At 43.4% G+C, this 51,817-nt stretch overlaps 1 protein-coding gene across 2 annotated transcripts; it reads right to left on the bottom strand.

Moving 5' to 3' along the window:
• Nucleotides 1–4,098: 4,098 nt before the first annotated feature.
• LOC136620814 (two pore calcium channel protein 1-like) lies at nucleotides 4,099–50,706 on the bottom strand. 2 transcript variants are annotated; one of them, XM_066595812.1, is made up of 19 exons: nucleotides 50,299–50,693; nucleotides 43,507–43,589; nucleotides 39,443–39,557; nucleotides 37,062–37,190; nucleotides 32,982–33,098; nucleotides 32,512–32,630; nucleotides 30,403–30,504; nucleotides 29,995–30,121; nucleotides 28,494–28,695; nucleotides 24,341–24,485; nucleotides 24,075–24,260; nucleotides 22,216–22,280; nucleotides 21,811–21,898; nucleotides 20,751–20,820; nucleotides 20,307–20,526; nucleotides 12,264–12,354; nucleotides 7,719–7,832; nucleotides 5,374–5,486; nucleotides 4,099–4,693 (listed from the first exon to the last, which is right to left on the bottom strand). In XM_066595812.1, the coding sequence occupies exons 1-19, from the start codon at nucleotides 50,395–50,397 to the stop codon at nucleotides 4,548–4,550; spliced, it is 2,331 nt and encodes a 776-aa protein (XP_066451909.1). In that variant the 5' UTR covers nucleotides 50,398–50,693; the 3' UTR covers nucleotides 4,099–4,547. The 2 variants fall into 2 exon arrangements, 1 of the variants encoding a protein (XP_066451909.1); XR_010791177.1 differs by lacking the exons at nucleotides 4,099–4,693; nucleotides 5,374–5,486 and having other exon boundaries at nucleotides 7,726–7,832; nucleotides 12,264–12,344; nucleotides 50,299–50,706.
• Nucleotides 50,707–51,817: the final 1,111 nt, after the last annotated feature.

Consider the following 51,817-nt stretch of genomic DNA (forward strand, 5'->3'; position numbering starts at 1 on the left):
TTATTAAGGGGTGTAGCCCATCAATTTTTGTAACCGTTACTAGTCTACACTATACCTGCTGTCATTGACCAGTGTTGCCCATACAAGCAGCACTGACCAATCAGATCAGCATGTAATAATAATCTTTATTTGTATAGCACCAACATATTCCGCAGGGCTTACATAGACAGGGGGAATACAGAAAGGCAAAGTACAAACATTACAGAACCACGGTTACATAGTAATCAGTTGATGGAAACAATAGGGGTGAGGGTCCTGCTCCAACGAGCTTACATACAAGTAAGGGGTGATACAGAAGGTAAATGTAGTGTCTGAGGGCACGTTCACACGAGCGTAGGCGTATTTACGTTCGCACGTGCGCAGCGTTTAATCGCCGGAAAGAATGTTTTTCGGCGATCATGACCAGAGCTAGAAAGCGTATTATCGTTTGTTCCTACTTTGCAAACTATCTTTTCGGCCATCGAATATGCGTTGGCGCGTATTTCGGTCGCATATGTTCCGTTTTTTTTTCGGGTTGCCGTTTTTACACGCCGTAAAATCGCCCGTGCGAACGAATACATTGGAAACCAATGCCTCAGATGGTCACGTTTATACGATTGGGCGCACAAACGCGCCGTTTATGCGCTCGTGTGAACGCACCCTGAGACTACTGATACTTACTATGAGCAATGTGCGTTAGGGAAACGGTTTAGCCATCTTTATCTCTCCAGGCTTGGAGGGTCGCTTTAACAGAAAGCCTACATGAGAAGGTCCTGACCCCCATCTACCTTTGTCCCTGACAATACGAACATTCACATGATTGAAAGTATCACATATGGCCCCCAGGGGTAACATCTCTCATTAGGGAGAGCACCAAGAAGGTGAGCGAGGAGACTTATAAGGCCATCCATACTCCTCTGGTAATATGCAAATAAGGAACATGGAACAATACCTCTGCAGTGCCACCTATTGGATGGCAGCATTCCTTCAAATCAATGCCTGACAGGTCTGCAAAGCAATGATTGGGAATTAAAAACCAAGCCAGAATCCATACACAGACAGCTGTTTCGGGGTATTGTTCCATCTTCCTTATTTGCATATGGCCCCCAAACTCATACATCTATATGTAAAACTGCCCAGTCAAGCCCCTTTAACTAAGTCTTATTAGGTGTCTACTTTTACATATTTCCTAAGTAGCAAGGATATCAAAGCTATATTCTAGTAAGCGTTGTTCTGTTACTGCCATATGTTACAAGAGACACTTTAGTACAAATGAGACGTTTATTAACATAAGTAATACCTTCTATATTTCACACTCATTATATTTAGTATTATAAAATGAACAATTTGGTTGTGCACAATGTAGTATGTGTACAAGTCACAGCTAAGTATACTCATTGGTCCTCCTTACTACGAGCAAAAGATATAAAGGAGATCTTTGATTAATAAAAACAATTTACTAAATTGGCATCAGTAAACAATTTTCGGCAGAGTATTCGCTCTAACCATCAATACAAAGGTCAGTCTGGTTGAATTCAAAGTGCATAGACTACAAATAGCATGAAACACCAATGTGTTGGTCATTAATGTGGGTCCTGAGGAAATGTGACTACTTGGTCAGTGCTTCATTAAAGGAATATTCCCAAATGTGTATTTGTGGGTTTTACTGTAATTTGTGCGCACAAAAAAAAACCAAAAAAAAAACCGCAACAATGCTCCCATTCATTGAAATGCGCAAGTCAATTTGTTCAAGGTGTGCCACTGTCATGTGCAAATCTGCAGGGATATAGAGCATGCTGCTTATTTAGACACGATTATCGCACAAAAGCAGTCTTTTGAGAGATAATCATTGCGTGTAAATGTGCCCATCTTTCAATCATAGCGTGTAAATGTGCCCATCTTTCACTTTTCTGCCGAACCATGAATTTCAGTTCGGCATATAGTGTATCCTTCAGCATAAGAGCTGATAAGAAGGACCACATGCTTTGTTCTGGCTGAGGAGTGCTGATTACATTGTCTCAGCTGTCAACCCCATGGCAGAACAAAGGGAATTTATTCAGAGAACAGCAGGTGGTCTGTTCTCTGATTACAGCTCCAGGTGGCTCACAGGTCACTAATTGGTACTAATAGGCATTAGTACCAGGTAGTAGTTTATGCAAAATTATCGTTTAAAAGCCAACTTTTGAGCAATCATCTTTGAGTGTAAATGCACCTTTACTTTTTTGCATGAACGAAATGTACACCCAAAATAGGATTATGTGAACGAGCCCATTGAAATCAATGGCTTCTATTCACTACGCAATGAGCGTAAAACAGTCATGTGACACGGGCCTTAAATGGGGTTTTCAGTTTCACGTAACTCCAGTTAAATCAGTATATAAATAACAGCTTTAGGGCGCATTCAGACGACCGTATATCGGCTGGGTTTGTACGCCCAGCCGATATACGGCGTCTCTCTCTGCAGGGGGAGAAGGCTGGAAGAGCCGGAAGCAGTGCTCTCAGCTCCCGCCCCCTCTCTGCTATTTGCAATGAGATAAGGCGGGACAGGGGTGGGGCTAAGTTTCAGGAATTAGCTCCACCCCATCCCGCCTCTCCTCATTGAAAATAGTGCAGAGGGGGTGGAGAGGAGGCAGAGAGGGGGCGGGAGCTCAGAGCACTGCTCCCGGCTCTTCCAGCCTCCTCCCCCTGCAGAGAGAGACGCCGTATATCGGCTGGGTGTGAAAACCTAGCCGATATACAGTCGTCTGAATGCGCCCTTAAGTTTATGTTTTGTATTTCACTTCTTCGCTGTTTTCAAGATATTATTAGTTTTCTGTCAGTGAATAAGACCATCCAAAGGCTGCGAAGTCAATGCACAGCCAGTCTGCCCTCAGCTGAGAACGGGATACAATTGTAACCATTCTAGAACTAAATGCATCACCTGCACAAATCTCTGGATGGATTGCTACAATGTATCAGTCTGGAGTGGAGGCTGTTCGTTTCATGTATGTGAGAAATGTACATGAAAGACATGCATTTTAAGGATACGCCCGTTTTGTAAAACTGTATGGGCTGTATACATTCTGATACATTTTCTATATACGTTCTTCACTATAAACTTTTTTCTTATTAGAGATCTGTAGTTCCCTTTTTTCCCCTCAATCAGAAGAAAACGGAAACATACAGCCATACGTTTTTATACCTTTTCCATTGACTGTAAATGTTAAAGAAAATATGTTTCCATATTTTTGTGGGATGGAAAAGCATATTACACTACTCTTAAGGGTGCTTTCACATGGGCGACAAAATTGCGCAATTTTCTCACAATGCGACAGGGCTACAAAATCGCATGTATGTGAAGCCCATGCTTTCCAATAGGTTCCTTCACATTAACAGTGTTTTGTGGGCCACTACATTGTGAGAAGAAAAAAAATTGCAGCATGCTGAATATTGCCATGATTACGATGGTTGTGATTGGTGCTTGAGCGCCACGGCTCAGCCAATCAGAGCCAGCGCTTCCTGGAGGCGGGATGTATAAATCCCACAACCAGGAAGCTGCAGCTGATGACTGCAAACAATTGTGCTACAACATCGGGAGGAGAACTGCAGCGGAGTGGGCAGTGCCTGCTCGATAATATATCGTTTCAGGTTTTTTTTTCAATACAGCCAGGACTTATTTTCAAGCTAGGGCTTATATTTCAAGCCCCCAATCCACCTCAAATCCCAGCAAAAGCACTACAAAGTAGCGCAACAAAATTGCAGCAATATTGCTGTGATTTTCATGCAGCGATATTGCTGTCCCCCATGTGAAGGAGGCCTAAATCCCATGAAAAAACCCCGAAAACACACAAAAACAGATGCCTTGCTAAGAGTATTTAACAGATGACTATGTTTACCCCATTATAGACTATGGATCAGTGAAATGCTACGTTCTCATTCGTTTTTTTGGACTAAAAACGTGTGAGTTTCAAGGGTCACCATATGCCAGTGTGGACGGCTTTGCCTGGACTGGGTACAATTGTATCCACTTGTTAGGAGGACATCAGGACTACTGCAGCTATGTATTATTTGCAACTTCAGACAATAAATACAGACGCTACCACATACCTTAAAATTGATGAGGAATTTAAACAAAGTAGATTAGAAAGTTGTACTTCATTTACACAGTGAATCAACCTGATTTAACTAAAACCAAACAACCCCTTTAAAGACTGGCTGCATGCCAACAGTGGAGGAAGCCATTTCCCGTGATAAACCGATATTCATGTGAATGTGCTGTACCTAGCAGTATTGGTGGGTTTGCATCTCCTGCAGCAGCAGGAGCCACAACAATATCCAGTTGAGCCATAAGGAAGTGCTTTGTGCGAGGTGACACAGGAAGTGGTGATGTGCTCTCATACTGGCATGATAAGCATTTTTCCTTTCCATTATTTGGTCTTTTTCTATACATACTAAAATAGCTTTTATGTATAAAAATAATTTTTTTTAGAAAAAAACAATTATTGCATCCGTGAGCAGCGACATTTCTGTGATTCTCTGCACAGACTATTTTATTCCAATTTTTTCCAGTTTGACTTATCTTCTTCATATTAGGCTGCTGAGTTGAATGTTGGATTTTCAATATAAAGGTCACTGGGTGACAAATTCATAATGTCCTCCATTGGCGGCCCTTCATCCTCTGGGGGTATTTCTGCCTCAAACATACGCTGTAACAAGGCATCCACTGTCCTATAGCCTGGAAGGATAGAGGAGAAAACCAAGCACATTGAAAAATACATAATGCAACGTTATATCTGCAAGAAGATCCCATATTTTTAAATGTATATGAATGTCCATAATATGCATGACTTTCCTGCTCAGGTATAGTAGACAGGGTCTTACATGTCTTTAGAAGAACGGCATGTTGGCTTATTCTTCTCCAAAGACCAATATGTAGAGTGGGAGATGAGTGTCATGGCAAACCCTTCTCTCATGGATCACTAATATCTTGACTCTGCTTCAACAGCTGCTCAGCTCCATCTACTGTATGATGCTTCCCATCACTTTGCCTGCGCAGTCTGGCACTATGGGGACCCCGGGGTGAGGCTATACACATTTTTCTTGATTAAAAACCCATTTAAAATAATGATTCAAAAAGATTCATATTTCACCAATTCAGAAGAGTATCATTGCCCTTTGATGCAAAGTGCACACCCAATATTCTTCTGTTACTATAGCATGTAACAGATATGATATGTTATACAGTACTTCTGGCCAGATCCTTTAATGACTTACATTTTTAAGAAACTATTAGTAGTTACACCTTTACAATAATGTGTACCAAATATAAGAAACGCAACTTTAAAATCTTAATCATTTCTATTTTTCAAGACCCCCCCCCCCCCCCCCCCCACACACACACACAAAAACACATACGTTTTGAGGCAATTTGAAACATCAATCCTTTCTGGTTCTCCTCACCGAACCCTCCAAGGTCATTTTCACAATTGTCCATGTTGTCCACTAATTTTCCAGTAGGAATATCTCCCCTGCATTTAATGAATAACAAAGAATTATAAAATATGGCCCATTGTATAAGGTAAACTCCAACTTACATCCAGAGAGAATGCATTATTCCATAAAATACACACTTTGTTAAAAAAAAAAAAAAGAGCCCCTAGAAGGAGTTGCTGTTTTGCTGCAAAACTCTCAGGCAGATATACAAAATGATGGGAGTTGTAATGTGATTAGATGAATGGTCTTGTCACCTGAGGCCCTAAAGGTGGATTCCCCGCCCCCTGGTCTGCAAAAAGGCTCTCAGAGGCTCCTTGTGTGCAGTGAACCTTTTTTCCACTTAGGTTGAATGTAGACGCCTGGGTTGGATTCAGACTGCGAGATTCGACAGACCACCAGTAGAGAGAATCATCTGATAAGAAAGAGCAGCTCCAACTGTTTCGATGTCCACCATCCAGGGACAGGTGGCGCCATCATTACAGGCCCCTATACCTGTCAGAACCATTTCTAGGCGCTTGGCTGAAGGACATTTCATCCCACAGCACCCATTAAATATATTTCCTTTGATATCTACCCACTTTCTCCTCTGTTTGCAATGAATGTCGTGAACGATGAAGCTGGACTGCTACGGAGTGTAACTAGGGTGGTCTTTCACAATGAATCCATTTTTTGGAGACCTAGAGGTGAGCACCACAATCCTGCATTTGCTGGGGAGTGGCACACTGCCCCCTGCTGGTGTGATACTCTGAGGTGCCATCTCATATGATAATTGGTCACCCCTAGAAGGGTGGTACGAGGGACAGTGACAGCTCAGCGATATGTTCAGGACATCCAGTAGCCACATGTGTTGTCTCTTATGGCAGTGCTTCCAAAAAGCATTTTCCAGCAGGACAATGCTTGGCTGCATACAGCGAGGGGGTCACAGGAATCCCTCCACAACACTGCTACACTTCTGTGGCCTGCCCAGTTGCCAGATTTATCACCAATAGAACATATATGGTACGATCTGGGATGCCAACTTTGACAGCTTATGAGTTTGCATGATCTAGAGCCTCAGTCACAGCAAACGTGGAGCGATATGCTGCAGAATACCATATGCCTCCATGCCTGCCCATATCACATCCTGTATCTAAGCTAGAGGCGGTACAACACGGTACTAGAGCCTCCATGCCCCCCTGTATCACATCCTGTATCCAAGCTAGAGGCAGCCCAACAGGGTACTAGAGCCTCCATGCCCCCCTGTATCACATCTTGTATTTAAGCTAGAGGCAGCCCAACAAGGTACTAGAGCCTCCCTTCAAGGGGTCCATTTTTCTTATTAAACAGCCCTTTTCTGATATTGTAATCATGTACTAATATCAATGTTACAATGACGCAAAGAAAGTTTAATTTGATACGGACAACTCCTAGGTGCTTTTACACACACACACACACACACACGCACACGCACACGCACACGCCTTTGTAACACTGATTAGGAATTGAAAACCCAGCCAGAATCCATACACAAACAGCTATTTCAGGGTTTTTGCCCCTCATCAGTGTGCAGTAGGATTCTGGCTTGGCTAGTGAGAGGCCTGTGCTGTTAGTCAGGATGGGTATCATCACTCCTTAAGCAGAGCACCTAGAAGGTGAGTGAGGAGACTTATAAGGAAACCCCGAAACAGCTGCCTATATAGGGATTCTGGATTGGTTTTCAATTCCCAATAAGTGTTACAAAGACCTGTATAAAAAGGCAGACATTGATTTGCAGAAATGCTGCCATACAATAGGTGGCGCTACAGAGGTATTGTTCCATCTTCCTTATTTGCATATATTTCCCAGGAGTATGCATGGCCTTATAAGTCTCCTCAATCACCTTATAGGTAACTATACCCCTCCTGGCCTATATATTTTATACATACACATTAATCTCAGAAGGAAAAACATAATAAGTGTAGCTCAGCAGATATAATTAGTGCCCTTTAAACCACCATGTGTGCAAAATAGCTTACAAGTATTGAGTTACTTAAAAGGGTAGCTGGCACTAGCTTAATGCTGCCCAAACCACCTACGGCATGAAGTCCAGAGCAGTCACCCACATTACAGGTAAAATCATCCGGGAGCCATTTCTCCCTATTCCCAGATTTTCCAGGGGTGGATAGTAAAAAGTAATTACTTAGCTTACCTGTAATGGAAACCAACTTATACATTGTGCTATTCAGCACCATACACAGTAAAAAGTGTGTACAAAGTAATTTAATGTGAAGTATGCACATATCACTCACTCCTGTACTGCCATTCCGAGCTCCTGGATCTTCTTTTCAATGGCAGTTTCAACTTCACTTTTCTCCAGGGAGTATTCCACAAAAAAAGCTTCCAAAATAAATGCTACAAATATGCTGAAAATCAAAACATACAAGGTAAAGCAAAAGTATAACATTTACCATCAGAAGGGTTTGTAGTCATTGGTTAGAAGAAATTGCAGTCTCCGAGCCATTGTAAAGATGATATTTTATAAATGGCAAGAATCAGCAATTCCCTAATACATAGCTATTACTAGAACTGTTAGGGTATTTCTGCAGTGGTTTGTAGAGGTGGAATCTCAGCATAAACATTTTCTTTAGATTCTGCCATGTGAACACATCTTAAAAGGAATTGTTGGGGTACAGACTGTTTTCTGCAGTATGTAATGTACTATGGGCACTACCAGACTGCTCCAGATATAATAGAACCCGGATGGGAGGAGGCCTATCATGGGTGCCGTCATGGGCGTAACGAAAAAAATGAAATTTTCAAATGCATCTTCAACTTTACTTTAGTTCCTGTGAAACACCTAAAGAGTTCACAGACTTCGTAAATGCACTTTTAAAAAACTTTTGAGGGGTGCAGTTTTTAACATGTGGTGATTTATGGGGGTTTCTAATATATAGGTCTGAGAAAAAACTTCAAAACTACAACGGTCCGTTAAAAATAGGATTTGGGGTATTTTATTCAGAATTAGAAAAAATGGCCCTGTACTTACACACTTTCTGATGTCCAAAATAAATAAAAGGACACTTTGAAATGGTACCAACATGCAGTGCACATATGGTAAATGTTATTCATTAACCATTTTGCATAGTAGTTATCTGTCTAAAGGCTTATTCCGACATGCGTATATCGCCCGGGTTTTCACACCTGGCTGATATACGCTGTCTCTCTCTGCAGGGGGAGGAGGGGGTGGGGAGCAGTGCACTGAACTCATGCCCCCTCTCCGCCCCTCACCACTATTTGTAATGGGAGGGGGTGGGACAGGGCGGAACTTAGCTCTGCCCTGTCTTGCCCCTCCCATTGCAAACCGTGGCGAGGGGCAGAGAGCGGGCAGGAGCTCAGTGCACTGCTCCCAGCCTGCCTCCTTCCTCTGCAGAGAGGGACAGCGTATATCAGCCAGGCGTGAAAACCTGGCCAATATACGCACGTCGAAGCTGGGTTCACACAGGATGGATTTGGCGTGGAAATTCCGTCCGGGGATTAGCCAGCCATGTGGATGGCAAACCCGACACTGCGGCGTGGATTCCCTGGCCGCAGCATGTCCATTTTATTTTCCCGTTGCGGCCTCGCTCTCCTCTATGGGAGCACTGGCCGCAACGGAAAAACGTGCAGCTGAGCCGCGGGTTTTGAAGCAACGGTTTCCAGGCGGAAATCTTGCGGTTTTTCGCTGCGGCAAAACCGCGAGATTTCCGTCACTAATATGCCCCGTGTGACCCCAGCCTAACAAGCAGAAAAAAAAATCTAAAGTTTGAAAATTGCTACATTTACAGAAGAACTTAAAAAAAAAAATTTGCTAATTTTTCAAAGAAAAATAAAACGTATAAACTAAAATTTATCACTAGCAAAAAAGTACAATGTGCCACGGAAAAAAGCAAGTCTCAGAATCATTTGCATAAGTATTAACATAGTATGTTAGGCCGATAAAGTACATACGTTCATCCAGTTCAGCCTATTACACACCCCCCCCACACCCCAAATGTTAATCCAGAGAAAGGCAAGGTTTTGTCATTTAAGGAACCGCCCCTCCCCCCCCCCCCCCCCCCCCCTGGACTCCAAGTCTGGCAATTGGAATAATCCCTGGATCACCAACCCTTCTGAAGTAATCAGTGACTATAACATGTAATATTGTAACACTAAAGAAAGGTGTCCAGGCCGCTCAAACATTTTTAATCTAGTTAGCCATCACCACATCCTCAGAGAGTTCCATAGTCTCACTGCTCTTACAGTAAAGAACCTCCTTTTATGTTGCTGTTGAAACCTTTCCTCTGGACGTAGAGGGCGCCCCCTTGTCATTGACAGACTGAAGATTTAAAATCCGCATTGCAAATCAATTTCCATGTGGATATTTTTCTACAAAGCGTGTATGACATTTATTAAAGTCTCATCCACTTTACTGCTACTTTAATATGTTGCAGATTTTCTGCTCACAAATCCAGATGGAAAATGTGCAGCGTATCCGCTATGTGTGATGCAGCCTAACTGTACCCTGCAGATAAGTTATAAATGTCTGGTTGCTGGGAACCCCTTCAAATCACTAGAACAGGAGTCCTCAGCCCCCCGTTACTGACTCACAGCTCGAGTGACGAGGAGTTTAAAGAAAGTGGTGGTGGTACATGTGCCCTGCCGAGCTGATGGAAACAACTGAATACAACCTTCAGACATCAATTACTGGGGTTTGGAGATAAATGTCTTTTGTGGGACAACCCCTTTAAAAATAAGAATTTAACTTTATCCCAGAAGAGCTCAAAAGGATTCACATCTGGTGATTGCCCAGTCAGCCAGGCTATCAGACAGTGCTCCAGCCCGCCAGGTTATCATCAATTAGTTTTGCCTTAGTTTAGGAATATTCTTCAGTTTGGTGTGAATTTTAGAATACAAGAGGGCAATCAAATTCTAACCACATAAGATAACCCGAAACTTGTGAATCAGAGTTGTAACCTTCCAGTTCATTGTTCCTTTGGTCCTTTTCACACAATGGATTTTGCTGCCAAATTTGCGGCAAAATCCATATCATTAAAAAAAAATTTATGCCATAGTGTTTGCAACACGGATTTATTTTTTGGCTCACAAATTTAAAAATCGAATGTGGTAAAAAGAAAAAGCCACATGCTTGACGCGGATTCCCTGAGGAATTCACACCGGGGTTTCTGCACATGAATTAGCCCCATTGATTGAAGCTAAAATTAATACGAGTGTCTGCAGGAGTTAACGTACAACTCTGCATTGGATTAAACTGTGTGAATACACCCCAAGGCTGGGCTCATACCATGATTTTTGCATTTTGCTGAAAAGTTCATTTTAATCAATTTTTGTATTCATTTAGGTACCTTTAAAACAGTACAGCAGCAGGTCTATCCCATTAACATGCAATGTTAAGGGCCATTCTGGTAAAAACATTTTTCTATCACTGCTTCCCTCATCAACTGATTTCGTGCCACACACTGTGTATTCCAGCCACTTCCCTGAAGTGCAGCCTCTGGCTGACACCCTGTTGAGGCTGAGATTTTTTTTACATTCACTTTCAATTTATCCCATGTTGCATTAGCTAAGGTTTTACTATTTTTGAAGAGGGAACGGTTTAATCATCATTAGTTTTTATATTCACCTAAATAAGCTACAAGCCATAAGTATAGTGTCAGGAAGATGAGCTATGATCTCTTCTATTATAACTGCATGACAGGAGCTGTGTGATCATCATTAGTTACTGATAGGAGTGTCTATATTCCCCCCTAAAGATCCACAGACTAAGAAGTTGCTTAGAAAATGAATTCATAACTCAAAGTAGATCTGAGTTGGTCGGAAATTGGCTCACATGACTATCTGAGGAAAAAGGGGCCACGAGCTTCAGACAGAAATAACTTACCAAGATAATACTAGCACTTATCTATTCTGCGGAATTAGCTACAGAATGATTAAATAAGAGTGCATTCACACAAGCGCGTGCGTACATTGGTGTGCACAAAACCGCGCACCCATGTACTTGCACAAACACACGTGTATGCAGGACCGTGCAGCATTACTTTCAATGGGCCCACAGCTGCTGCCAGCAGACGCATTGAAAGCAATAGGATGCCGGCACCCCTGCAGTGATTTTCAGGGAAGGGCTTGAAATATAAGGCCTTTCCTGACAATCAGCCATGATTTCTGTTAATTTTTTAACATTTTTTAACACATTCTATGGATAATCTTCAGGGAAGGGCTTATAATTAAAGCCCCTCCCCGAAAATCCCTGCATCCTATTGCTTTCAATGGGACTGCAGAAGCGCCAGTCCCATTGAAAACAATGGAAGAACATCGCAATCCTCTGCCACAGCTGTGACAGGGGATTCCTTACTCCCCGCTGGGGAATATTGACATGCACCACGGACCTATGGTACACGCATGTCCTATGTTTTGCAGGTACGCGCGTTTGCATTCCTGTAAAACACGGACATGTGAACACAGCATAGGGAACCAATGGTTCTAATAGGCGCACGTTTTTGTGCGCACAATTGTACGCACATAAACACACACGTCTGAATCCATCCTAAAACAATAATCGAAGTGGACCTTAAAAAAAATAAAAAAAATAATTTTTTCAATAAAACAAATGAGAGGCTGCATCACTTGTAGTGTCCCATTCTACAGGGTAAATCTGAAAAGCTTAAAAATAAAATACAAACAAGCAAAGCAAAAAAAAAAAAAAAAAACTAACAAAAACGAACACCATTCAACAGGGTGCAAAAACCTTACACTACCTGTAACTCTTCCACCTTATCATCAACAAAGTAGCTCAGAAACTATACATTTTAGTTACTTACTTGATAATCATGATGACAACCACGACATGGAAAGCTATGAAATACAGTTTTGCTGCCTGATGGGTCACAAGAGCAAACCCAGTAGCAAGAAGTAGGATGTTAAGAAAAAAGTGAACATTACATATGATGTTCTACAACCTTCTTCCTTTAGAACTGCAGCAAAACCACATATGAAAACATGCAGCAATTAGTGGGTTAAGAAATTGGCATATACTGCATTCAGTGTATCAAAAATGTCCCATTTAACATTCCTCTCATATGTTGTACATGTTTAAGAGTTTAAAGGGGTTCTGACACAAATAATAATAATAACCTAAGCAGAAAGTGCTAGTATGCCTCCCGGCAGGCATATTTGTAGTTTACGCTTAGGTTAAGCAGCGCTGCTGATTAGAGCCACCTGATTGGCTCTTCGGCACCACGTGACTACACAGCGTGCACACGCATTGCCTTCAGCAGCCGTGCACTACACACTACAGTTAAGCAGACGTGCGCTACACACTACACTTAAGCAGCACGGGGTTAGGGTTTAGGGTTAGGTGTAGGGTTAGTTTTAGTGTTTACGGTTAGTGTTTACGGTTAGTGTTTAGGGTTGGGGTTGGGGTTGGGGTTAGGTAATCCTAACCCTAAACCTAACTGTAAACCTAAACCTAACCCGCTCCGGGATCGCGCGCATGCGCAGTGGAGAGGTGCCCTCTGACAGGAGTCAGGACGGGCTGCGTCTCCACTGCGCATGCGCAGCACTCCGGAGTTCAGCCAGGACGGACGGGCCGCCCACAGCAAGCACTGCTTGTGACGTGCTTGCTGTGGCGGTCCGTCCGTTGACCTCGGAAGTGCCTGACGGACGGACCAGAGTAGGAAGCGGTCTTTTTGACCGCTCCTGCTCTGCTTTAAAGGCACAGAAGAAGATGCCGGCTGGAGGGGACATGCCTGGCGATCGGGCCAGGCCAGGTGAGTACAATTTTTTTTTTTTCATGTCAGAACCCCTTTAACATGTCAGTATTTCAAAAGGGCAGTGAGACCAATCAAAATGATGCATCACTTCTTACAACTACTGTTACTGTAGTTCTTTATCCATTATGTATTGGATGCCAAAGCAAACTTGAGGCCCCTCAACAAAAAATTCAGGCAATGGATTCACTGTCGTTTACATCTTAAATACAATAGTTAGCTTCTTTTGTACTAATCCTAACGTATACTATTTTAAACCCTTGTCATCCATAATAGTATTCATATTTCTAGCGTCTCAAGTTCAATAAGGCCGTGTTCACACTGAGTTTCCATTATATGCCTGGTACGCTAATTTGTAACCCAAAATACAGCAATTAGAGGGAATTAGCGGTCATGGGCTCATGGAGAACTAATTACAGGTAAGTAAGCTTATGTTTCCCTTACAGCACCAGTGACAGATTAAACTAGATCAATAACTAGGGAGGGTTGATAGCCTGAAATAATATTCTACTGACGGCTAATAACTAATTGGATTGGAAAATCCACCAATAAAGTACCAATGAAACCCCAAAACTGACTTGTAGCCTTGAAGTAATGGCATTCTCTTCCAATGTTGAAAACGGCCACCTAAGAGACATTAAAATTACAAAATATATAACAGCTTTTTAGACCTCAGGACCCAAGGCGCCCCCTATTGTACTGGTTTCTCCATTAGAGCCAACTAGACTATGGAACACGCTTTGATATTGTTTTTGGGAAGTATGATTTCCAGAAAGGAAAGCACCAATATATAGTACTTACGATGAATACAAGATAAACTTCTAGCTTGAGTTCCCGAGTTTAAAATTAGGAGGATCTGCCTAGATAGCTTATCAAAGTAAATGTATGCTATAACTACTCCACATAAGGATGCAACTTCAGAAAGAAGTTGTAACCTCCATCTATTGGTCATGTTATGCAATCGTCAAAATAGTCTTACCTCAGATTTCCAAAGGCATTATTTACCATAGATACCTTACATTCCATTGAAAATCACCTGTCAAAATCAGAGGTCGCCAGCCAGCAGCCCAACACAGAGGATATAAGTAAACATAGGTCATAAGCAGAGACTATAAGTCAAAGGCAGATCATAGAGCCATCAGCAAGGTTCAGCAGCCTCAAGCCTGCAGACCATCATGCATAGGTGAGGCCCAGAGGCCACAAGCTCTAGGCCAAGCAAAGTCACTATAATTGCCTAGGTCCAGCATGAACGTCGTAGTTAAAACACAAAACAGGTATAGGCAAAGCCCAAGGTTTATAAGACCATAGGTAAACCACAAAAGTTAAAAGGTCAAAACCACAAAGGCTACAGGTAAAGCCCCAAAGCCATAAAGGTTCCAGATAAAGTCATAAAAGATATTAGGCCATAAGGCAAAGGCCACAGGGCCAAAACCACAAAAGCTATAGGCAAGGCCACAAAGCCATAAGAGTTACAGGTAAAGTAATAAAGGCCACACTGGCTATTAGCAGAGTCATATAGGTAAAGCCATAAAGGCTATTATGCTATAAACCAGGGGTCCCCAACCACCGGGCCGCGGACCAGGGCCGGGCCGTTGGGTGTTTAGCGCCGGTCCGCGGCACCGCCGGGAACGTTTGCTCTAAACACAAGTGCCTTGTGCTATGTGGCCCGAGGCGCGCCGAAGCTCCCCGCTGGTAATCGCGCTGATCCCGGCGCACACACTGACGTCTGTGCAGCCAGGATTCTCCTCCCCGAGTCCCCTGCTTATTAGTTCCGCAGGAGAGGACTCTGGGAGGAAGCGTTCCGGGCTGCACACTGACGTCAGGGCAAGCAGACAGAGAGCGACAGCAGGGAGGAGGTAAGTATATGGGTTGGGGGGGCTGCCTATTACTGGGAGGGGGGGGGGCTGCACATTATGGGAGGGGCTGCCTATTACTGCGGGGGGGGGGCTACTTATTACAGGGGAAGGGGCTGCCTATTACTGGGGGGGCTGGTTATTACTGGGAGGGTGGGGGCTACTTATTACAGGAGAAGGGGCTGCCTATTACTGGGGGGGCCTGGAGGGGCTACGTATTACAGAGGGGCTGCCTATAACTGGGGGGGGGGGGCTGGTTATTACTGGAGGTGGGGGGGGGCTACTTATTACTGGGGTGGGGGGGGGCTGCCCATTACTGGGGTGGGGGGGGGCTGCCCATTACTGGGGTGGGGGGGGGCTGCCCATTACTGGGGTGGGGGGGGGCTGCCCATTACTGGGGTGGGGGGGGGCTGCCCATTACTGGGGTGGGGGGGGGCTGCCCATTACTGGGGTGGGGGGGGGCTGCCCATTACTGGGGTGGGGGGGGGCTGCCCATTACTGGGGTGGGGGGGGGCTGCCCATTACTGGGGTGGGGGGGGGCTGCCCATTACTGGGGTGGGGGGGGCTGCCCATTACTGGGGGGAGGGGCTGCCCATTACTGGGGGGAGGGGCTGCCTATTACTGGGGGAGGGGCTGCCTATTACTGGGGGGAGGGGCTGCCTATTACTGGGGGGAGGGGCTGCCTATTACTGGGGGAGGGGCTGCCTATTACTGGGGGAGGGGCTGCCTATTACTGGGGGAGGGGCTGCCTATTACTGGGGGAGGGGCTGCCTATTACTGGGGGAGGGGCTGCCTATTACTGGGGGGGGGGGCTGCCTATTACTGGGGGGGGGGGGCTGCCTATTACTGGGGGGGGGCTGCCTATTACTGGGGGGGGGGCTGCCTATTACTGGGGGAGGGGCTGCCTATTACTGGGGGAGGGGCTGCCTATTACTGGGGGAGGGGCTGCCTATTACTGGGGGAGGGGCTGCCTATTACTGGGGGAGGGGCTGCCTATTACTGGGGGAGGGGCTGCCTATTACTGGGGGAGGGGCTGCCTATTACTGGGGGAGGGGCTGCCTATTACTGGGGGAGGGGCTGCCTATTACTGGGGGAGGGGCTGCCTATTACTGGGGGAGGGGCTGCCTATTACTGGGGGAGGGGCTGCCTATTACTGGGGGAGGGGCTGCCTATTACTGGGGGAGGGGCTGCCTATTACTGGGGGAGGGGCTGCCTATTACTGGGGGAGGGGCTGCCTATTACTGGGGGAGGGGCTGCCTATTACTGGGGGAGGGGCTGCCTATTACTGGGGGAGGGGCTGCCTATTACTGGGGGAGGGGCTGCCTATTACTGGGGGAGGGGCTGCCTATTACTGGGGGAGGGGCTGCCTATTACTGGGGGAGGGGCTGCCTATTACTGGGGGAGGGGCTGCCTATTACTGGGGGAGGGGCTGCCTATTACTGGGGGAGGGGCTGCCTATTACTGGGGGAGGGGCTGCCTATTACTGGGGGAGGGGCTGCCTATTACTGGGGGAGGGGCTGCCTATTACTGGGGGAGGGGCTGCCTATTACTGGGGGGGGGGGCTGCCTATTACTGGGGGAGGGGCTGCCTATTACTGGGGGAGGGGCTGCCTATTACTGGGGGGGGGGCTGCCTATTACTGGGGGAGGGGCTGCCTATTACTGGGGGGGGGGCTGCCTATTACTGGGGGGGGGGCTGCCTATTACTGGGGGGGGGGCTGCCTATTACTGGGGGGGGGCTGCCTATTACTGGGGGTGGGGCTGCCTATTACTGGGGGTGGGGCTGCCTATTACTGGGGGGGGGCTGCCTATTACTGGGGGGGGGCTGCCTATTACTGGGGGGGGGCTGCCTATTACTGGGGGGGGGCTGCCTATTACTGGGGGGGGGGCTGCCTATTACTGGGGGGGGGGCTGCCTATTACTGGGGGGGGGGCTGCCTATTACTGGGGGGGCTGCCTATTACTGGGGGGGGGCTGCCTATTACTGGGGGGGGGCTGCCTATTACTGGGGGGGGGCTGCCTATTACTGGGGGGGGGCTGCCTATTACTGGGGGGGGGCAGCCTATTACTGGGGGGGGGCAGCCTATTACTGGGGGGGGGCTGCCTATTACTGGGGGGGGGGCTGCCTATTACTGGGGGGGGGGCTGCCTATTACTGGGGGGGGGGCTGCCTATTACTGGGGGGGGGGGCTGCCTATTACTGGGGGGGGGCTGCCTATTACTGGGGGGGGGTGCTGCCTATTACGGGGGGGGGCCTGCTAATTACTGGGGGCGGGGGCTGCTAATTACTGAGAGCGGGGGCTGCTAATTACTGAGAGGTGGGGGCTGCTAATTACTGAGAGGTGGGGGCTGCTAATTACTGAGAGGTGGGGGCTGCTAATTACTGAGGGGTGGGGGCTGCTCATTACTGAGGGGTGGGGGCTGCTCATTACTGAGGGGTGGGGGCTGCTCATTACTGAGGGGTGGGGGCTGCTCATTACTGAGGGGTGGGGGCTGCTCATTACTGAGGGGTGGGGGCTGCTCATTACTGAGGGGTGGGGGCTGCTCATTACTGAGGGGTGGGGGCTGCTCATTACTGAGGGGTGGGGGCTGCTCATTACTGAGGGGTGGGGGCTGCTCATTACTGAGGGGTGGGGGCTGCTCATTACTGAGGGGTGGGGGCTGCTCATTACTGAGGGGTGGGGGCTGCTCATTACTGAGGGGTGGGGGCTGCTCATTACTGAGGGGTGGGGGCTGCTCATTACTGAGGGGTGGGGGCTGCTCATTACTGAGGGGTGGGGGCTGCTCATTACTGAGGGGTGGGGGCTGCTCATTACTGAGGGGTGGGGGCTATTACTTGGGGGGGGATAAATTATATGCTGCCCTATGTGTGTGCTGGGGGGGAGGTAGATTATATACTGCCCTATGTGTGTACTGCCAGGACATTCTAAATGTCATAATTAAATAAGAATGCACTAAACTCCAACTCCCTTCATAACCCCGCCCCATATAACCAAAGCCCCACCCATGTCCCGCCCAACCCTGCCGGGCCTTGTAAAAATGGTTTTGCTTGAAGCCGGTCCCTGGTGCCAAAAAGGTTGGGGACCACTGCTATAGGCAGAGCCATGAAAGGGTATAGGCAGGGCTATAAAAGCTATAAAGATCATTCTATAGGAAAAGCCATAAAGCCCTATAAGCAAAGTCATAAAAGGCAACAAGCAAGGCTATAGGCAGAGCCATAAGGGCTATGAGGCCATAGGCAAAGCACAGTGTCCATAGGTCCAGAGTAAAGTCTAACCATACAAATGCCTGGTCTGATTATTGAGTGCACATATAACCATCCTCATAAATTGTTCATTCTTGTAGGGTTAAGGCAAAGGCAGGAATCAATCCCTTAGGCTTGATCCACATGACAGTATATACGTAGCTATTTACCTGCGTATATACGCCGGCCATCTGATAGAATGCATTGAATCCAATGCATTTATTCACATGGCCCAACGTATATACACAGGTAAATAGCCACGTATATACTGTCATATGGATCCAGCCTTAGGCAGGGTAATTCTACTCTGGACTGGCTGGAGATCCACTCAGAAAATGCTAATTTCTTCCCCCAGCTCCCCTGCTTCAAACAGGGATAATACTAGGCACATCGCCCAGGGTAGTACAAATATTAGGCACATCGCCCAGGGTAGTACACACCTGAACTCCATCTGATGATGAAAGCACTCCAAACCTCTAGTTCAGGTGCAACAACATAGGGCAGTACCCTACCACCACTGAAGGTTTCTCCGATAACTGCAAGAAAAGGATCCCATGAGGTAGAGAAAGGGACTTCCCTCCATAACCTCCAAAGACAGGAGAGCATAGCATCTGCTGCAGGAAATGAGAGGATGATTCCAGGCTTACCCAGGGCTCCTAATAGAGACTTTTACCGGAGACAGGTAACCTCTCATGCCATAGAGTTTGGGAGCAAGACCGTGAGAGATCTGGAAGAATCCTTGAAATAGCAGAGACAGCCAAAGCAACAGCTACCTCCTCTAACCTGTCTTATGGACAGGAAACAGGAACTGAGGAGGTTTAAGGATGCTCCAACCTTTAGGCCTCCTTCCCACGAGCGTGACGGGCTCCGCAGCGTAATATTCCGCTGCGAAGCCCGTCACGGCGCCCCCCAGATCCCCTATACTTACCTGCGGGAGATAGCGTGAAATCGCTTCCCCGCCCACCGCCGCGCGTCACCGCCCGTCACCGCCCTCGCGTCACCAGCCGTGTCACGTGCACGGCCGGCCGTGTCACGTGACGCGGCCGGACCGCGTCATTTGGCGTCATATGACGCTCGGCGGTGGGCGGGAAAGCGTTTTTTCACGCTATCTCCCGCTGGTTACAGCGGGAGATAGCGTGAATGGACGGCTTCCATTGACTGCAATGGAAGCCGTCAGTGCGTACAGCCCGTCCTCACCCGCAGAAAATAGAGCATGCTGCGGGTGAGGACGGGAGAAATCGCGGTGCGTAATTCCGCGGTGGAATTACGCATCGTGAGCATTGTGCTATTAGGTTCAATAGAACCTAATAGCTGCGGGCAACGCAGCGGATTTTCGCCGCGAATTACGCGGCGGAAATCCGTTCGTGGGAAGGAGGCCTTAAAGAGATCTGAGAGGTTTATTAAATAATAGAGTTGGAAGGGACCTCCAGGGTCATCTGGTCCTACCCCATCCCATCCCGTTCAGGTTCCCTTCTGGATGGAAGGCGATCTTTCACTGGTGCCGTCATGGGTGTAAGGTAAAATGTATGGTAACAAAGCCTTAGGTTTTCATGCATATAACATATTTGAAAAATTGTAAAATAAAAAAATTTGTATTTTTTTTAAATAAAACTTTGTCAGTGTGCACGTAGGCGTTTGAGAACTAAAAAGGTATATAGCTTAAAGGTATGAATCTGTACAGCTTTACATTGTTTTTTCTTTGTTTTTTTAAAAACATTAAAAGTATTCATCGAGCAAACTTTTTTGTTACTGGGGCCACTGGTAGCATCTTACAAACTATACCTGTCACTCTACTGCTACACTTGGGGCGTATGTCGAAAGTGTTGACTTTCTTCTGAATGCTACTGGAATGAGTCTTTTAACCTAGCTATATATTTTCTGGAGGGGACGGAAATCGGAGCACCTAGAGGAAAAGACATTATAATTATTATATACGGCTGATGTTCATACACCGATTTGCAAATTATACTGATAAAAAAAGGGTGCATCAAAGAAAGGATATCATGCCACTGGTTAACCACAGTCAGCTCCACTAGAACAACAAAGGCAGAACCCAAGTTGTTGAAGTTATTCTTGCAGTATTTGTTTTTGGCAAAGGACGAGCCCCTCAAGGCTTCTGCTCCGCACTCCTGTGCATAAGGCTCAGAGGAATCCTCCGGAAAGAATTTGATTTTGTTCTTGAAAATTTCCATCCCAATAATGGCAAAAACATAATATATAGTCTAAAAGAGAAACAAGGTTTTTTTTAGTGCCATAATGCAGCATAGAGCCTCAACTGTAACAAGATAGCAAAACAATATTGCATGTATTTGCGTGCTACAATTTCCCCCTTCTCCAATTTTAATTCTACCAAGGTGTAAACATCAAAAATAGACACAACTGTAATTGTTACACTATATTTATTGTCTAACTATACAAATCAGAGAAAAAAAAAAAAGATACATACTAAAATAAGGCCACAAAAAGTCAACATCGTTGGAAGGATGTTTATCAATGTGTTCATGATGACACGAAATCTGCAAGAAACAGAGGAGAAAACTGTAAAAAGGGAAGGTTCAACCTTAAAACACCATCTAACATATCAGGCCATCAGTGGGGTCTATGTCTTGTGAACCCCACAATCACTAGAGTAAGATAGAACCCATGCCCGATCATTTTCAGGCTCGGAGGTCTGCAGATCTAATTAAGTGAACCTGGATTTCAAATACATTATAGTGAACAGGATATTCTGACTACAGACATATTTTATACCTCTAAGTGAGATGAAAGGCACATTGCTCCCCCAAATGCAATAGCCCCTTAGTTTTACTGACTGGTGGAGGTCACAGGGCACAGATTCTCACCAGCAACATCTTTTGAATAACTCTGCAGCATTTGAGAAGATCCTTAAAGGGGTTCTGGCATTATAAAGAAATAATTCTATACTTACCTATTCCTCCCCTGTCAGTCTACTTACCTGATCTTCAGCTCACCTATTTTCTCCTGTCTCCTGCAGTCCGGGGGGAAGGGTCACCTCACCTTGATCTGCCCGATTCTTCTCCTTCCTGTGACGTTATGTACATTGCCGGCAGTCTTCTGCCTGTCAGCTAATGTACGTTACATCACAGTTCACAGGCCAGCAGGGGGAAAGCCGATCTACAGAGACTGCTCATGTAAGCGGTCTCTGAAATAGATTGCAATTCCTTCCTAGCCAGTGAACACTACAGCACAGGGATGTGACCTTCACTGACCTGGCCGGAAGGAATGTAAGGAATGCCAGCTTCATAACAAGACAGCCAGCATGTGCGGTGTGACCCAGGACACTGGAGAAGCTTAGCGAGAAGAAGATGTGGTAAGGATTTTGACAGGGAAGAAATAGGGGAGTATAGAATTTTTTTTTTTTATGACAAAACCCCTTTAAAAGGGGAATCTTCTGTTAAAAAGTTTGTCATGTCATCAACCAACGTACGTTTGGTCTGAATTGGTCTAATGGTATGTGATGACACATAGTTAAGAATTAGTAATACCTCTGAATGCTGTCAATGATTCTTATGAGCCGGAGAACACGAAGGATGAAGACAATGTCTAGAATTTCTTGGCTTTTGTACAGACTTGCTGCGAAGGAACAATATTAATCAATTAGCTTTCAGGTCAACTATGTGACAGTATCCCAACCAATACAGCCAACCACAAAGGAAATGCTACAGGTAAGACTGAAGAATTTGCCATGGTATGCTGTTGCTCTATATGTGGTTCCCTCTTACCGCATACCATGAATACAGTTCAACTATTCAAACAAAATAGTGTTATTTAATCAATTAATTATCTCAAGTATCATAGAAAATATAACAAACACAAGATAAGCTAATGTCCATTAATTAAAAAGTTGGTATATTACATATAGATGATGTAAAACAGAACTGTACACGGACCTGATTTCAGCGCAGTGTTCACGGATGTAGCAATAAGAGCAGCAATGATGATGAAGGTGTCAAACCTTAAATAAAAGATACACCGTAAGGACTGGGTGACAGCAAACAGTTACCCATTAAAACAGTGGCAGCGCAGACTCGAGCACGATGCGTGGCACAATTTGGTGATACTCTTTGGAACTGTAGTGTCGAGGTATTCTAGCCTAAAAGGCATTTTTATTAAACATGGCTGGACCATTGTACAGAACACCCTTATTTCCTTACAGATTGTAAGTTCTTGTAAGCAGGACCCTTTAGTTTTATTTGTTAATTACTTTGTTACTCTGTAATGGCAAATTGCAATTCCGACAATACATGTACACATACAAAGAGCTGCAGAATATGATGGTGCTATACTGTTATTATTAATGCTACAGGGGAAGAATAGATCTGTAATACGGGATTCAGTAAAATATTGCACAATTTTTGCCTCTATATGAAATTGGAAGGGATACAGAAGTACAGAATGACCCCATAGAGTTGTAAATGAGACAGTTTGCACGACGCCCTAGTCTGAGAAGTTCGGTTTGACAGTCTATAATAACATTGGGAATTAAACATGGGGATGAACACAGAATGAACCACTAACGTATAATTTTTTTCTCCACCAAAACATTTTTTGAAATATGAAAAATCACTGCCAATACCAATTTCCACTTCCTGTAACTTTAACAAGATTTAAATAGAGAGTTCCAAATGTACATTTGTACACAAAATATCCTCTTTAACAAGCCTGATGAGGTTTAGGAGTACTTTAAAAGGGTTCTGTTATTAGAAAAAAAACATTATACTTACCCATTTCTTCCCAGGCAATCTTCTTACCGATCTTCTCCTGGCTCCTCCAGCCAGCTGGATCCTCTTCTTCCTGCTATGTAGCGTCCATTCACTACAGTTCACTTCCTGCAAGGCACTGAACACTACATCACCGGTGATATTGCATTCACTGCCTAGCAGGGAATGCTGAACACTACATCACTGGTGATATTGCATTCACTGCCTAGCAGGGAATGCTGAATCATGTGCAGCCTGCTTTAGCACAACAGCACGAACTATTGCCACGACTGAGCATGCACAGTGTCTCGCAGCGAGTGTTCATATAGTATAAGGACACTCGCTGTGAGACACTGCGCGTGCGTAGACGCGGCAATGATCTGCAGGCTGCCAAGGATTCAGCCTTCTCTTCTACGCAGTGAACACTATGTCACTAGTGACATAGTGTTCACTGCCCTGTAGGTAGTAGACTGTAGCGAATGGATGCTACATAACAGGGAGAAGAGGATCCGGCCAGCTGGAGGTGACTCAGACTGGAGGAGCCAGGAGAAGATCGGTGAGAATATGTGGTAAGGAGGCTGTCTAGGGGGAAATAGGCAAGTATATATATATTTTTTTCTAATCTCACAACATGTTTAATTATTGTAGTCCGCAATGTACAGTATATTAACACATTACAAAATACAGATATGGATTTGCACAAAACAGTAAATTTCCAAACTGGTTTGGAGCCAGTCTCAAGCAGAAGGAGGTGGCGTTACATAGGTCAGTGATTTGGGATTCAAATCTTGGGAGGCATTTGTAACCCAGTCTAAAGTAAGCTCCTGGAATAGCAAAATGTATTACATTTTTATTTCTGTGCTTTATTTGGTAAGATTAGCGTAATAGCTGCATGACATCACGTTACTTTTTCACTATTACTATCCTATACTACAATGGATGTATTGTGATGATGCAGCACACGTCCACAAAAACTTCAAGATTTTATAATGTTTATTACTAAATTTAACAGGATCAAAGTCTAGAAATTTATAGCAAAGCAAACTTACCAATTCCAAAACTGGCTCTTTGCGAAGAATGATCTGGGATCGTACGTGTAAAGTTTGAGAAGTATCTCTATGACATAGAGGGAGAGGAACACCCACTCTGCATTGGATATTAATGGATTTTTGTCATCCAGGGCAATGAAAATGGCATTTACTACAATGACGACATCAAAAGCATATACAAAGCCTCTGAAAGAGAGAAATCAGCTTATCAAGTCTGCAAAACAAGTCGGAGTGCAGAAATTGTGAAAGCTATTAATTCTACTTACTTATGAAGGACAACCTTGCGGATAAAGCGACTTGCTGCACATCTGTACAGGTGAGGCATCCAGCATTCAAATGGATGCATACGAGCCTTCATAGTGATCACTTGAATGTTCAGCAAGTCAGCCAAGCGTATAAAAGCTTCCTTTCCTGAAAGATATTGACATGAAACATTATCAAGTCATTACGGGTTATGAGATTTCATTCAAATTAAAGACGAATTTGAATAGATTTTTCTTTTCCAGCTTCTTTTTCAGTTGACCATCATTTTGGTATTGCTGTATCATACGATGGAGTAAAGGGCCCCCAGCATTTGATAGCCCTTGTTTGCTACAAAGTCCCACAATAATGAGGTGATTACAAGGGGTCCTGCTGTTGGGATCCCTTTAATCAGTGGTAATATGTTCAATTCCCCAATAGTGTCACCACAGGGAAAATGAAGCATAATAAAGTCTACAATCAAGCCAAAGAGCTGTTCGTAAGCAGCATGGCAATGGTGGGTCCTCCAGAATGAGAAAGTATTTGTAGCTTCTCATCACTTTCACTAATTGATGCACCCAATTCTCTATTGATTCAGAATTCCCTACTAAAAAGATATTTGGAAGTTGGATTTTTGTGAACCCCTTTTTCACATGAGCGATATTCTCGCACGAGTTTTATGCGATGTGCACAAAACTTGCACAAATGGGCATGCGAGTGTGATACAATGTTTCCCATTGAAGTCAACGGGAAAACACTTGCGATCCTTTCATGTGCTTGAAACATGATATTAGATAGATAGATAGATAATTATCATAGCCAAATAATTAAAACTTAAGCCATTTGTAACTTTATTTCAACTGATTAGAACAAAAATATCTAAAAGGACTCCGAATGTCTGTCTCTTAGGCTAGGGCTACACATTTTTTCCCCTTTTGTGTGAATTTAGCTACTATGATTTCAGAAATTGTTATTCTTCGTCTAATGAAAAGTTACTGTATACTTTGACAACTATGTTCTGGACATACAGGTTCAGAGCTTATCAGAAGACAAAACTGGTAGGTTGAGCCAATGTTTATATAATAAGTATAAGCAGCTTTAAGGGCCATTTGCACGGGACGATTATCTCAAAATTCGTTCAAATGAACAAAATTGAGTGATAATCATCTAGTGTAAATGCAAAAACATTATTTAGTATTTGCTCACTATTTGTTAACCTTGACTTCTGGTTAGCATAAAAAAAACAAAAACAACAACAACAAAAAAAAACAAATCAAATCGCTGGCTTCTCATTCTGTATACAAGCTCCCCACTCAGCACTTCATATAGAAGGTGAAGCGCTAAGTGAGAAGCCAGCGGGAATTCTGCGATCCAGCGGTGATGTCAGGACTCATGCAGTCGTTTAGACGACTCTTGGCCTGTCTAAATGGGATATTAGTCTCTAACTCCACAATGCATTGTATCACAAACGGCAGATAGAAATATTCAGGTAATTTTAGATTATCTTGTCATAAGCAAAAAAAGACTGTTTACTGAATGGTATTTCTATAAAGCCAGAACCAAAAACACAAGTGGTATCTTCTACAAATAGTGCCGAAGCCCGTTTGCACCTTAACAACCAACTCATTTTTTTTTTAGTGTTTTTCATCGTTGCATTCCTAGAGCCATAACTTTAATTTTTCCGTCGACATAGCCAATGAGGGCTTGGTTTTTTGCAGGACAAGTTGCTTTTTTTTAATGGCAACATTCTTGAGTAGATATAATGTACTGTATAACTTTTATAAAAAAAAAATTTTTTGAGGGATGGAGGGGAAAAAAAAAAAAAGGAAATTTTGCCATTTGTTTTTTGGATTCCATTTTTATGGCATTAAATGTGCAAAATAAACAAGATATTATTCTCTGGGTCACCACGATTCCTGCGATGCCGAGTTTATACAGTTTTTTGTATGTTTTGGGATTTTTGTACACAAACCCTATTTTTATTTTTTTTATTTTTATTTATTTATTTTTTTTAAAGGTCTGCTTTTGTGTTGCCACATTCCAAGAACCATTGTATTATTATTTTTCCAGCTCTAGAGAGGCTTGTTGTTTGCTGGATGAACTCTAGTCTTCATTGAATTTCTTGGGAACGTATTACATTTTAATTGCTTTTTATTCTATTTTTTTCTTGAAGAAAGATTAACAAAATGTGCAATTCTGGCATTTTTTAATTAATTTATTTTTAATATTTCTAATGGCGTTCACTGTGGAGTATAAATAATATGTTCAATGAATTCTGCAGGCTCGTATGATTCTTTTTCAGCTTCTTTGCAACTTTTTTAAACTTAAAAAAAAATGATATGTATTTTTTGTTTATCGCTGCATTCAAAAGACGCCTAACATTTTTTTTTGGTCAACTGTGCTGTGAAAGGGGTTTTGGTTTTTTTTGCAGGATGAGTTGTACTTTTTAATAGCACCATTTGTTCATCCATGCAATGGTTTGATCAATTTCTATTCCATTTTTTGTAAGGCAAGATAGGTAATTACGAACGCAGTGCAGAAACCACTTTTTTTTAAAAGAGGGAATGGTGGGGTTTTAACATTTTTATAATTTTTCTTTTTTTTTTTATTGTTTTTTTATTAATACTTTAACTTTAGTCCCACTAGGGGACTTGATTATCACCATACGTTATCATTCTTCTAATACATTACTATACTTTAGTATAGCAGTGCATTACAAAGCCTATGAAGCTCAACCTCATACTGAGCCTCATAGGCCACTGTAGTTGGCAGACCCGGAGGCTATATTCCAGCTTCTTGAGTGCCATAGCAACCCTTCGGGACATATCACAGGGTCTGATAGATGATAGGGGGAGCTCCCTCCCTCTGTCAGCCTTTTATATGCCACGGTCGCACTAACTGCAGCATGGAAAAGGGTTAAACAGTGAGGACCCATGGCTTGTTGCATCCCTGCTGTTAGAGCAAGCTATTATCCAGCAGCCAAGCACCCACTCTCCCTGGCATAAGAGACCCTCGCCACATTTCTGAAGCAGCTGCCATCAAAAGACGGCGCTGCAGAATAAAGCCCTTTAACGGTCACTGTCAAAAGATGTATGGGCAGTTGTTAAGGGGTTAAAGGAAACCTGCAGTAACTATAAAGCACTATAAATTAAGTTATGGTGCTTATAAATTAGGTGACAGGAAGTCCGGTGAGCTGTGTCATACTCACCCGGTCCCCTGTTCCTGCAGTATTCCCTAGCAAAGTCAGTGTGCACATCTCCAATCAAAATACTAATGCCCACCTGTCCATCCGTGAGTGAGTTACATGCTCTGCTCCTGATCACATGACTGTGACGTCATCACAGGTGCTGTAAGCACACGGCTGCTGTCTAGGTGTTTGTTAGTATTCCATAGCAACTGAGGCGGCAGGGGGTTTATAGGGGATGAAGTTCGCCCGTAATCTGCACAGGGATGAAGGACCTGTGGTGACGTCACAGTCATATGATCAGGGGCAGAGCAAGTAACTCACTCTGGACGAAGGACCTACGATGCCATCAATGTCGTGATCAGGGGCGGAGCATTTAACTCACTCACTTGGGATGAAGGACCCGTGATAATGTCACCGTCATGTGATCAGGGGTGGAGAATGACAGTGACGTCATCACAGGTCCTTCATCCTGAGAGCTGTGCTGCTTATGATCCCTGTTATATGGGATGAAGAATGTATGGAGCAGAGGTGTAGGTGATGTACATGTAGTAGAGCTGTGTGTGCCGTGCATGTAGTAGAGCTGTGTTGCGCCACCAGAAACACTGGTACTATAATTTCCTAATATGTACTAGTAAATCTCTATGAGGGATGTTTGTGCAGAAAGAGTCAAGCTGCTGGGGTGAGAAAGACTGCAGAGGGACACTGCAGGTACGGGTAACCAGGTGATAATGATACAGCTCCCCATACTCCACATCATCTAAACTTGGTTTATGGTGCTTATAGTTGCGGACATGCTCCCTATAACTCTGCACATGCAGCACCTCATGGTAGCTTTACAGAGTCTCCTTAAGGAACCACATAGCTACAGAGCACATGGCTCTACAGTCTGCCTGAGGCCTTAGGAAAAGAAAGTAGCAGCAGTGACTGTGAAGACACTAGTTTTGAAAATACAGATCTGCAGGGTCGCAGCTTTTTGTAACAATCTTCCTTACCTACATGTCTTTGATAATCTTCTTTAGACACTCTTAGGAGAAGTTGTCTGTGGGAGTTACTGATATCTGGAGCCACCAACTTTACTAATTTTAGCCATGTAGTTTCGGAAATGACAAAATCTGATCCTTCCTGTACCTTCAGGGCATTAAAGGCATCTACCATCTTGCGTCGCTTCATGTAAGCCAATTTACGGATCTCATTCTGGAGAACACATAAGAGTTAGTATTTAATTAAATCAATTAAATATCATTTGCTAATAAGTTCAGATCAATTTACTTTTTAGTTAATGATGATCCATTCTGTTTTTCAATGCAGTTCTCTAAAGCTAAATAAATGTATCAATATCCAATATTCCATCACCAATCCTAGCAATAAATGGAGCTGTAACCCTCCGCATTCCTTCTTTCTATGCACCTTATATTCTCCCTATCTAGCCATCTACTAATTGCCCTTATCAAACTTTTACAGTGGTGAATCCAGCCTGTTGCATGTTCCAATAGAACTATAATGGTTAGTTTATGACCTAGGCTCTCAACCTACAATATATGTAGCCCATGGGGTACACGCTATGTCTCTAGGTGGTGCTTGCACGGTCCTCATGCAGTGCTTTTAGTAGGAGCAGCACCATTTGTGATTATACACTTGAAGGTACTTTTATGTAATGTTTTCAGTAGGTAAAGCTTGGCTGAGAAACATTGAGAGATACTGTTCTAAGACACGTAAAACCCAACAACATTCCTTCACATGCCTGCCCTTTAATATACTGGATGAGTCAAAAAGTACAGTCAACAGATATTTGGATACAGCCTTTAGACTCACAATCTATAAAACCAACAACTTTACAATATCATTAAAAGGGGTGTTCTGGTAAAATGAAATTATTCTCTACCTTCAAAATAAGGAATTATTATTTGATTGGTGGGGATCTGACTGCTGGGATTCCCACCAATCCTGAGAATAGGGGTCCCATGTACCCTCAAATTAACAGAGCAATAGCCATGCATGCTTGCTACCGCCTATTCATTTCAAGGGGACTGCCAGATTTAGCAAAGTTCAAGCACTTGCTATCCATGGCACTCCCACTGAAACAAATGGAGCAGTAAAGACCCCTCCATTCATTTGGGGGTACATGGGAATTGGTGGCGGTCCCAACAGACTCTTCACCAATCAGATAGTTATAACCTATCCTGTAGGTAGGGCATAACTTCTTTTCATTGGAATAAGCCTTTAAGGGTGGTTTCACCTCTGCGACTCAAAATGCTAGAAGAAAAAGCGCTGCATGCAGTACTTTTTCTTCCATCCAAAAGCCAACTGGGCAGAAAGCGGGCAGACCCAATTATAGTCAATGGAGTCCTTCTAGAGATGGAGACTTTTGGCTGTGGGGATTCCCCTTTCCTGCTCTCTGAATGGAGCAGGATAGTGGAATCCCCAGCACAAAAGTAAAACCAACCTAATAATACCCAATAAAACAAGAAGAAAAAAAACCATTTATTAACTAACCTTTAAATGTTTTCTGTAGTTATTGTAAACAACCGCTAAGAAGACGGACATGAAAATATAAGTGTTCAGAATAATGTAGGCTATGAAGAAGATGGAAAACCACCCGTTGTAGTCATAAGCTGGCATCCTAGTAGGAAGATATACACAAAACATAACGTTTATAACAAATGGAAATACAACTTAAATAGGCCAGCAACGTGGAGTAAAGACTGTTAAAAGATCACTGCGGAATCAGCTGGAGGTTAGGGTGAATAGTTTTGTACTTTATTTCTAGACGTGTGGTTTTCGCAGCTGTTAGAGATTAATACAGTATGCAGTACAGCATTAGGTATACTTAACTACAGTCAAGTTTTCCTTCACTTTCGGTAGTATTGCAAGGAGTTTTTAAACGTCTAATACAGTACTTACATGACATCAGGGCTGTTAGCAGTAGTTACCAACACGTAAAGATTAAATACGCCGTCAAGGTAGTTTTCAAAATAAGGCTCTCCTTCAGATGTTTTAAGTTTTCTACAAATAAGACAATGATGTTATACCATGAACCAGTTCAAAACCTCACAGCCAGACCAAAAGAACGCGCTGTCATAGCAGGGGTAGACGTTTCTTAAAGTAAATGTCTAGGACTTGAAAAACATGGCCAAACACAGCACCACAACTGTCCTTGGGTTGAGTACGGTATAGACCTGAGCTCCATTGAAATAAATGTGGCTAAAGTGTAATACCATGCACAACCTGTGGACAGGGGTGGTGCTGTATTTTGAAGAAAGCAGCCATATTTTTCTTATTCTGGACAAACCTTTTAAAGGGAAGCGGTTACTGACTGTATGCTGCTCACTTAGAATTAAGCTACTATCCAGTCTATACAGACCTCCATGAGCTAAATACATTAACAACACATCTCACGACTGTATTTTCTCATAGTTTGCTACAATTTATCAGTGTAGGTAAAACAGACGAGACCAAAATGCAGCCTGGGAATTTATGCCAGATCTGCACTGGAGATTCTCATTGGAGTCTCCAGCAAAGATTAAAAGGGTTGTACCAAAATTGCAAGTTGTCCCCAATTCAGTTGATAGGGGGGGGGGGGGGGCGAGAACGGAAGTCCTATATGCCCTCTGCTCGTCACTGCAGGGTTGCTATTCTTTCCCCCCAAAATGACATCAGAACAAATGGAGAGCTGGCAAAACATGTCGGTGCTCCATTCATTTCAATGGGGCTGATGAAAATACCTGACAACTTGCTGCCTGTCTATCTTTGGAAGCCACATTGAAAATTAATAGAGCCCAAGTGCACCAGCACAACCAGTGCTCCGTTCAGTCTCCTCCGCAGTGTGGGGGTGCAGTAAGCCCGCAGTGAAAACTGGAGACACAACACCCATTCTTGGGATTGGTGGAGGTGTCAGTGCTGAGACCCCTCCGATCAGCAAGATATCCCCTATCAACAAGAAAAGGGATAACTTGTGATTCTGGTACAACGTGTTTAACATTTATTTACATAAAATCAGAATAAAAAAACAAAACAAAGAAAAGTACAGTTCAACTAGGTGCTAATTTTTAAAGGGGTTTCCAAAGAAGAACACTATTGATCGGCTGGGGTCTGTCGCTCCGGACACTGACCGATCAGCTCATGGCGCTCCCACTGGCAGCGCAGCACTTACACACCGGTTGGGGCATAAGTTTTTGCTCCGACCTCTGTGTAGTCACTGATGCTTGTAACTGCAGGCGCAGCTCGCGTTGATTTCAATTAGCACACCGCTTGCACAAGTGCCGGCCACCACACAGAGGTCAAAGCAAAGACATCCGCTACGACCCCTGTGTAATTGCAGCACTGTCAGTGGGCACACAATCAGCTGATCCGTCGGGGTCAACTATTGAGGACCTATCCTGAGGATACATCAATAGTGTTTTCCCTTGAACACCCCTTTAAGCTTATGTCATTTTATTACATCATTAAAATATAAGGAAAACGAGGAAAGCAAATGATGTAAAATATGAAAAAATATAGAAAACAAAGAGCGAAGAATCGTGAGTATAGGTCGACCTGAGTTGTCCATTGTGGTTTAATTTGTAGCAAGGTCATGGGTCATTAATTGCAATATTGACCAGGCAGTGTACTAAAAGTTGATGGTTTGACTGTCCCAATACACAGTCTTTTTTTCAACAGCACAAACCTGATAGCTATACCCAGCAAGGTGTTTTTTTTCAATGCACAGCCCGAAAGGAGCCCAAATCAGTCCAAACAATAATGAAAGACTTTTTTGCAACACCTATGCTGACAGCCTTTCATTATGGTTTGACTGTCCAATTGATACAGAAAGTGTGCTGTGGGTAAGCCAATTCAAGTGTGAGAAGAGGAAGGTAGAAATTGAGCCATAACTCAAGGTTTCATAACGTTCTGTTAGGTTATGGAACAATCTACAATAAGTAGATTCTACATCTTTACCACACTATCAGAATGCATGCAGCTTTGTGTGTAATCACATGTAACCAAGGTATAAAATATAAAATTCAACTTCACCTGCTTTCAAAAAGTTTCTGAGCCATGAGTGAAAAAATGAGAACACTGAACATGAAAAGAAGGAAGACATAAAGGATCTCGGGTAATGTGTTCCTGATGCTACGGAATGCTCGGCGGATCTGCAGATGACACAGCAAAAAACATTATAAAGAAAATCCAAATCATTCTTGATGCATACGAACGGACTACAGCTTTGTAGGCTACTAATCAAACTGTAAACTGATGTAAATGGAGGCTTACAAAAAAAAAAAAAAAAGGTTCCAGCTCTCTAGAAAAGCCATATCACAGAATGAATCAGTGGAGAACTTTGGGATTATCTACATTAAGAAAACAAGATTATGGAACATACTGAATAAATCCCGCGTCAGAAAATCTGTATTGGATGGTTTGTTCTGTCTCTTCCCACAGAGAAAGGGGAAGGATTAAATGCCCCGTATACAGTATATAATGATCCCAATACAAGATCTTACCTGTCGACTTTCAGCAAAATTAACCAGGTAAATTGGACGTAGTACTCGAGACCACCGAACACTAGGTATGTGAGCAATGAGCAAAGATCCATAGATAATCAAGTCTATTAAGTTGAGCTGATCAAAATAAAAAACAATCAATCAAATTAGTTACTTTTCCATATTTTATGCAAATTTTAGACATTTTGCGACACTTGAAACAAATATTTCCATTTTTAAGTGTTAAACATTGAGACAGATTTACTATTGAAACTTTCCAGTTTCTTACATGCTTTGAATTAATTACATTTATGATGTGTTTTAGGCACCTTTATTGAACACATCCGTAAAAGGGGGTATGGCTTTACAAGAAAGAGGGTACGGTCCAAATACAACAGCTCTGACTGCAGCTGTTTGACAGCTAACATGCATGATCAGTTATGACCACACCGCAGCATGTAAGCCTTTCACCGGAGAGAATATGTACCCCCTCTGACTCACCATCACCTCCCTATGATGCAATCACAGGGTGCCAATGGATGCCATAGTAGTCCTGGACTAGTGAAGGCTCCCAGTGCTGATATAAATTAATAAAAATATTAAGACCTTCTTGTGGCAGGGCTTAATATATGAACTTCAAAAATATGATATACTGCATTACTGAAGGATTGCAGAAGTGATCAAATATTTATATGGTCAAATTCCGCAAGGGAACAAGAAAATGTGAAATTAAGGCTGCCTGCACATGAACAGGTTGGAATCATACATACCAACTAGAGATGAGCGAGCATACTCGCTAAGGACAATTGCTCGATTGAGCATTGCCCTTAGCGAGTATCTCCCCGCTCGGAAGAAAAGGTTCGGCTGCCGGCGCAGGTGACAGGTGAGTTGCGGCCATGAGCAGCGGGAACGGAGGGGAGAGAGAGATCTCCCCTCCGTTCCTCCCCGCTCTTCCCCGCTGCTCCCTGCCCACCGCCGGCAGCAAAATCTTTTCTTCTGAGCGGGCAGGTACTCGCTAAGGGCAATGCTCGATCGAGTAATTGCCCTTAGCGAGTATGCTCGCTCATCTCTAGTACCCACCTGTTTTTTTTCCCTGTACTGCAGATGGTCCGCACGGCTTTTTAACTCCCTGGTACCTGCAACCTTTCCACAATATCATAGTAGAAGGGCCGCGGTTTGGACGGCTTCCATTAAGTTCAATGGAAGCTGTCCGTGCAGAACCCGCACAAAGATAGAATATGCTGCGATTTTTGCTCCGCGTGCGGAAACCAATTGCAGATAATGTGCAGGAAGCATCAGTTTTCCAAAGAATGTAACGAACGGTATTTTCTGCAGATCCGCCGTGTGGATGCCAACTGGGGATTCCGCAATGCAAATCCGTTAATGTGCAGCCGGCCTAAGTCAAATAAAATTTTTCTAAATAAAAAAATTCATATGTTGGATGTCTGCAGGATTTTTATAAAGCAATGAAAAACGAAAAAAACTATTATTTAGTATCATAGTGTTGTTATATTTAAATATTGCACTTTTCATGCTGCATTGTTAAAGAAAAAAAAAACAAAAAGCAGAATGCTGCCTCTCCCCAAAAATATAAAGTGATCAAAAAGATGCAAGTACTCTAAAATGGTACTAAAAGCTACAGCATGCCTCGCAAAAAACAAGCCCTCATATAGCCCAATCAATAAAAAATGCTGTTTAAAAAGCTATGGCTTGCAAAATATGGCAACGAAAAGCAATGTTTGACAAAAAAAAAAGTTTCTTTACATTTTTAAAAAGCAGTAAAACACACAGTATACAAATCCGGTATCACCATAATTGTAGTGATCCAAAGAATCAAGTTCAACCGTAATTTTTACTGCATCATGAACGCTGTAAAAACTAAAACCCCCAAAATTGTGCGATTGCATTTATTGTTTTCATTTCACCCCATTCAAATTTCTTACATTTTCATTTACGTTTTTCAGTACATTAAATGGTTTCATTAAAAAATAGAACTCGTCCCGCAAAACACAAGCTCTCATGCAGGTAGGTTGATGGAAAAATTTAAAAAGTTTCTAGGTAACCATTGAGTACTGTAAATCCTTTGAGTCCAAGAAATGAGAGCATACGGAGCTTTGTCTGTAAGCATACTGTACTAGAACATCTTTCTTACCCAGACCTCCAGCAGTACTATAGAGCTGCCAACTGGCATTACATCCCCCACCTTATAATGACTCTGCTCATTTTGTCCCAGTCTATACAACAAAGCAGACAAATGAGTTGCAGAAAATAGCAAGTGAAAGCCTAATATATCTGCTAAAGTGGTGAGTGAAAACTGCAATAGGTTCAAAAAAAACAAAAAAAACAAACAACTTAACCCTTTAATGACTAAGGCCGCCTGCAGACGGGCGGATTTTCCGCCCTTGGAAACTGCCATAGGATTGCGTTAGCAAACGCAATCCTAGGCAGACGGCTGCGGTTTGGCCGCGCGAAATCTCACATGGCAAACAAACCGCAGCATGTTCTATTTCTGTGCGGGACTAGCAGAGCCCCGCACAGAAATGTCACTCACCAGCTGCCGGCTCTGGTCTGCGCACGCGCCGGCTGCCCCGCAGCCGGCACATGAAAGATCCGGAGCTGTGGGGCGCGGGTGAGTACGCGCTCCTCTCTGCAGGCGCTCGGGTCGGGTCCCGCGGCGAGAATTCTCGCTGACGGATCCGGCCCGGCCATCTGCAGGCAGCCAAAGGGTCACTGATGCTCCTGTGTCCAGGTCACATTCTGCAGTTCTGGCATTCCCATGTTCAATAACATCATACCTTTATTTTTCCAGTGACATATCTACATGCGGCCATGTTTTATGTGGGACAATCGTATCATTTAACATACTATACAATGTATTGGAAAACATTAAAAAAATTTTAAGTGGGGCGAAATGGGAAAAACATGCAATCACACCATTTTTGGGGATGTTCTTATGATCCTTTACTGTATCACCCCATTATTTGTAGTATGTAGGCTTGTTGTAGTATGTAAGCTTGTTGGAGTAGGACCCTCACCCCTATTGTTTCCATCAACTGATTACTATGTAACCGTGGTTCTGTAATGTTTGTATTTTGTCTTTCTGTATTCCCCCTGTCTATGTAAGCGCTGCGGAATATGTTGGCGCTATACAAATAAAGATTATTATTATTATTATGATGCTCACAGTGGAATTAAATTGACATGTTATTTTTATGTTGAGGGTCAGTACAATTACAAAGACCCCAAATTTCTATAGTTTTTTTATGCAGCACTATTCAAAAAAATATGAAATACCTTTTGACCCCCATATCATTTTCATTTTTCCACTGACAGAGGATGGCTTGTTTTTTTGCATGGCAACCTGTAGTTTTTACTGGTACCATTTTGGGTTCATAGGTCATCGCTTTTTATTCAGTTTTCTTCTTTGAAACGGGGTGACCAAGAAAGCGCAATTCTGGCATTGCATATTTTTTTTTGCATTTTAAGACACTGGATCTTTACGGATGCAGCAATACCAATCTCACTTTTTTTTAAACATTTTTCATATGAAACATCTAAAAAGGGGTGTTTTTAAAACTTTTAATAATTTTTGCAATAAATTAAAACCTCTTTATTTGCTATCTTTCTTTTTTTTTTTTTTTTTTTTTTTTTTAAGTCCCCAGACTTGACCATTTGATTGTTTGATTGCTTATACAGTGTAATGCAATATTATGGTATTAAATTATACAGTAATTTAACAGGCTGCCAATTAACGACACGCCACAAGCATGTTTTAATTGGCAAACAATCATGGCCGCCCCGGGGCCTTCAGAAGGTCTCAGGCTGCCATAACACCGTAATCTTATCGCAATGAGGCCATTCAGGACATTTATATCCTGATCGATCACGCTAGTTATATCCCAATTGATCGGGAAATTTAAATGCAGCTGTCAGAATTGAAAATACTCGATTTAAATATGTAATCATCTTATTTCTATACAAGTTAAAGGGGAATGTAGAATAACAAAAAAAAGGCAAGTCCCCAATAAACGACTGTCCAGTTCATAAACACATACATCAGATACATTAGTGCCACCAAGATAGAATTACTGTGATACTTACACCTATTGTGACCATTACACAGATGTTCTTTGTGTCCTTCCAGAAAATACTACGAGGAGTGACTTTACTAAAATGTACAAGTCGAACAAAGAAAGCTAGTAAGCAAAAGACCTCCACAATGGAGGTAGCCTGGAATTAAAAAAATATATATACATAAGTGCAAAAATATCAATGCTGTAGATTCAATACAATTTTTTTTTAACTCTACAAAGTGCAGTAACTTATGCATTACATTTGAGATATGGGAGAAACATTTCTTGCCCCACTTCCACCTTCATGATTGTTATAGAGGACATGTCATGTCCTCAGTTTTCTGGCTGCATAGCTTTGCAGCTATGGCTCCTGCCCTGCTGAAAATCACCATGTTTCTTTTTGTTCTACTAAACCCCATTCCCTTGTACCAAGTTCTATCAGATTCAGCTCCTGGAGCTTTGACTCGGTCAACTAGTGGTGGCCCGGCCGGAGAGCCGAACGCATCCATAGTGCAGAAGAATGAACATCCAGCCGTGGCCAAAAAAGACCCGCACAGGCTGCGGACAGGTAAGAAAATGTTTTTCAGGCCTTATGGCTGCGGGCACGGGTGGAAACTGCTGCGGGACTCCACACTTGGAAACTGTGTGTGCCCGTGGACCTGAGGCCTTACTAGATCCAGTGCTATTTCTGTGAAAAAGGTCATTGTTCCAGTTTCTCCTAGTGATGAGATTGTACCCGAAAATATGATAGCAGAGAGAAACTGGATAGGAAGGATGTTTTCACATCTGCATCGGAAGCTCCGGTCGGAGGTTCCGCAGCAGATCTGGCACAATATGCCATTAGAAAAAGCTCTCCATGCAGCACTTTTTCTTCTGGCCAAAAGCCGGGCAGCTGAGCGGAAAGCAAAAGGATCCCATTATAGTCAATGTGGGCTGTTTGGCTCTTTTCAGTTCCGTCGTAAGACGGAGCCGTTCTGCCGCGGAGATCCTCCTTTCCCGCTCACTGAAAGGAGCAGGAAAGCAGACCCTCTGACACAGGTGTGAGACCACCCGAAGAAAGTCCATCAGAGTGGTTCTCAGTTTTGACTCATAGAGTTGGGCCCTTTTTAAATGATCACTAACTTTTCAAACAAGTTGTGCCAATATGATAGCTATTAATCAGCAAAAGTATAATTCACTTTACCTAAAATGATGTTTCTGTATTGAAAAATCACTCAAAAAAGTAGTGACCACAAGGAGTCTTCAAAATTTTTTGTCCACTGCCTGTTATCATGTGATGTCTGTCTCTAGCAATAGAGATAACAAGACAAAGAACAGGAAGTGAAGGAGGGTGATGACTCTATAGAAGTCTATGGACAGGTGAGGGAGGACTGAGCTGCTGGAGGGAACAAGACTGATAAAGATTCTGCAGCTATTAGGAGACTGCAGTGTTCTAGCTACTGGATTCACATCTAAAGTGCTCAATACTTCTCTAGTGTCCTACATGATAATGCTATATCTGTGTGTGCTGCAATGAGTTAGAAAGCAAAATCTGCAGTTTTCTCCGTATACAGTGTATAGAAGACAGCATAACAGCTAGACACTAACTAATCGACAACCGAGAATTACAAATACATCCTGCAGTGGAGAAAATGGTAATAATTGCATAATATGAGTTATATAGTGGCCAGAAATAGTGTTATTCCTGATATATACTCAGATAGCAGCTCATTCTGAAAAGTCATATGAAGAGCTATGATAGGAACTAGAGTTGAGTGAACATACTCTGCCGAGCTTAATGCTCGTTCGAGTATTAGCGTACTCGATGGTGCTTGTTACTCGAACGAGCATCACGCCGTGTTCGACCCTTCCCCAGTTTTTGGCTCCTCCACGCTGTGACATGCCCGTTTTGGCCCCTCCCCGCCGCGCGTCAATGGCAAATTTTTGGGCTGGCAGGCAGGGAGAGGGAGAACACACGAACCAAGAAAAAAAAAAAGCTTGGGACCCGGCGTCCAACATACAAAAATGCTCGAGTCTCCCATTGTAGTCAAAGGGGTTCGTTACTCGAGTAGAGCTCTTGAATTTTACGAAAAGCTTGACTCGAATAACGCGGACCCGAGCATTCTCTTCATGACTTAGGTCCCTCTCACACATGAACGCGGCAAAGTGCTGACAACCAGTTTTAGCACTCCTCATCATTGATGAGGAGCGCTAAACGCCCCAAAATAGAATAGACTATTGAAAAGTCGTAGCAGCTGCCTAAGAGGCTCCATTGAAAACAATGGCAACCTCTGAAAGCGCAGCACTAAATGCTGCAAAAAAATTGTCTGTGTGAGGGAGGCCTTAACAGCGGTAAATGCTAATTCTAAAACAATACAAAATATAAAAAAAAGCTTAAAAGATTTCATGAACTAACAATCTGATCCTTACCAAAAAAGGGAGCTGGTAAACTGCAGGTTCTTCAAAAATGGCCAGTGCCAAGTCAACCGTGATACAGATATAGGTGGCTACTTGCATAGCCCAGTGGTTGTAAATATAGTAAAGTCTAAAAAAAAATACAAATAAAAGAATTTAAACTCCTGAGAACCACTAACGAAATAATATGAACGGATAAGCAGCCCTCATTTTCATTGTAATATTGCTCTAAGAAAGTGTAAAGTCTTTCCTGGCATTTTTGTATAGAATTTTTTGAAATTACAGTTATTCTTTAAAACTGTGTGGCCAATGCTTGAAAACACGTGTGATGGGATGATGTGTGCCCCTGCATATTATTCACTTCAGAAAGCACGAAGCCTAGAACCTCCTCCGATTACACCAATGATGGCAGCCTGACTGGCTATGAGGTATGCCCAAGCAGTCCAGCATTTGATATAACAAGGTTTCACTCCATGTATCATTTACAGTAAGTCACAGTTATGGATATTCAAGAAAATAGAATACATTTTGGTTCCCCCCCATTCAATTTTGCAATGTTTATTTCCTGGCAGGGAACAAAGCTTCTCTCATCAGTCTGGAGAACATCTCCAGCACTTACTGAAAGCTGAAAAACAGGACGTTCATGAGTTTCCAATAGTGAAACAATGTACTCAGAGACTCTGATGGTTGAGCTGATAAAATGGATACATTTATTTTGTGAACATTATGCACTTTCCTGCTAGTTCACTGATAAACTGTAAATGTAAGAAAAACGAAGGTCATTTGACTGTAGTTCATGTAAAATGTAGAGGCGGCACTCACCGAATTCCTTTAAAAAGCACCAATTTCTTTATGTCACATAGAAGCAGAAGCACACGGAAGGACACGGTGCAACAGACGATGGCTGTTTCACATTGGTTGACGCTTTCTCTAGCTTTCCCACTCGGAAAGGCTAGAAAAGGCGTCAACGGTCGCAAAATAGTCATCGTCTGTTGCATCATGTCCTTTCATGTGTTTCTGCTTCTACGTGACATAAAGAAATTGGTGGTTGGGCTGGGCACCCCCGGCTGCAGAATCAAGCTGCGGTCGGAATGGATTTGTGTCCATTGGGAAGTGCAGTTTGCTTCTTCCCTTATTAGGACTCAGAAATGGTTGTGGAATCAAAAATGCATTAGAAATTCAGGCTCCGCTTCAGAATAACAATTGGTATGCCAAAATATATCAAATGTTAAAATACTATGCTGAATAGAAAAAAACCTGTCTGTTCTTTGAGAGGTCTTAATATAAAGCCAACGTTTGTCCATCAGGGCTTTGTGGATACAGATGTCATGTAGAACCTGGTTGAGTGGGTAGTGGGAGGAAGAAAGCAGTAGTGCTACAGCACAAACCTCCATTACTACACCACAAGCATGTGCTTATACCTGCTGTGCTCTCCAATATTATATATTTATCTGAGGCTTTAAAAAATGGGAGTTATTCTCCCCTCGTCCAACCATAATATAAATGCTGGCAGAAAACGACCACATGGTCCCTCTAGTCTGTCCTTATATTATTTCCTTTTTATACCCCTCTTAGGATAGATCTATGCAGATCACTGGGTTGCTTGGATTCATTTATGGTTGATTTTCCAACCACATCTGCTGGAAGTTTGTTCCAAGCATCTACTACTCTTTCAGTAAAGTACTATTTTCCGACATTGCCTCTGACCCCCCCCCACACCTAGTAATCTCAAATTGTGACCAATTGTTTTACGGTTCATAGCTTCCTAACGCAAACACTACCCTCCTGAACCTTATTTATACCTTTAACATATTTAGAAAGTTTCCACCATGCCCGCCTCTCCAATATAATATATTTCCATAATCATGTTCCCCCTCTCCCTTCTTTCGTTCAGGCTATCCAGTATAGACTAAGTTCTTGAAGTCTTTCCGGATAACTTTTAGGGTTCGGCCACACATTTAATGTTTTTTTGCTGTAAACGCATGCACTTTAACAGCGGTTCATTTCTATTAATTGGTTGCAATTGCCTGTTCTAACTACTTTTAGGCCTAATTCCCACGGGCGGAAATCCACAGCGTTGCCCTGCAGCTATTAGGTTCTATTGAAGCTAATAGCGCAATGCTCATGGTGCAGAATTCCATACTTCCGTACTCACCCGCGGCATGTTCTATTTGCCGCGGGCGTACGCTCGGACGGCTTCAATTGCACTCAATGTAAGCCGTCCGTCACGCTATCTTCCGCTGTGTAGCACAGCGAAAGATAGCGTGAAAACACTTCCCCCGCCTACGTCATATGACGCGGTGGGCGTGTCATGTGACGCGGCTGGCGCGTCACATGACACTGCCAGTGCGTCATGTGCTCTACTGCGCATGCGCGCCAGAGTGTCATGTGGGACGTCGGGCGGCGGATCTGGAGGCAAGTATGGGGTCTCTGGGGGGGTAGGGGGGGGGGGGGGGCGTCGTGACGGGCTCCGCTGTGGTATTCCGCTTGCGGAGCCCGTCACTGCCGTGGGCATTAGGCTTTAGGGTTAACACTGCAAAGTTAAAAAAAAGGTGAGGTGAAAGATGATATACTGTGTGATGCCCGCACTCTAAGCAAGAAAATATCGAATAAGGCACGTGGCCAGTATAAAAAAAACACAGATAACCACTTTGTCAGTTCAGCTATTCATTAAACACTATTCCCTCCTTCTGACCCTTCCTATTGTGCGCACTCCAATTTCAAATTTCTATGACATCGGGAAGTGAGAGATTTCCCAATGTCATAGACACTTGAAATTTGGCACGAGCATTGACTATGTCATAAATAGGAAGAGTTAATGGGTCCCAACTCGATTATTCAATTCTAAGCGCAAAAGAATTAGCGTCCAAATTTTACGTACGGAATCTATATCTCTCACTTTCCGATGTCATAGACACTTGAAATTTGGCACGAGCATGGACTATGACATCGGGAAGTGAGAGATTTAGATTACGTACATAAAATTTGGACGCTAATTCTTTTGCGCTTAGAATTGAATAATTGAGTTGGGACCCATTAACTTTTCCTATTTATGACATAGTCAATGCTCGTGCCAAATTTCAAGTGTCTATGACATTGGGAAGTGAGAGAATTAGATTCTGTATGTAAAATCTGGACGCTAATTCTTTTGCGCTAGAATTGAATAATCCAGTTGGGACCCAATTACTTTTCCTATTTTGGAGATAATCTATGCTTGTGCCAAATTTCAAGTTTCTGCGACATCTGGAAGTTGGAGAATTAGTGGCGAGTCAGTCAGTCAGGGTTTTCGTCATATATATATATATATATATATATATATATATATATATTTTTTTTTTTAATGGCATCTCTGACAGTACGAATTACTATTTTAAGTTGTTTTTTATGCTAAACGCCAATTCCTCATAGTGTTATATTGCATTTTTACACTCATTTAGACACATGCCTTCGACATCTTCTGTTGTACAGAGTCTATAAAATATTCATGGTCATCTATTTTATATTGTCTTTATTGTTACTGTATATACATTTTTTAACCTATATTTTATATGTATTGTGTTGTATTATGATTACATCTCAACTTGCATAAATTTAGATATATTTTTTCTTTGCCAATTTTTTATTCTCCACTTTTTGCCTCCTACCTTCAATCCTACTTTCTAATATGTATTACTTAGTTTGTATACTCCTACCAGCTGATCTGACATAGGGGATATCCCCGAAATGTGTTTTTCTATGGTGGCCATGTACCTTATTCACTAAAAGATGTTTCTGCACCACACTGTTACTATCAATATTCTCTAGCTCATAGCATTGCGCTGCCACCACCACCAGTCTTTCAGTCCTATTCTCTTGCTCACCTAGGCGGTGCATCATCTGGTTAGGCGGCACCTCTACTACAGCTACCTTCATCCTATTCTCTATATTATACATATATATTCATTTTTTGCACCAACACAACTGTACAGATTTTGCTCCACCTCTCTCTCTTTTTTCTATTTCTTCATCTGCTATAACCTTAATATCAATGTATGTGAGGTTTACCTTTCCAACGGTTGAATCTCATAAATTCGACTCACCTGACTGCTTTGGGTGATGTTTCAAAAGGAATATTTCTGTTGTACTGAGCGTCGTAAACATACGCAGCAGCCAGAAGTAGGTTCTGAGAACAGGAAAATTACATAATATAAGCCAGTCTGAACACTGCAGAAAGAAAATATCTAATTCAGAGCATAGCAGAGTAAACTAAAAATATCAACATACTACCGTATGTTTTAAAAAATAAGGCCCTGTCTTGTATTAACTTTTGCCCCAAAAGAGGCACAGGGTCTTATTTTCAGGGGATGTCTTATACTTACCTAGCAGGCGCAGTCCAGGTCCCTGCCGCTGGTCTCCGCAGATCCGGGCAGGCTTGCTTGCAGTCCTTAGCGCCAACAGAACAGTGCTTGCTGGTAACAGGGTTTGCAAACCCCACCTACAGGAGGCAATTGCTCTGATTCATCGAGCGCTGACTCCGATTAGTTCTAGAGCGCCGCGGCTCAGCCAATCAAAGTCGGCGCTTGATGAACCAGTCACAGAAATTCATGGTTCATTGAGCGCTGGCTCTGGTTGGCTCAGCCGCGGCGCTCAAAAACCAGTCACAGCCATTCAATGAAAGTCTGTGACTGGTTCATCGAGCGCTGACTCTGATTAGTTCTAGAGCGTCACGGCTCAGCCAATCAGAGTCAGCGCTCGATGAACCAGTCACAGCAATGAATGGCTGTGATTGGTGCATCGAGTGCTTGCTCTGATTGGCTGAGCCACTTTTTGTTTTCTCCATGTAGTGTTGCTAGGGCTTATTGTCAGGCTAGCGCTTATATTTCTGGGCACCCCAATTTAAAATAGACATCAACAAATTGGAGCACGTTCAGAAAAGATCTACCAAGATAGTAAGTGGTCAGGAAATCATGTCCTATGAGGAATGGTTAAAGGATCTGGGAATGTTTAGCTTGCAAAAAAGAGATTTAATAGCCATCTACAAATATCTGAAGGGCTGTCACAGTGCAGAGGGATCAGCCCTATTCTCATTTTGTACAAGGAAAGACTAGAATCAATGGGATGAAACTGAAAGGGAGGAGACACAAATTAGATATTAGAAAAATTTTTCTGACAGTGAGGGTGATCAATGAGTGGAACAGGTTACCACGGAAGGAGGTGAGTTCTCCTTCAATGGAAGTCTTCAAACAAAGGCTGGACAGACATCTGTCTGGGATGATTTAGTGAATCCTGCACTGAGCAGGGGGTTGGACCCAATGACCCTGGTGGTCCCTTCCAACTCTACCATTCTAGGATTCTATGTGAGCAAACTGGCAAAAGTCAGTGCATTTCAAAGCCCACGCATCATACTGCGGGCGGCGATCGCGGAATCTGCAATTCAAATCCGCTTGTGAGAGACACCCCCCCTTACTTAGGCAAGTCCTATCTATCTAAAGGTTTCGTGACAGTGATGTGCACTTGCAACAAAATGTATTCTTATAGACTGAAAAAAACTGCTTACAGCCCTAACATAATGAAGGACAGTGGTAGGTTATTTTTTTAAATATACTTTTTCAAAGTAAAACTTTGAACTTTCTTAACTCCACGCTCAGCTGAAAGTGAAAGAATGATTAATAAGAGATCAGTAACTGCATTTAACTTGGTTATTGGACTTTTGTATGAGCATCTTAGGCCCATTTCACACTCGCACGTTTATTTCCACTGTTCAGGTCTGTTCTTGGAGCCATGCAGAGAAAATATCAGAACCGCCGAGTCCTTTGTATGCCGAATGGAAACGGCATCAGTCAGATCCTATCAACTATTATAGGATCCATCTGGCTTTGGAAATGCTGGCCGAAATATTCCCGGACGGAATACTGCAACATGCTGCGGGATTTGGCTGCGGATCTACACTGGAGGTTATGAATGGAGCCTCCATCACAGATGCGAAACGGACCTTAGAAATGAAGACAATTATAAACTTTGTACACATTTGCTGTAGGGCCGAGCTCACATGGACGTATGATTACCACAGTGTCTTATTTTCGGGGATGCATATATATACATGCCGATACGTGATGGCGCAGGAAGTATAAACTGCTCATGATAGCGTGCGTTTTCAACTGCAATATGTCAAATGTGTGTAAACATACTGTACAATTTTTTGATAAGATATATATTTCCATCTATTAACTTTATTTTGGACGCACATTTGAAAAAAAAATAGTTTTTTTTAACCATTTAGGAGATGTACAAATTTAACATTAATTATTAACATTTTGAGGAACACTTTGTTTTCCTGCACCAAGCCAAGATTGCAAAGGCTCATAGGTGTCAGAATGATAGATACCCCCCCACAAGTGACCACATTTAAAAAAATACACCCCTTAATATATTGACTGAGGGGGTCATGAGTATTTTGACGTCACAATTTTTTTTTCAGGATTTTATGCAATTTAGAGAAAAAATAAATTTTCATACATTTGCAGATATGTCATTTTAAAGACAGTTTTTTTTCCTATAGCGCACATGAAAATGAGGATTCACACCCCAAAATGGATCCCCCTGTTTGTCCCGTGTTCAGAAACATAACCCTTGTGGCCCTAATCTTATGTCTGTTTGCACAACGGGGTCCAAACAGAAAGGAACAGCCAGCGGCTTTCAGAACACAAATTTTGCTTGAAAGTGTTTCAGACCCTAATGCCCACTTGTAGAGCCCTCGAGCTGCCAAAATGATGGAGAACCCCCACTAATGAACCCATTTTGAAAACTAGACCCCTTAACGAATTCATATAGGGGTGTACTGTGTATTTTGAGCCCACAGTTTTTGATAAAATCTCAGCAAAGCAGAAGGAAAAAATATGATCTTCATTGTTTTGGTAATTGTGTCATCTTTAAAACAGCTTTTTTTGTACAGCACAAATATGAATGAAGACTTTCACCCCAAAATAGATCCCACTGTTTGTCCAGTGTTCAGATGCATACCCATTGTGGCCCTAATCTGCTTACAGGACACATGGCTAGGCCTGTAATGGAGGGAACACCTGCTGGATTTCAGGGCACAACTGAATAAATTCCAGGCCCCATTGCTCACTTGTAGAGCCATTAAGGTACCAAAACAGTAGAACAGCCCCACATAAGTGACCCCTATTTTGAAATCTAGACCCCTTAACCCATTTATCTAGGTATGTACTGAGCATTCTGAACCCAGAGTTTTTTTTACAAAAATTATTATATAGAAAATTAAAAATTTCATTTTTTTTCACAAATCTCACTTTCATAACAGTTTCAGGCTGGATTCAGACGAACATCTATCAGCCGGATTTTCACGCTGGCCGATATACGTCGTCTCTCTCTGCGGGGGGGGGGGGCCTGGAAGAGCCAGCAGCAGTGCTCTGAGCTCCCGCCCCCTCTCTGCCTCCTCTCCGCCCCTCTGCACTATTTGCAATGGGGAGAGGTGGGACGGGGGCGGAGCTAATTCACGGAACTTAGGGGATGGGGCGGGGCTAAATTCCGTGAATTAGCTCCGCCCCCGTCCCACCTCTCCCCATTGCAAATAGTGCAGAGGGGCGGAGAGGAGGCAGAGAGGGGGCAGGAGCTCAGAGCACTGCTCCTGGCTCTTCCATCCTCCCCCCCCTGCAGATGAGGACACTGTATATCGGCTCGGCGTGAAAACCCAGCCGATATACGGTCATCTGAATCTACCCTCAAGCAGGAAAAACTAGGGAGATGCACCCTAAATTTATATAACTAGTTCTTCTGTGTTCAACCCCACTGTAGCCTCAATCTACTTATAGGACACATAGCACGGCAGGGAACACCTGTTGGATTTTAGGGCACAACTGAATAAATTTTAGGCCCAATTGCTCACTTGTGCAGAAAAAAATAAAAAAAATTGACTCCATAAAAACAATTTTCCCCCCTTCCCCTTTCGGCATTCCCCAAATTAATAAAGTAAAACTGTGAGGTATTAAAACAGTAATTACAGAGGCCTGGCTGGGATGGGCACATGGGCCACTAAAACCAGGTATTCTTGACCTCAGTGACAGGGATAGGGTGTAAAAGGTCAGTGGATGAAGGTTATCATTGGGAAACATCGCTAAGGCCTTTGGTAAGAAGTTTCATCTCCCCTCGCTAATCGCATTGGTGAGGGGAGATGAAGCTTTAACTTTTTGAACTTTTTCTTTTTTTGTTTTTTAAACTTTTACGTGATCACAGTTATCCATTGGATAACGGCAGTCACATGACCGGGGACCACTCACTGGAGCCTTACTATTCCAGGCTCTTGACTACCTATAGTGGCTGAGAGTAATGAGATTTTGAATTTCCCGAGCTCTCCCCGGCTTCTAGGCATGCATCCACTGTTTTCACCTCTTTCGCATGTGCAGAAGCCGGGGAAAGGTCTGTTAAACAACATTGCGCGGGGGGAGATCGTGGAGGCATTAGGGGAGTGGTTGCATCTGCCCTCGCAGATCCGATCAGTGAGGGAAACAAAACTTTAATTTTGTAAACTTTTTTTTTACATTTTACGTGATTGCTGTTATCTATTGGATAACAGTGATGAAGTGACCAGTGATCGCACGACGCGGCCTCCGGTGACAGCTCCAGGCTGTTGGCTGAGGTAGTCGATAACAACCCCGCAGCTTTATCTTACAGGGCCAACATGTTCTCACAGCCCTGTAGAATAAGGCTGCCTGTCTACGGGCGATTGTTCATTGCGTTACCTGCGTTGATAAACCGGCCGCAGGTAACGCAGTGAACGCTTTCCATAGCATTGCTATGGAAAGGGCCGCTACGGCGTCCATGAGTGGAGAATCATAGTGATTCTCCGCATGTGGGATAGGCTCACCACAGAGAACTGACAGCGGCCTTCCTCCTCCCCGCGGTGGAATATCGCTGGTGATATTCCACATCGGCTATGGACAGGGGGCCTAAAGGTCAGACACCCACGACGTGAAAACACGTATGGATGATCACTAAGGGGTCCGCCCGCTTTCCAGTTTGGGGACGGACAGAAAAGCGCTTCTTCCAGTATTTTCAGCTGCATCTGTGAACTTCCGACGCAGATGTGTAACCACCCTTGGGGCGCCTTCACACTAGCGAGAAAATCGCGCGATGTGAGAGTGAGCAAAAGCGCAGAATTATGAAACCAATGATTTCCTTCACATTTGCCATGTTTTCACTCATGCGATGTTGTGAGAAGAAATAAATTGCGGCATGTCCCTTTTTTTTTAGTGATGTGTGATTTTTTTTATATCCCATGTTTCGCTATGGAGCCTCCTTTTTATTGCTTCACAAGGCGCAAAGCTGCGATTTTCATGTGATGCAATGCGATTTTAATATTAGAAAGTCCTATTGGCTTTCATGCTAAAAAAATCGCGGCAAAAATCGTGCAAGAAAAACATACGAGAAAATTGCGAGCGGCAGCGATGTTTTTGTGAGGAAAAGCAGAGCTGATGCTCAAAAAAAAATTTAAACAAATTAATCGCAGGAAAAAAAGGCGCGATTTTGCCGCGATCTCCAGTGTGAGGGAGCCCTTAAACTGTGTACTAGGAACGTAAAAGAAAAGGCAACGAGCAGTGCAGCAGAAACTGCACCGAGAAGAGGAAGACAGCAGAATGTAAGACTAATGAACTGACAGATGAATTCCGGACAGCGAGGAGGAACAACTCACTGCCTGCTAATATTTACCCAGATCACTACTGAGGAACTGCAAGTCAGCACTTCACATCAGTCACACTGCGCACCAGCAGGAGGAAGTGCCGATGCAGAACAACACATCCTAAAGCCGGCGTCACACGGGTGTAAGTGCATTTGTGTAATGGGTGCTGTAATTTTGTGCACGCGCAAAAAAAACCCAAAAAACACACAAGCATGATCCAATTCATTGAAACGGGCAACTAAGTTAATTAGATCAATATGTGCTATTTTTGTGCAGGAATGTAGACCAAAATATGCTGATGTGAACGAAGCCCTTGCAATGGGCTCTGATCACTGCGTGAAAAACAAAACGCTCAGACACGCTCATGTGACATAGCGAGTGGTCATGTGAACGATGTTGGCGTTCGCTCATGCAGCCCGTATATAGCGGCAGATACATCGTTGGCTCGTTAAATCAGAAATCGGTCAGTCTTCACATTCGCTGTATAATTGAGAACAACTGAAGGGCGCCATTCAAACCGAACTATTAGTGAATGAGCCAACGATGGTTTTTACGCCTGTATAAAATGAATGAAGAGCGAATGCGTTCTCGTTAGATCGCTGGCTGCGGTTACACCCAACAATTCAGTCGCTTTCACTTGTTTGAATGATTTTTTTTAAAAAAAAAGATTGTTTCGTGTAAAAGGGCCTACAGCGATGACCGATGAATTTGATTAAATGGCTCATAAATCTTGGGCTATAATAATCTAGTTTATCAGCGTCAAGCACAAGATTCCTCTCCACTAGATGACTGGGGAGACTTTGTAACTTTTTGGAGGAAGTTTCTTAAAAACAGAAGTAAACAAGTAACAAGTAAAATCAAGAGCATTTCCTGCAAAAGTAAATGACTGTAGTGATAGTGAGACATATTATATTATATATATCTATACACACACACACATATATATCACACACATACCTAGTGAGGCTATTTAATATATATCATAGCGAGACAATATATAGTAATCTAGTGACACTATATATATATATATATATAGCACGGCACAATTACATATATTGCATGTACATTTATTAACATCTGTACAAACATTCCCAGGATTCCCTTCTGCTGTCAGTAATCAGTTCCAACTGTGTTTCCACTGCAGACAGCCCCAGCCCCGGTGACTACCCCATAGTATGTGCAGCTGTCCTCCTACCTCCTCGGGGTCCTCCGCCGGGACGCCGCATCCTTCCTCTGCTCCGTTATTTCCAGCGCTGCTGACATCAGGGGAACTCTTCCCCGGACTTTCTGACATGATTACTGGACGCTATGTACTATCAGCTCCCGCGGGCTGTATGCCGTAGACGGGGCTCCGTGCAGACTAGTTACAGCCGCGGCTCCCCGTCCTCAGCCTGATCACGTGACCGAGCGGAAACCACTCAGCGGGACGGAGGGAGCAGCTCAGATTTCACCGTCCCTGGAAGATGCGCGGCCGCCGGCAGAATAAACACATAATCTGGCATTCTGTCATATTGTACTCCTGTGCTGCTCCCTGGGTGTAGTCTGGGGTCAGACATGGCGGGTGGGGGAAAGCTAAAACATCTGTAGTGTATGAGGGCTCGTTCACACAGGCGTATTTTAGGCAGTACGCGGTGACTACAGCCCACTGACCCCACCGCTGCGTATTTTCCATGCATATTTCAGTCACGTGACAAAAACCCCTCCACAGCATGTCCTAACTTCATACAAGTCACACCAAAATAGCCCATGGAAGTGAACGGCTGTGGTGAATAAAGAGGAAACCGCATGCGTTTCATCGTTACACAAAAACAATGGGATGTTTTTTTCACTCTGCGTAGCAGTAATACGCATGAAATCAGCACATTTCAGTCTGAATATGCTGCAGTGATATGCAATACGCCCATTGAACACGCCAAGCGCTTCTCTCACGCTATTGGTGCTTTGTTTTTACTCCAAGCATGTAAAACAACCAGTGTTATTTTTAAAGGTAGATGTTTCTTTTTATTAACATTTTTGGGTCGTTTTCTTCTCCAGTGGAAAACCTGCAGCAAATAGGCTACAAAAACATTATTAAAAGTGAAAAAAAATCCCTCTTAGAAGAAGATGAAGGAATCGAATGATATTGTATGTGTGATTGTAACGCTGATATAAGTGAGTGATCACAATATCAGAGCAAAAGGAGAATATATTGTGGAGAACAGAGTCCTAGAAGAGAGGCTCTACTACCCTGTTGTACCGCCTCTAGCTTATATACAAGATGTGATACAGGTGGGCATGGAGGCTCTAGTACCCTGTTGTACCACCTCTAGCTTATATACAAGATGTGATACAGGCAGGCATGGAGGCTCTAATACCCTATTGTACTGCCTCTAGCTTGGATACAAGATGTGATACGGGTGGGCATGAAGGCTCTAGTACCCTGTTGTACTGCCTCTAGCTTGGATACAAGATGTGATACGGGTGGGCATGAAGGCTCTAGTACCCTGTTGTACCACCTGTAGCTTGGATACAAGATGTGATATGGGCAGGCATGGAGGCTCAAGTACCCTGTTGTACCTCCTCTAGCTTGGATACAAGATGTGATACGGGTGGGCATGGAGGCTCTAGTACCCTGTTGTACCTCCTCTAGATTGCATACAAGATGTGATACAGGCAGGTATGGAGGCTCTACTACCCTGTTGTACCGCCACTAGCTTGGATACAAGATATGATAT

This window comes from Eleutherodactylus coqui, chromosome 3 (assembly GCF_035609145.1).
Source record: "Eleutherodactylus coqui strain aEleCoq1 chromosome 3, aEleCoq1.hap1, whole genome shotgun sequence".
NCBI lineage: Eukaryota > Metazoa > Chordata > Amphibia > Anura > Eleutherodactylidae > Eleutherodactylus > Eleutherodactylus coqui.

What these genes read in the sequence shown, in the direction of transcription:
- LOC136620814 (XM_066595812.1), bottom strand. Translation starts at nt 50,397, where the DNA reads ATGTCAGAAAGTCCGGGGAAGAGTTCCCCTGATGTCAGCAGCGCTGGA. An exon ending in CGCAAGGTTGTCCTTCATAA is followed by an intron (nt 24,261 to 24,340) that starts GTAAGTAGAATT and finishes TCTCTCTTTCAG; the next exon opens with AGGCTTTGTATATGCTTTTG. An exon ending in AAGAGCCAGTTTTGGAATTG is followed by an intron (nt 22,281 to 24,074) that starts GTAAGTTTGCTT and finishes CTTTTATTTAAG; the next exon opens with GTTTGACACCTTCATCATCA.